We start from the raw sequence: 63,185 nt of genomic DNA, 5'->3' as shown, positions 1-63,185 counted from the left end.
TACCGTATTTTTGCAGGATAAAAGTTTGCCAATGGAAAAGCAAGCTGGTGCTGTGTCTGCAAACTGGAGTAATGAGTAGCATCTCTGTCACTGTGCTGTCGTCCCTGAAATTTTGGGAAAAGCATGTACTTTTCCAGAGGATTCTCTTAACATGACCAGATACCAAGCACACAGGCTGCCTGCTGCTCCTGGGTTGTGGCACGCACACAGGAACAATAAAAGATGTCTTGTGTTCTCCAGCTCTATGCTGGTATAAATGATGATCGTATAAGTGAAAAAAAATGTATACAGAAAGTCTTTTACGGTGATATTGAAAAAAAAGAACATGATGAAATGGGAATATAGCTTACTGTACACATATTAAATATTTGACTGGCAGTGCCTGATTAGCTAATGTCTATATTTTGAAAGGCTTTTCTCTCATATCAATATATTGTATAGCCAAGGCAATGGATTGAGGAAACAAGGACTGTAAATTAAGGTTAGCATCACCAACTACAAACGAATGCCTCCAAATGGGCAGATGGACAGGAATTTGTTAGGTTGCTGCTTTGTGAATTTCTGCCAGAGCTAGAGATGGCTCTGCTAGCATGTGCTGCCCACAGAGCAGCACAGGAGGTAATCATCTGCTTTGGCTGGAGGAACTTTTCAGAAACTGCAACAACTGCTTATAATTAAGAAAGCTGCTTCCCATGAAGGGAGGAATAGCAGTAATCCAGAAGGCAGGCAGTTTTTAACTTAGGATAGGTCATTTGGAAAGCCATGCCAGTGCATAAATAACATTGTTTGGGCCGACCTTGACTGACACAGATTGTACCCCTGCATAAAAGCCGAGTGGCACAAAGCCAATCGTCCTGCTTTCTCTCAGTGCAGACTTGATACAAAACCTGCAAGAACCAGCATTCTTTGAATCAGCCATGATTTCTGTGAAATAAAAGATCCCAGTAAAACGGGGACAACACAATGGGAGTTCGCCTGATGATCCTCAAAGATTTTCACTAACTTTCATTTGCAAAAAGTTAACCACCAGGATGGAGCCAGAATGCAGCTTAGAGTCACAATTCAGCTGCACATTGGTCACCAGCACTGCATACTTCAAAATGCATTTGCAGAGGTCCTCTCATGTAGTGTACAACGTTATTCCCCACCTTTGCCTTTCAATCCTCCAGAACTATAGGCAAGCTCTTAACATGAGCACTGCTTTTTTCATCCTGTCATTGCAAATTTCATCACGTTTCAGCAGGGACGCAGATACAAATATATACAGACATCCATGGGATTAAACTGACATTTTTAGTTCTGACAGTTATGCCAACAACAACATATTGCAAGCCATATGACTTGCAACAGACCACGTAACAGAAATTCATTAAAGGATATTAGACTTTAAATACTGTCTTGCAAATAAAATTTTGGTAACAGGAAACCTACAGAACACCACAATTGTATTTGAATGCTATTAGAAAACAATGGCATACTAAGATGCAGCCTGTGAAAGAGACATCCCATTCATTCCAGGAGCACATTAAAGAGATTATTTTGCAACCACTACAATGCTACATAAAGTGCTAGAGTTCATCTGACCTCAGCAGTGGTGAAATAAAGCAATTAAAAATCCACATGAACACATGAACAGACAGAATTCCTTTAATAACTTATTTAGATGATACAGATTACCTGCATAACACTTTTAACACAGCACATGATCTCTATTCAGTTATACAAATAAGGTTGGAAATACATTGTGAACAACATTTGAATAACTCAGAGGATAGTTTAAAAAAGAAAAAATACAATAACAGCTACAACATTCTTGTATGGTGATACTTCGATCAGAAGTTGTCATTGGGAAATACATACCACAGTTAATTTATTTTTAATATCACTGTAGTCTTCTGGTTTGGCTTTTCAGAGTCTTAAGAATTTCTGCACGCAATTCCCTTTTCTGATGGATCAGTATTGAAGGGAAAAAGGGCCCTTCAATCCTTGGCAAAATATATGAGCACTACCATTACTAGTTAAGGGAAAAGAGGCATTTTTTTCATACTGAAACAGGTTTTAAAAGTGTTTTAAATTAGGAAGCTTCAAGCTAATATTACACAGTCATGCTGCTAAACCACTACTGTGATTGAAAACGATCCTGCTCTCTTGTGCATTTCCCTACGTCAGCATGAGCATTTATGCAATCTGCAAAGCAAATCGAACAACAAATTAACCTGAATTAAAACTAATCTATCTGAGATAAATTTGTGTATTTAAGAATCAAAAAAAGCTATTTCTGATCTGATTAATTCCCTTAAACAGTTCACTGGATATAAATGTTGATGATTGTCTAGACAATGAGAGCAATTAGGTACAGCTAAACACATCTTCAGCCTCAGCTGAAACTACTCAAAAAGTATGAATAGAGCTAAATGGCATAGCCAAAATTCTGGTAAAGAATTAACATCACATAAACTCATGCTATTTTATTAGTCCAAATGAGATGTACTTTGAGATTCGCAGTTTGAAGGGCACTTGTTAATAAGGCTTCCTTATTTAACAGACAATTCTTCGCACACCAAATAAAAAAAAGGTGGAAAAGTTTTAAGCCCATCCAAAAGGAACCAAATGATTTTTTAAAAAAAAACTTAATAAACTGGTTTGAAATACTTTGCTTATTTCTTTAGCTTATGCTCCCAAAATCCCATCACATTTATCTGTCAGAATGCTGTGTGTCTTCAAAACTCTATAAGAGATGTCCATAGCAAAGGAGAACTACTGCATTTTAACAACTCTTGCTGGACATCATATATGCTTTTCAGAATGGCTGTGCTTTCTCTCACTATGAGCAGAACATATTTCATATCTGAGCCTTTCCTCTATCCTCTTAACTTTTCAGATTTTTACTCTGTTGTTTTTTTTTTTTTTTTTTTTTTCCAAACTCAATTCTGTTTTTGCCAATGAGAGAGATGAAGTCTTCAGAGCAGGTACGCTCCATGTTTCGATTACTTTCCAACACTCAATGCCCAGCTCTTGGTTTGTCTCAATATTCATTCAGTCTGCGCTACTGCCTTCCTGAAGAGCCAAACAGAATACACAAAAGAAAAAGGTTATGGCTTTATTCTGTAACTGAGGCTTGTTTTCAGGTTAAATATACTCAGTATGACACAGATGTTATTTAAATGGGCTGTACAATTCATACTATCACTTTGGTGATCTTAGTAAGATCTTAAAGTTGTGTCTATGAGGTAAACGCTTCTCCTCAATGCACAACTCTTTCTACCATGAAATAAAGGATCTTAGCCCTTTGTTCTTCTGCTTCACGTACTTTCTCCTTTGCTCACGCACTCTCACAACGGAAACTGTGGAGATTCAGGTTCCTGGCACTACTAATTTGAACACTAATGAACAATTTATTAATGGCTTATTTCCTCCCTGCATACTGCCAACCTCACATACCCTCGGGAGAAAAGGCGGAAAACACTATGCCCCCCCCCCCCCCCATCCCACTCCCAGCTCTGCGCATGCGCCACGCTCCCTGCGGCTGCCTCACTACGCAGGCGCGCCGCCCTCCCGCGCTCTCCCTACGACGGGAAGCCAGAGGGGCCCGCCGGCAGCCCGCATGCGCACCGCTCATCCGGGCTCCACATGGCGCATGCACACTGAGAGCGGCCGGGCCCGGTGCACTGTGGGAAGGAGGCGGCCCTTGCTCCCGGCGGAGGGTGGCGGTGAATCCTCCCGGCCGCTCACAGCAGTGTGGAGCCGCTTCCCCCCCCCTACCCCTCCTCCCTCCCTCCCCCCCGGCCGCCTCCTCCTCCTCCTCCTCCTCCCCACATCCCCCCCTCCCCCCCCCCGCGGCTCGGCGGATTTAAAGGGGCAGCCCCACCGATCCGGGGGGCCATGCCGAACTTCTGCGCGGCCCCCAACTGCACCCGCAAGAGCACGCAGTCTGACCTGGCCTTCTTCCGCTTTCCCCGGGACCCGGTCAGGTGAGAGCCCAGATCGGGAAAGACAACCGGGGAGCGGCGGGAAGGAGGGAGCGGGCACCGGGCCTCGCTTCTCCCCTCGCATCCTGGCCTGACACCCCGGCTGGGAGGCGGCTCGCTCCCTCCCTCCTCCTTTTTTCCGTGCTCCTCCTCACCTAGGCGGGAAGACTCCGCTGTCAGGAGCCGCCCGCTTCTCCTCCTGGCGGCGGCCGCCCGCTCTGTGGTGCCCGAGGGGCGGGGCTCTGCGGGACCCTCCGGCCCGCGGCGGGAGGCGGGAGCGCTGCTGCGCATGCGTCGAGGCGGCCGTTCGCTGCTCCCGCTGCACCCCTGCGTGTGGGGGTTGTGTTTGTGAGGAGTGGGGGGAGGTTGAATGTAAGAGGAATGTGAGGGAGGGCGTGCCTGCCTCTGAACGGCACTGTGAGAGGGTGCTAGGGTGTGAGGGAGTGAAGGGTTGCTTGACTCTGAGGATGCCTTGCTTTGACAGGTGTCCCGTGCTCATCAATAGCCCATTCCATGCCAAGTGGTGCTTAGAGAGGTTTTGAAGTGTCCTCCCTCAAAACCCGTCTGGATGCCACGCTGTAGGGGGCTCTGCTGGGGCAGGGTTGGGTTCGGAGGACCCTGGAGTGTCTCCAGTCTCAGCCATTTCATAAATGGCAGAATGGCTCAATGCCCAGACAATTGAATGGATAAAGAATTGGATGGATGGTCGCAATCAGCCCTGCAGAGAAGTACCTGGGGGTCCTGATGGATGAAAAACATAACATGAGCTAGCAGTGTGCTCTTGCTCGTTGGAAAGCAAATGGAATCCTGGGCTCCATCAGAAGAGGGGTGGCCAGCAGGGACAGGGAGGTGATTGTCCCCCTCTACTCTGCTTTTGTGGAGCCCCATTTGCTGTACTGTGTCCAACTCTGGAGCTCCCAGTACAAGAAAGACAGGGAGCTGTTGGAGAGGGTCCAGAGGAGAGCCACAAAGGCGATCAGGGGACTGGAGCATCTCCCCTATTAAGATAGGCTGAGGGAGCTGGGCTCGTTCAGGCCTGGAGAAAAGAAGGTTGAGTAGTGACCTCTTTGCAGCCTTTCAGTACCTAAAGAGAGACTACAAACAGGAGGGGAATCAATTCTTTGAAAGGGTAGATAACTGCAGGACAAGGGGAAATGTTTTGAAGATGAGGGAGGGAGGATTTAGGTTGGATGTCAGGGCAAAATTCTTTACAGAGAGAGTGGTGAGGTGCTGGAACAGCTGCCCAGAGAGGCTGTGATACCCCATCCATCCCTGGAGATGTTCAAGGCTGGATTGGATGGGGCCCTGGGCAGCTTGGTCTAGTATTAAATGAGGAGGTTGGTTGCAGGGGGGTTGCAGCTTCATGATCCTTGAGGTCCCTTCCAACCCTGGCCATTCTGTGATTCTGTGAAGTGAAAGGTTGTGAATGGCTCTGTGTCCCAATTGAAGTTGGTCATGGAGTGATGTCCTCCAAGGGTCTGGCTTGGGACCAGTGACATTCAACATCTTTGTCAGTGATATAGATGACGGGTTTGAGTGCACCCTCAGAATGTTTGCTGATGACACCAAGCTGAGTGGTGCAGTTGACACAACAGAAGGAAAGGACCTGGATGGACGTAAAAAGTAGGCCCACATGAACCAAGCAAGGTTCAGCAATGCGAACTGCAAGGTGTTGCATTTGAGTCTGGACAGTCCTGTATAGGCATACAGGCTAGGAGAAGAACTCATTGAGAGCAGCCCTGCAGAGAACATAGGAATCCTGGTGGATGACAGGTCGTCCATGAGCCAGCAGTGTACTCTTGTGGCCAAGAGGGCTAACAGTACCCTGGGTCACATTAAACTGAGTGTGATTTGCAGCCCTGGAGGCCAACCATACCCAGGGCTGAATCAAAAGAGGGCTGGCAACAGAGCAAGGGAGGTCATTGTCTCTCTTGACTCTGCACTCGTGAGGCCCCATCTGGAGTACTGCATCCAGAGACTTGCAACCTTTGTGACAAGCAGCTGTCAGTGAGTTGGTGATCAATGGTAGAGCATCCTAAGCAACAGCAGAAGTGGTGAGGTATTCAAGTTCCAAATTCCAAGCAGAATCTGTGCGCTGGTAAAGCAATAGTTGCATGAGTTGATTTAGGCCGTGGAAAGTGCAGTGAGAAGTAAGACGTATTTAGATGTAGAAATCAACCTGTCAGTTTCACTTCTGTCCCACTGTAGATCATGGTGCAGATTCTCCTGGAAGCTGTGCTAAGGCACGTGGAAGGCTGGGAGGTGATACAGAATAACTGGCTTGGCTCCTCTAAGGGCAGATCCTGCCTGACCAATTTTGTGGTCTTTTATGATGGTCTAGCTGTGACAATGGACAAGGGAAGAGCCACTGATGTCATCTATCTGGACTTCAGTAAGGCCTTTGACACAGTCCCCCATAACATCCTTCTCTCCAAGTTGGAAAGATATGGATCTGATACATGGACTGTTTGATGGACAGTTGCTGGTTGCAAGATCAGTGGTGGTCAGTGGCTTAAAATGGTGGTGAGAACCAGTGCTTTTTAACATTTCCATCGGTGACATCAACAGTGGGATCGAGTGCACCCTTAGCAGTTGGCGGGTGACACCAAGCTGTGTGGTACAGTCAACATGTCCAAGGGATGGGATGCTGTCCAGAGAGATCTGAGCAGTCTAAGCAGTGAGCCCAGGAGAACCTCACGAGGTTCAATAAGTCCAATTGCAAATCTGCACGTGGTTTGTGGCAACCCTTGCTATCTGTGCAAGCTGGGAAATGTAAGGATGGAGCACAGCCCTGCTGAAAAGACCTAGGAATACTGGCAGATGGCAGCTGGACATGAGCCAGTGTGTTCTCACAACCCAGAAAGCCTACTGTATCCTGGGTTGTATCTAATGCAGTGTCAGCAGGGCAAGGAGGTGATCCTGTGCCTTTGTTCTGTGCTGTAAGACCTCACCTGGAGTACTGTGACCTGATGTGGAGTCCTCAGTACAGGAGAGACATGGAGCTGGTAGAGCATACCCAGAGGAGGGCCACAAAAATGATCCAAGGGATGGAACACCTCTCCCGTGAGGACAGGCTGAGAGAGCTGGGGCTGTGCAGCCTGGAGGCTCCAGGGAGAGCAGCCTGTCAATATCTAAAGGGGGGCTGTAAGAAAGAAGGGAACAGGCTCTTTCACGGGAATAGGACAAAGGGAGATGATTTTGTATTAAAGAAGGGCAGATTAAGGTTGGATATAAGGAAGAATTTCTGCAAAATTGGGTTTTGGTGCTGTCTGAGCTTCAGGCATAATTTGTAAGGAATCCTTGCTGGAAAATCTGAATGTTGTCAAGTTACTCAAAACTGGTCAATACATGATAGTTTAATACATGATAGAGCTATGAGATATGGTTTAGTAGCTTGTGGTACTAATAGGAATGAAAGGGTTGGACTAGATGATCTTGCAGGTCGTTTCCAACCTTTTGATTCTGTGATTCTGTGTGATTCTGTTTATTGTGTAAAGAAAATACCTTCTTCAGTTCATAACTTCTGAATTGAAAGGAGCTTTGGTTTAATGTTTGCCATTGTAGCATGTCGGAAAGAAGTCCAGAAATGTGCAGTTAATGGAATTATAAACTAAAACTGAAATACTTAAAACTTCTTAATGTATTTACTATCAGCCATCGTTTGTGGAAGCTTAAAGGTCTTTTGGAAAAAATGTGTGTCAGCTAGTGAGTTGAACAGCATAAATTAATGTTTGCAAAAAGAGTTGCCCATGGAATTGAATCTCAGTTATGGTTGTAGGAATGGCTTACTTGTGAGTCAGTAACTGATGACAGTCAGTTATTACTCTTAACATTTACCATCTCCCTTTAGTTGTGTGGCACCTGACAAAATATCAACACTCCAGTCTTTGCCACTGAAGTTCCATAGATGCCTAGGGCTCCAGTTACAGATCTTATGCTCCGGTGGGTGAAGAGCTTGGTGCCACAAACTCAGGCTCTTTGTGCCAAGATCATTTACTCAGGAGTTGATTTCAGCACAGAAGGTGGCAGCCACAGCTGCCTTTATGTAACCAGGGGAGAAAACAAGAAAGGAGAGGAGGATTTGGTAATTTTATCTTTGTGCAACTCTTTTTCCCAGTATGGCTCTTCTGAGAAGCTTGTGGTGCCTTTTGATATTGCTGAAGAATCTGATATGGTGCCTACCTTCTACTAGTATGTACTTGTTTTCTGGATGGCAGCAACGTTGGAGATAGAGGGGTTTGGGCTGACTTTGCTTTGACAGCTGTATGCCATCTCTGACGTATGTGCTGTATATATGTGCTGTATATGTGCCATTGCTGCCACCAGTTTGTTCCTGTGTTTGCTAGGAGGTGATTCAGAGGAGCTATCATAAAGCAGGAGGTTTTGACTTTGCTCTGTGGTGGTCTTCCTCAGCCACCCTGAGTCAGTGGAGAAAAGCATGTAAGGTCAGGCTCTTGTTCTGACCACCCCTCTGGACTGAAGCATTCTCCATTCACTATCAGGAGTCTCATCAGCCTTTGTGACAGCCAGTATGATTGCCCTTAATTGTTTGGTAATTAGAGCACCTGCTTAGGAAGTATTAGAGCTGAACTGAATATGGTCTGCATGTTAAAGTTCTCCAATGTAAAAAAGCCTATTTATGCTGTGTGGTTAAAGGAAGAGCGTTCTGCTGTGTTGCCAAAAGACTGAGCAAGAGAAGTGTTTTTATTTTAATAAAAGATGTTATCTGTGAATCTATGAGAATTATCTATTAGAAATGATTCCTGTTTTACGGTTCTTGTTGCTGCTGTTATTTTTTTGTTCCAAGTGCCAATTAAAAAAACAAGGAGAGAGAGAAATCTAAGTTGAAAAGCTGAGAAGTATGTAACAAAGTGATGTGTTGTAAAAGAAGTCATTGAGAATGAAAGTTCCTTCTCATTTTTACTGTAAGATTACTGTGATAGCATTGTGATTCTTGGTAATGTAGCTGTTTTTGGCTTTCTTCAGTTAGTTTGGGGAGGGTTTTGGCCTAGGAGAGGTAGGAGCTTGTGTAACCTCATTACACAGATAGAATTATCAATAATAAACCTTCTGTCAGATTACAGTAACGTTTGTTACTGTTTGTGGTGAGTCTGTGGTGCCTCAAGGTGCACGTCCATTACAGCAGTGTTCCTTTGGAGAATTGTCTTTGTGGGACTTGTTCTTATTTTGAACTTCTAAATACTGAGATATTAATGACTGCTGGAATCTTCTTAACTTACATATATGATTTACTGAGCAAATGAAATAGTAGATGAGTTTTACTGGATGCTCTATGCTGTTCAAATGCAGTTGCATCGACCCCATCGGGGGAAGTACAAGCTGACTAAGTTACATCAGTTATTGGTAGTAGTGACTGCCTGGGTGATACTGAATGGTAAGCAAATGGATAAAAGCAGATTTTTGAAAGATCTTTTGATTCTTTACAGCCTTTCGTGAAGGGCAGGGCTCACTGCAAACTGGTTATGAGCCAAGCTTGAAACTGTAGGGCATTTAGTTTAAACTTAAAACTAGCTAACATTTTCTGCTTACATGCAGGTGTCAAAGATGGGTAGAGAACTGTCGAAGGGCAGATTTAGAAGATAAAACTCCAGATCAACTCAACAAGCACTACAGACTGTGCGCTAAGCATTTTGAGACCTCGATGATATGTAGAAGTGTGAGTAAAACCAAGCATTTGTTTATTGCACCTTGCAGAACGTGATTAAGATTCTTTTTAATCAGATTGCTGCATTTAATCTTTGATCTCCTGTTGTTGTGGCCCGGGGTACTGTACAGACTTGCAGATGTCTGTACTGGCAAAGGATGAGGTGGAAGCAAGCAGTTTGGGATAAGAAATGCAGAACTGCTTCTGCTGGCTTAATGATTGTGTAGCTCTGGTCTTCACTGCAGTTCTTTCCTCGTTCAAAACTGTTCATTTTGTTTACTGTCACTATGTATTACAACATTAATTACGTTTACTGGGTGCAAGAATATATGTTTGCATACCTCTAATTATTGAAGATCAATAGTGTGCTGTTAGTGAAGTGTGTACATCGTGCAGTTCAGTTCAGTTGCCCTCAGCTGTGGCCAAGAGGTTTAACCATTCTGTGTATCCATCAGGCTTTTGGTTCCTGCTATTTTTTATCCAGTGAAAATCATGGTACTGTTTCCTATTAGCATGAGGAATCGAAGGCTATTACTTCATTAAGATGATGCTGATTTTTTTTTTAACAGCTTACTTAGCAGTAGGAAATGATAGATTTGTGGCTTTGTACCAAATTTTGATTTCTAGACTGAAATAGGCAGAGTTGGTCTTCTCATTATATAGAATAATTAAAACATGTAGGTCAGACTGAGTTCCTAGTGGTAGTACACATGACAGGGTCTTTGTTTAGCCAGCATCCCAGAAACGAAACAGAAAATGCCCACTGGAAGTAATTCTGGATCTGCAATGAAGCTTCATGAAACTGTTAGAAATCTTCGGTCCAGTGGCATGTCCAAACATGGTCAGTTAAAGGTCTGTTCTTGATGGAAACAGTTCGATTTAGACAATGTATATTTGCATATACTGTGAACTTAAATTTCTATTTAAAACATTTTAACTGCTGGAAACATTTATATGATCATCTGGAAGCCTTCCTCTTCTTCATCTGACAAATGTGCTTTCCTTCAGGATGGCCAAACTGTTTTCTTTCTGATGCGTCAGTGTCTGTAACATCCAGAAAATTTATTAAAAAATAATCATAATATTCAAATAACTTAAAATTGCTGCACCAGGGATCTGTGATGTGAAGATAAAGGGGTGGAAAAAGTGGTTATACTTATTTTCTTAAACATCTCTTCTCATTTTCAGTCTTCTTGAAAATGGGTGTTGCATAGTAGAACTATATGTCTGTTCTGATGCATCAGAAAGTGAACATAATTAACTGGAAAAAAAATCTTTGTACAGAACCAACAGAAATTCATAGATGATGCTCATTGTACACACAACACAAAACCCACAACATTTCAGAGGCTGTGCTTTTTTTCCTCCCCAAAATTTCAGAGGCTATGCTTGCTTCCCAGAGACAACACTAATCTGGATGTCTTTACAGAGCCCTTACAGAACAGTTTTAAGAGATAATGCTGTGCCAACTATATTTGATCTTACAAGTCATCTGAACAATCCCCACAGCAGACATAGAAAACGGATAAAAGAGCTGGTAAGTTTGTAAAGTAAGTTTGATTTGGCTTTGCTTTAATGTTAGAATTATGAAAACAAGTAAGTTCATGTGAAATTTAATATGAAATGTCTAATGATTAGCACTTGGGTGTTTTCAGTTTCTGTACTGCTATTTGAGTATAATGTTACTGATTGTAAGTTAAAATCTAAATGTTACACTGAAGTTTTATCTACCAGAAGTTTAATGGGATAATCTGGAAAACAAGAGCTGATTGTGTCTTGCAAGGGAAGTGTGTTGCTTCCTCTTACTTGTCATTGCAGTGCTAACTGGAAAACACCTTACAGCTGCAGCCCTGCAAATCTTGCTCTGTGTTGACTGTTTCTGTTTATCTGAGTCACTTCTGCAGCTCAGACATCCTTCAGAGCTCTACAAATACAATCTAGGTGTAAAAGCAAGGTCAGGCAATTTCTTGTGGAACTGTAACTTGTCAATGGCTGTTTTGGGACACTTTGTGTCTTTAGGTCTCTGTGGATTTAGGTAACTGAAAATTAAGATGAATTTAACTCTTAAACTGTGTTTATACATCAGAACCACAGACAGATGCATTTGATAAGTGTTTATTAACTGAAACGTAGAAAATAATGGAAGGCTACTGCTATCAGTATGTGTTTGTAGTAAAATGGAATTCTTTGATGTAATTGATTTACTCATAATTGTAAAATGCAGATTGAACAATCTCCTGATGTATGTATGGGAACCTTAGCAGTAGTAGCAAACCATTCTTCTGCACTTAATAGATATGTGTTGTGACAGCAATAAACTACCTGAAGAACCTCCTTCTCTTAGACCTTCTAGCATGTTTTTGGTAGGTATTAACACTCTAAAAATGGTCTCATCTGCAATATTTGCATCTGACCTTGATATATTTCAGTATTTTAAAGGGATCATGTGGTAGACAATAACATCAGTATATCATTTTTTATTTTTTTTTTTAAGAGTGAAGATGAAATAAGAACACTGAAGCAGCAAAAGAGTAAGTGGACAAAATAATGAGTTCATAAAAACATTGTTTACTAAGGCTGATAAGAAACTGTAGGGCACATAAGTGTAGATTTATTTATTTGTTCAGGAGGGTAATTTAGTTGCTGCTTGATTCAGATAGTTCAGCTCATTGCAATGTAGTCAGTCACTTTAAAACTGGAAAGATTCTTCTCTGGATTCCAGTAGCTTAAAGGTAATATGGATAGTAGGGGAAAGCAAATGTTATATTTTAGTTGTCTTAACACTTACAATATTTTGTATTTTGTAGTTAATGAAGCTTTTGAACGAGAACAGGCAACTCAAGAACAGAATGAAAGCAGTGCACAAAATGCTGTCTCAGAGGAAGGTGGGGAGCAGCAAGAGGAGAAATCTGTTCCTTTAACTCTAGAAGAAAGGGAAAACAAGGATTACCTTAAGTCATTGTTTGAAATTCTGATCCTCATGGGTAAACAAAATATTCCCTTGGATAGCCATAATGCGGATGAGCTTCCAGAAGGTATTTTTACTTCAGATAACTTTCAGGCTCTGCTGGAATATAGAATCAATGCTGGAGATGAAGTTCTGAGGAAACGATTTGAGATGACTGCAGTCAATCTTGAGTATTGTTCGAAAACGCAGCAGAAACAAATGCTTGAGATCTGTGAGAGCTGCATTAGAGAAGAAACATTGAGAGAAGTAAGAGACTCGCACTTCTTCTCTATTGTCACTGATGAAGTAGTAGACATAGCAGGAGAGGAACATTTGCCAGTCTTGGTGAGATTTGTTGATGATTCTCATAATCTGAGAGAAGAATTCATAGGATTTTTACCTTATGAGGCTGACCCTGAAATATTAGCTGTTAAGTTCCATACGACTATTACTGAAAAATGGGGTCTGAACATGGAATACTGTCGGGGTCAAGCCTACATCGTCTCCAGTGGGTTTGCTTCTAAAATGAAAGTTGTGGCTACAAGACTCTTGGAGAAGTATCCACAAGCTGTGTATACTCTGTGTTCCTCTTGTGCCTTAAATGTATGGTTGGCAAAGTCAGTTCCTGTTGTTGGTGTTTCCACGGCCCTAGGAACGATCGAAGAAGTTCGCTGTCTTTTTAGTCGATCTCCACAGTTACTGGTGGAACTGGACAATACAATTTCTGCTCTTTTTCAGAACAACGAGGAGAAAGGTAATGAGCTGAAGGAGATCTGCCGTTCTCAGTGGACAGGCAGGCATGATACTTTTGAGGTTTTGGTGGATCTCATGCAAGCTTTGGTACTGTGTTTGGACGCAGTAAGCAACGATTCCACTGTCAGGTGGAACAACTTCATTGCTGGTCGAGCATTTGTACTTTCAAGTGCATTAACAGATTTTGACTTCATTGTCACTATTGTAATTCTGAAAAATGTTCTGTCTTTTACGAGAGCATTTGGAAAAAATCTCCAGGGACAAACATCAGATGTATTCTTTGCAGCTAGCAGCTTAACGGCGGTGTTGCATTCTCTGAATGAAGTGATGGAGAATATTGAAGTTTATCATGAATTTTGGTTTGAGGAAGCAACAAACTTGGCTGCAAAACTGGATGTACAAATTAAACTCCCTGGAAAATTCCGCAGGTCTCAACAGGGTAACTTGGACGCTGAGTTAACGTCGGAAAATTATTACAAGGAAATTCTTAGTGTCCCTACAGTGGAACATATAATTCAAGAATTAAAAGATATATTCTCAGAACAGCATTTAAAAGCTCTGAAGTGTTTATCTTTAGTGCCCTCAGTCATGGGTCAGCTCAAATTCAATACGTCTGAGGAGCATCATGCTGACATGTACAAAAATGACTTACCTAATCCGGACACGCTTTCTGCTGAGCTTCATTGTTGGAGAATCAAGTGGAAGCACAGAGGAAAGGATATTGAACTTCCAGCTACTATTTATGAAGCACTTCACTTGCCAGACATAAAGTATTTCCCTAATGTATATGCATTGCTTAAAGTCTTGTGCATTCTTCCAGTGATGAAAGTGGAGAATGAAAAATACGAAATAGGACGAAAGCGCTTAAAGGCGTACCTGAAAAACACCGTGACAGAGCAAAGGTCAAGCAATCTAGCTTTGCTGAACATAAACATTGATATAAAACATGACTTAGACTTAATGGTGGACACCTACATTAAACTCTATCCAGGTAAAGTGGAATTTCAAGCAGACTTTCTTCCCTCGAACAACTCTGAAGTAACAGAGAGCGCTTAATTTTTTTTTTTAAGACTGATTAAACAGCTTTTTGCTATTTAACTTGCAATGGGGGGGGGGAAAAAGACTTGGAAATCTGAAATAAATAATCACCACAATTGTATTTCCATTTTTAGGTCTCAGATTTAAGAAGCTGTGGTCAATAACCCACGTTATGTTTTGTTAGTCTGTATTAAATATACTATGTGAACAACAACAAGTCTGAAAATAAGCCCATGTTCTTTGCAGAGGTGCTTGCTGTATCTGATTGACTTAACTGGGTGCTTGCTTGCTGCATCTTGAAAAAAGTACGTTGTGATGATTGTAGATCTGATGGGGCTGTTACAATATTTGCTCATGAAATAGGTTAAGAAAAAACTGAAAGTGTTAAAAAGGGTATAATCCATTTCTGTTCTGTTACTTAAAATTTGACTTCATGCTTTTTGAATTTGTCTTTGGCTGATGCCCATTCAGTTGGCATTTTGGAGAATGAATTCAGCAGTTGCACAGGCCTCATGGTGTGGACTGTTCTTGGTGTGAAGTGAATGTTGGTGGTACAGAGATACGTTTAAGGTTTCACTGGAAGAGTCAACCTCTTTAATCTTCTGACTGTTTACATTCCTTTGTGTGAGACACACAACTTTAGGCTTTTAACAAGCATGGTAGGAGTACTGAAATTCCCTAAGGACTCTAAAAAAATTAACACTTATTCCAGTACAATATAAGTCTGTTTGACAAAAAAAAAAGAAAAAAAAAAAAGTGAGTCTTATTGTCTGTTTACTTGTGAACTCACCCAGGAAAAATTAAAATAAGAGTTCGTTGTTTGTCTAGAAGTAAGATTGAAAATATTGCTGTTATTTTTGGCAAGAATGAAACATTTTTGTACAGTTTATTGCAATTTAAAATAAAATGTGAATTGCTTTTTACACGGTATTGAATTTATTGGTAAAGCGGTGCCTCTTTGAGAATGTGTATACTTGTGTAAGGTACCTTTTAGTTTGGTCGTCTTTGTTTTGTTTTGTGATCCTAGTGAGTCACCTTGTCTTAAGACACAGAAAGAACTGTGTAGTAACGTGTGATCTGTATGTTCTGCTGGAGCTTTTCTAAAGCGTTTTGAAACAGTTTTAACACAGCGTTCTTAATTGTGGAAGTTCTGTCTAACTGAAGCAGTGGCAGGTGGAAATAGCTTTAACTTGAATGACTGAAAAGTTTTGTAGCTTTCCCATGCACGCCAGTTGTTTAACTTACAGTTGTGCTTCTATGTATTTTCTTTCCAGTGGAGGAAAACCCCCAGCAACAGAAAATTGAATGACTGTAGAGACAGTGATAAATACAACTCCCATTGTGACCACAGGCAAGCAACAAATTTGGAAAAAAACCCTACAACACTTTAGTTCTAGTAAACCTAGTTATTAAAATGGTTATGTATATCTTTAATGTTTTCAGGAGCTTTTATTTACATTGATGTAGCTAAGAATTGCTTTTAAAAGTGTTATCATTTCTTTTGCTGCTGTTTCTATCTGATATCTGGCATGCTTTCCTGTTCATGCAGTTGTCTCAGCTAGAAAATGTAATAACCTGTAATAGCTTGTTCTTTTTCTGAAAAGGATATATGAAAAAAAAAAAAAAAAAGTTAGAAATCAGACAGAAAATGGTTGTTTAACATCTGAATTACAATCTTAATGATGGGGGGGAAGAAAGGACAAGGGTTAGGGGGAAAATGCTTTTCTATCCTGGGAATGTTTGTCTCTTCTAGTAAACACGGTGATGTGAGGTGAGCCTTGTACCAGTCCTCTATCAGGAATGCTTTAAGAAGGAATAAAAAAAGGTGCAGCAAAGTGACTTACTCCAATTGTTGGAATCCTCACTGCACAGCAGACTGGTTGAGCTCCCTGAGTCTTTTGGCAGCAGGCAAGGTTTAATGCCTTGTGAAGCAAATTGGTTCCACCTAACTTCTGTTTCTGAGCTGTAATAACAATTGCAGGCTCATTTGCTATCTAAAGAAGCTGTCTAGGTACATCAGAGGGCTGCTACTTTTTGTCTTTTCATTTCTGATGAGACAGAGACCACAAAAATTGCACTTCAGCTGGTAAGATCTGTTGCTTGAGTATAGGCATACGTGCATAGTTAGCCATGGAAAACTGATCCCTAGTTCCATGTGATTGACCAAAAGTGCCGAAGATTCTTTCTGACTATGTAAATAGGATCTTTTTGACTGATGTACAGAGACAAATGGGAGAAGAGAAATGCAGTAAAACACCCATTAGCTACTGAAATGTCTTCTGGAGCCAAACTGTGATTAGCTTTGCTAATTAGTTGGCTCCAAGTGCTTTGATTGGTTGCTGTGCTTGATCATCGCATGGCCTTTCACAGCAATGCCTGGATTGTAATCAATCAAAAGCTCCCTACTAAGGCTATTTGAATTGTTCCTTTGCTGCAGAATACCTTGCTTCTTTTTGATGTCAGCGCATCACTTGAGAACCTGTAGCAGGAGGTCTGAACGGTGGCTTTGCAATATCTGTAGGAGCAGAGAAATAACAGGTGGCAATGGTAGGTAGCCCTCTGATGTAAGGACTGTGTGGAAGAAACCATTTCCTGAAAATACAGTGGCTTCCATCTGCTGGAAGTGCAGATTGGAGACAGCTGGAGGAGAATCCAATGATACAATATCAAAGAGAATATTACTGCTAGAGCAGGCCGGAGATTGATAGAGAAGTAACTGAAACTGAGAGTAATACTGAGGATAAGCTTTGGTTCCATTTTTTAACAGACTTTTGAGACAGGGGGAATTGTCAAATAACCTATCATTACAGATCAGTACAGGACAGTATGTGTTTCCAAGGTGCAACTGAGGTATTTGCCTGGCTTTGACCTGCCTTTTTGGAATACTGTATGTAACAAAGCAGTATGTTTTCCTCAATTGATGGTATTTTGTGTAAATAGTGCTTGTCTTAAGCATATACAAACTCTTGCCTTTTCCCATGCACAAAGTTTTTGTTAGAATGTTCTGTTGCTCCTTTCAAAAGTAGCATGTAGCTTCCTATCTCCTGTAGTGCTTTTTCTGTCTGGCTATAGAAATGTTTTAACAGCTTGTCTGGCTGCCAAAGTTCTGCTGTAAAGAAGTAAAGGACCAGAACCACTTAATGATTCTGGGTGCAACTATCATGTTCCCCATGCACTCCGTTTATGTGAAACACTGCAAATCTCAGAGTTGCCAGAAACATCCAAATTAATCTGAAAGGATGAAAATAAATCTCTTTACTGGATCTGTTCCAGGCAGCAGTTCCTAATATAGAATAACAATAGGTGTTATCCCAAAGTAGGCTTAATATTCAATAATTTCCAGACCTCTAATGTTCTCCTGTTTCCCTAAGGGAAAAAAAAAAGTCTTACGAAGAATCATTTCTACATATGTGTAAGCAGTGAGGCATCAGCAAAAAATAGAATTGGGAATTGCAGATAGTTCTACAGCAGTTTCAAAATACGTGTGTGCTTATTATATGCTGCCCTTACTTTGCAAAATTTTGTTGTGTTCCATAACACTGTAATTGTACACTTTGTTATTGCCATAGGTTTTCTTTTTTCCTATTTATTTTCATGTAGCAAAGCAGTCTTTTCATAAAACCTTAGTTCTGCGTCTTTTCTGTTTTAGCCTGCATTATAGTTACCCCTGGGAGTGTCTTTGAAGGCAAGGCAGGTACTTGTACAATTTATTCAGTGATACTGAGGATCAGGAGCAGTGCCCTGGTGACAGAACAGGACCTTTGCAGTTCCCTGCTCCTTTTTTGCAGTGTCCTAAAGTTAGACATCATCAAGCAAACAGTCTTTGTGACTACCCAGGTAATCTTACTATAAATCTTGATGCTTTTGTGTTGCAGTTTTGGCTGAAGTTTTGCTTAAGATTCCCAGCTGCTCTGTATAAGTGTTAACTGGCATCAAAATCTTAGGAAAAACAACTTAGTTTCCCAATTGTAGATCTTGAGGTACAGACAAAAGGTGGCTTTTACCAGGTCATCATGTCCTCCAGCTTCACCTGCACACTGTCTACTTCAAGCATTCATGACCACATCTTCCACCAGCAGGAACTCTGTAACAAAGCATCTGTAGGCACAATGAAGGTTCCTTATTTCATGTTGTGAGCCTGCAAGCATCCCTTACAGGCAATGGTTAGAAAGTAGAGGCATATGACAGCTCCAGCTCTACTGAAAGATAATGAGCAACAGTGATTTACATTTTAAAATTTGAGATCCCCATGAATGCCCAGAATCTGCTAATATTTGCAGGTGTTCTGTGGCATTTTTCACTGTGAGGTGGCTACTGAGTCTCCAGTCATCTGTGACAATTGACAGTTGAAGCTTGAACTGGAAAAGTGCCTTTATTTTCTTACTGTTGGAAGAGCATCTAGAAGGTCTACTCAGCAAGATGATAACTCTGACATGGCTCAAGAACTGCAGTGGGATTTTCTTGTAGGTGAATTCTGGCAACTAAAAGACTTCAGTTTTTTACTGTCAACAGGATGTGGTGTTTGAGGGGAAGAACTGAATGCCAGAGCCTTGCTGTTTTGTCTCCTTTTATCCCTTTCATTTCTAGCACTGAGGAATTTCAAGCTTTGTGGCTGGTTCCTAGTGAAGCAGCAAGATGCTTCTGTACAATGTATAGAAATACCTGGTATTTATTGTACCAATTCTGAAGAAGCAGGTGGAAATTTCTTGACCATTCCTTCATTCAGTCCTCAGATTCACTGAAGCAGAGGGCATCCTTAGCATCCACCACCACAGGAAATGCCTGCTCCTCCTGAATGCAGTGCTGCCAGGTGTGAAAAAAGCTGTGAATAACCTGCAGCAGTGATGCTGGTCATCCCAACAAAAGCTGATGAAGACTCCTAAGCTCTTTCCTGAAGTTTGTGAGATGGAGATTGGCTGCTTCTTGTTGTATAGTTGAACAAGAACAATTTACCAGTAATGTAGATGGAGAACTTGTTTTGCTCATGTCTTAAGGATCCTTGGAACAGTTGCTAACCACCTGCTTAATATCAGCCTTTGGATTTGAAGTATTTAGTGAAGTATCTTTCATGGCAGGTCCAGCAAGCACTGGATAAGTGAGAGTAGATAGTAATAATGAGTGTATCATACCTGTGTTCCTATGAAAGTGCAAAGTGAAAATAAGAAGATATCATACACAAGCTGCACTGCATGGTAGCTGGGACTCCACTCGCAATCTCAGGTCCTCAGTCCACCTCCAAGGGAATGTAATCATTGTCCTTAGAGCAGGCTACAGAGGGATGGTACATGCAAGTGCCTGGTGCTTCTCACAGAAGCAGGCCAGTTCCTTACTCTTGGCTTGTGCATACTGCACTTTTTGTGTGTGTGGTTTTTGTTTTTTTTTTATGGATAAGAATGGGTGGCACCAATACAAGGTCAGCTGTATTTCACTGTGAGTCTTAATCTCCACTTTTCCACAGCACGACTTCATTGCCTGGTGTAGACATGTTTGGTAGAATATGCTCCTTGTAATGCATGACTCAGTGTAAATTTTTATACTGCATCTCTCAATTCTAGCATCCAGATGCTTGTAGGTTAAGTTGTGTCCAGGAACTGTCAGCACCTCTTTAGATCAATTGTCTGAAGGTAGATTTCTTCTGCTTACCTTCTGTTGTGTTGGCTGTGTCTCTTTGGGAAGGGCTGGTTTCCACTTACGGGTCTCATCAATCGCTAAAACTCTTCTCCAAATGATCAGCATTGACCAATGGATTGGCCTACGTGGTAGGATGCTGAATTTAGCAATGGGGAGTGAGAAAAAAGCCAGGTTTGGGGAACAGGACAGTATGCAACTTGCCTTAAGGTTCCAGGCAGAACTGATTCGTTATCTTTTCTTTCACAGTCACGTCTGGTGGAAAAAGGCTGGCTTTGGCTGCTTGAAGCCTGTTTGCAGTGCTCTCCAAATCCTGGAGCAGATGATTGCCTAGCAAAGCTATATTGAGAAGAATTAAGGAAGAGCTCTTGGATGAAGTGGGCAGGCCTGTAGGACTTCCTTAGGGAGACCTGGGAATAGAAAAGATTGGAGTATGAGTTGGCTGAACCTCTTCTTTGGTTATTTGGTCAAACTTCCAATCTTGAGCCTCTCAGATAGCAACTTGAGGCAGTGATTAACATAGTGATGGATGGGAACACATCACAAGGGTGAAAAGAGAGAAGACACATTTGCAAGATCCTCTTGCATCCTGCCAGGCAAATGTACTTGGTACATCCTTAGTGCTTTCATTTTTCTTTACGCCATCTTTACATTTATCACATTTGGGAGATAGAGATGGCAAATAGTAACTGCTTGCTGAGAGCTCTGTTTTGTGTCTTCAAAGATTTGGTTGTTTGTTTTTTGTTTGTTTTATGGTTTTTACAGCTTTCTCTCTTCTCTCCCTATACCTGGAAGAACAGCAAGGCACAATTCCCCCTGATCCAGGATGCCTGAAGAGCAGTAGCATGAGCAACCACAGAAGACTGTGTTTGCAGGGAATAAAGAATGAGAAAGGGGCCACAGCTAAACAGGCAGCGCCTTCAGGAAAGAGAAGCTGCTTGGGAAACAGTCTGCAGTCCTTATAGAAAGAAAATTCCCTAGCATGAAGGGAGATGGACTGGTGATGCTGGTGGCGGTGATGCTGGTGATGGAGGAAGGATGTTGGTGAGCTACCGGGAAGGAGGAAGAATTGGTTTGGAGAGTGTGGAGAACACAAGAAGGTTTGTGAAGTTCTTGAGAGAGGGCATGGGTTGTTTGGTGTGTGTTGCTGTGAGCCTGTGTGCATCTTAGAAGTAAGCACAGATGGTTTCTTGACCTCACCATCCCCATCCGCCAGCCTGTAGATCAGAGCTGTGCTGGAGAGCTTTGTACTGCTGACACAAAGTGTGTTGGAGGCAGGATGATGCTGCTGGAGAAGTTAAGCCCATGTGTGTTCCTGTAGACCCACCATTGTGCAGCCAGCTGAAGTTACCTTTGACCTAAACTGAGAGACTTAACAAATAGAAGGTGAATCATCTGTTTCATTAAATCAGAGGCCGCTTCAAGCACTGCAGCCCAATTATGCCACATGTTGCACATAGCCTGAAAAGTGTTGGTGCAGAAATAGGATCCATGTGGGCAGATCCTTAATGGGGAACACATCTTGCTGAAGAACGGCCTCAGATATCTGCCTGCACAGATCAGGTTAACAGGATTCAAACCTCAACTCGTAATTTATAGTGTTGAGCAGCCCTCAAGAGGAGGGAACAATCTGTAGGAGGTACAGCATGAAGTGGACAGTACAGTGATGTGCATTTCCCCTCCAACAAGCAAGGCTTGCTGCCTTTGCTTTGGTGTAAGGCTGTGTGCACCAGGAATAAGCAAGAATATCAAGGTCTGGCCTGGATTCCTCTCTTGAGGAAAGAGACAGATGATATCATTGTTGGAGTTGTTTGGACATCACAAAGGTACTTACTGAAATGAGAAAAATATGGTTTCAATTCATTTTGTAATAATAATAACATAACAGAATGCTATGAGGGCCAGGAACCTCACTGAGAAAAGAACCTTTGCATCCTGAAGAACTTTGCCAAATGAATAAGCATTTGTAAGTCACTTTTTAATTCATTTTTTGTATGTATACATATGTATATAACATATGCAAAGCCAGATGTAAAGAAGTTCCTTGCTTGTCTTGCTGACATCAGCCTTCTTGTCCAGCTATGATGAAGAAGCAATCCCATGGTGAAGTGCACACAGCTCATTCCTGCAAGACTTTGCACTACTCACAGCTTCTCCTGAACCCTGCACCCTAAGATCCAAGCAGAAAATAACGAGCAAAATATTAGCAAAATCCATGAGTCTGAATCACCAGTTTAGTCTTCATTCTGACTGAAGAGATGAAGTGAACATTGGCTTTAAATTTTCAAGTACAGCCAGCTAAGCTACACCTTCCAAACATTGTGCATAAGGCAGGGGGTATCCTGTTCAATGTCAGAAGAGATGGCAGAAAGCTTGGAGGAATTACTGCTTGGCAGGTGAGCTAAGCTCTCTGCATTTTGCTGTTATAAACTTTAACCCCCTAAGTGTCTCATCATTGCAGAAGATGTGTTTATTGAGAAACCTGTGGCTTCAATGTGGTTTGTTAGCCTATGTAAAAGCACCCTTCTGCATTACTATAAAAGCTGGATTTGGAAAGTGCTAGTTATATATATACAGAGTTCAGGTATTCCTGTATTTTCTAGACTGTTTCTCACTGTAACAGAGGGACAAATGAACAGATTCACAACTCTAATCCTGTGTCTTTGCACATTTCAGGCAAGAGAAAAGAACGAGAGCCCAAATGCAACTGGCCAGCTGGGAGCACACTGCTGCTCCTGCAAAGTTCTTCAAGGAGAAATGCTGACACAGCCATTTCCAGCACTATTTGCTGCTGCAAGGAATACTTAAGGTACTGCATGCCTTGCTGCTTCGTGGTTCTTCACGTTTCACTGCTGTTCTTTTCTCCCAGCACTGATCTCTGAATAATTGTAAAGGGGACAGGTCTCTCTAGGGCCAGGTGCAAATTTCTACCCTGGTATGATGTATGGTTTTACACCTAAAGGCTTTCTTTTAAAAGTGAGTGTTGCTGCATGCCTCTACTTAAGATTTCTCAACTGGATATGCATTGAAAGGCTACTGTTTTTAGACAGCATTCAACACCGTCTGTGGAAAGGAGCTTGAAAACAGTGTCAGGGTGGGCATTCACAGTTCAAGGCATTGAAAAGCACAGGTTTCAGAAATCTTGGTCTAGGAAGAAAGTTCAGCATCTGGGTAGATTGCTGGGTCTGTGTTTGTTTTGCTACCTTGGTATTGTAATGCATTCCCCAGGTGGCTTTCAGGAGATAGTGTAACAAAATCTTTCCAACCAATTCTAAAGTCTGCGTTTTTTGATATGTCCTCCCACCTTTTTAATTACGGTTTTGAGAACCCCACTGGATTCCATTCCATGAGCTAGTACATATAAATATTACTTTTCTACTTTACTCCATTTATTTTCCCCTTCCCAAATGTAGCCCAACAGTCCTTCATACTTTTTGTCTGCAAAGTTGCATGCTTCTTCCAGTTTGCGCTGGTCATCGCTTCTATCTTTACTGAATTCTTTTATTCTAACTATGATATATTTGCAAGCGATATGTAAATTTTGGTGCAAAGATATTTTCCTTCATAGAAGATCTATTTATTATTTCTTTATGGTCAGTAGAAGCAATGTTAAGAACTGATGATACATAGGCACACTTCTTGGATGTACTGGGATGTGGCTTGTTAGTAGGAACAGAGATGAAAAAGCAGCTGAGTCTCCAACAAATGGTATCCTAAGGAAAAAAAAAAAAGGATTTGGGACATTGATAGGAAGTGAACCAAAAACTGCAACAAAACTCCCTTGTTCAGGTGCTGTTGTGTCTCTCTCCACAGCAACAACATTCAGCCCTGTCAGAGCAAGTCTGGCAGTTGACTGTAGTTGTTGTGTAGCTGGGAATTGTGCTGCTGTTGAAAACTGTGTATTCTAGTGCTGCCTTTCAGTGTGTGCTATTAACTCCTTTCACCTTGGCTCTGTGAGATGCTATAAGCTTCCTGAAAGAGGCAGACATTGAATTCTGCTCGTTTTCAGCACTTGGATGTACTCTCATCGCTTCCCAGTTCCTGCAAATTCCATTTAGATTTACCCTCTGCTGTGAATACAGAAATCAGCCCTTTGTATAAGATTATCAGTACAATCCTAAATAGCATAAACCCCCAAGGGATGCTTTACACACTGACTATAGCAACTTGTATATTCCAGATTCACTTGGAACAGTTAATTATCTTGCTCTGCTTTTTCTTGTGTTGACCACTTTGTTGTTTGTAACAGTAACTGCTGTTTAAATTGAAGACTTAGCAAGCCTTCACAAACAACCAAAACACTGCTACATTTCTCTGCTTCTTTGCTCAAAGATCAAGAACACCCGAAGATTTTGCAGAGTATTGCCCACTGTAGTCAAATGAAGAGCACGCTTAGAGGAGGGTGTTGCAGCAATGAGGGTTAGTAATTGGATCACATGGATCCACACACTTTGCTGCTTGCACTTCTTTATTTTCTCCACACTGACCCTCAACTTTGAAAGTATTGATTTGTGTCATGTTCCACTGTGCCTAAATCACAACTTGCACTACATGTGTCCTGCTGTGCTGTGCAGGTCTCTGGTTGCTGCGGGCACACTTTGCCCTGTTCTCTGCCCTGCTGCAAGCATGGGAAGCAGGAAGCTGCAAGTGATGCCAGCGCTGCTGATTAGCTGGGGACTTAGGTGAACTCATTTTGTATACAAAAAGCCATGTAGATATATCCATGGGTAGTCATATGACTTCAATGACTAGAATATTTTCTGTGTCATTCACCTAATTTAGAATCCCTGTTATATAAGGCCCAATCATCAGATATGTTGTTATGACCTGCATCTAGCTACACAAAATATTTTCAGTGAATTTCCCAAAGCTCTGACAAGTGCTATAAAACAAAGTCTCTTGTCCAGTAGACTTATAGTTATGGCACAATGAGAGACAGTGGAAATAAGACAAACGAAGCATCAACAGGACAAGAGGTAGTGGCCACAAGTTGTGCCAGGAGAGGGTGAGGTTGGATATTAGAAAAATTTCTTTTCTGAGAGAGAGGTAATGCATTGGCACAGGCTGCCCAGGGAGGTGGTGAAGTCACCTTCCATGGAAGTGTTCAAGAAAAGGGCTGATATCACACTGGATGACATGGTCTAGAGCAATCACAGGCATTGACTGATGGTTGGGACTTGATGTTCATATTGGTTTTTCCAACTGTAATGATTCTATGATTCTAAATAGAAAGCACAGCAGTGGTGAGTTAGTTTGGGATAAATGAACATGCAGTTGATGGTGTTTGTGAAAGCTAAATGACAACCTCTCCTAATAACAACATGATTTTGAATTCACTCTCAGCACTGGACGAGAAAGGATCACCGATAGAGGAACAATCGTAGAAGCTCACGCCCTGTGGTTTTAGTTATAGGCATCTTCATCTCCTTTTACAGCAGTGACAGCAGTTTGCAAATGGTCCTACTTCTCCTCTTCCTCATTCCATTGGCATTTGCACTGTAAGACAGAGTATCTCTGCAAAAAAGGTTAGAGATAGGAGCACAGAAAGAGCAAGGGTTGTTAACATCCACTTGAAATATCAAATATCCACAGCTGACTCAGAAACCTACCTCCTGTGTTTATCTAATTACAAAAAAAATTAGGATAGACATTTCTTCATTTTTAACAAATTGGCATTTCCTGAAGTATTGTGATACTTTCCCTGAGCTAAGTATGGCTCCACTAGGATTTTCATTTCCATTCTGGTAATATCTTATTACTTGTAACAATGGTGCTAGGTCAGATAAAAACATGTCTTGCATTCCTTGTCGTCCCAGAGCTGCTGCACAGTAGATGTTTCAGTGTGCTAAATGCACAAAGAGTTACAAGTATGCAAGTCTTTTCCCTTCCCCTCTTTCTCTTTCTTTTCATCTGAATATCTCATAGCCAATACAGAGTAAGAACTTCTGGACTGGGAGGGAGTTCAGGAACAGAGCCATAAAACAATTGGTGTTTTATATTCAACAATAATCTTGAATAATTTTAAAAATTGTTTTTTAAATAGATGAATCTGGTGGGAAGCATCATTTTATATATCACTAAATAGAAGTCATAGTAGAACAAGCTTGTGTGTGGTTGGACATATTCAAAATGATTCAGCTTAAAAAACATTGAGTTTAATTTATACACAAACCATTCAGGAAAACAGCACAGTTCACAGATAGTTTTCCAAGTTTACAGAAGGCTGAAAACTTTGGATGACTGCTGTTTAAACCACACAGCTGTGCTGACCAAATCCACCTCATTTCCATAATATGCACTGACAGAAACAGCCTTCTTTATGCGTTGTTTTGTTTTCCAGTTTATTGGATTGCTCATCTCATTACGGTGCTGAGCATCACAGCTGAGCAGCGAGCAAACCCTTTGTCTTAGGCTGGGTTTTTCTTTTTGTTTTGGGGCAATTTACCTATAAATAAGTTGCAAGTGTTGCCACAGAAAGGGAAGGGGAAGAATATTTTTGGTATTGGGACAGCTTGGCATTGCTTTTCCAATTGGAATAAAAGTATACGTTGTGCTACAGAGAGTCACCTTAGATCTTAACGTTCTTAAGGTTTTCTTCTGTATTAGAAAAGCAAAGAGCAAGAAGGAAAATGATATATTAAGGATTAAGATGGCAGTAAAAGCTTCTCAGTAGGAATGCATTGGGCACGTTAGTTTTGCTTCCCACACAGGTGAGATCCAAGGTAGACATGAAGTGATTGTGTGTGCAGATCTCCTGGAGACTTTGAAATGAGTGCATTTCAGAGTAGGCTTTCCAGATGCTGCAATTAAATCTTGAAAGGTTCTATAAAGCATTGATGAATCTTTACAAGGAAATGCAGATCAGCACAGCTAAGTGGGAAAGTGGAACTTTTTTAATGCTCTCAGCACTTTGCTGTGCTTGTTTCTAATACATGAGCAATGTTCATGTTGATCATGTGATATTATTTCACTGCCACTTCTTAATACATGATACATGATTCAGCTCAAACATTTGTCTGTTCCCAACCACACAAATTCATGTTGCAGTGGAGGGAGTTATTAAAATGAAGCCCTCACTGTGTTACATAGGACACTTTAACCATTGCTTCCACAAATTTCTCAGAAGGACACCTCTTTTGCTTAAAAGTACTCCCAAGTATTGAAGGCAAAGGAGGCGGTACTGTGTTCAGCAGGCACCTTTCTGGCTCTATATTGGATATGTTTGCAGACTTTATGGAATGAATTATGCCCATCTTTCATCATGGATGAAGAGCTACTGGTGCTTCCCCGTTTTCTTCACAGTGTGTCATTCCATTACTGTCATCACACCAGATCAGGACAAGAAATGGGAGCAGAGGCACAGGACTGCTGATGTGGCATCGTTAACTTCCTAGAGCTGCTGTAGCTTGCAGAGCTTGGCTCCTGCTCCCTGGTCGCTTTAGCAGAGCCCTTCCCTGTTTTTTTTGTGTTTTTTTTTTTGTTGTTGTTTGTTTGCTTTTTTAACCTCCAGGATCCCTTTTTATGGGATGTGTGACTTTTTCCATAACGCACTCCAACAGAGCTGCTTTGATCCTGCCTACCAGAAAGATGACCCACAGATCTTAAGAGCTGTTTGCTCAGGTGTGTCCCCTTTTGATTCCATAAAATGCTTCATTTCTCAGTCTTTCTTCTTTATTTAAGGAGAGAGGTTATTCAAGTGAATTTCCACAATGGGTTTTATTTGGCTCCGAGTCCTTTACTGACTTGATTGCAGTGCTGCTGATGCTTTTCCTTCAACGGGGCAGTTGTGACAGGTTGGAGCACCTAATTTGTGCTAACAGACTGCCCAGAAAACGAGGAAAATGAAACAGCTGGAGAAATCCAGCTCCTTCCAGGCTGAATGGTTTCCTTCTGCAGATTTCTCCAAGTCACAGCCCCTTCTTACGGGACACAGCTCGCTGAGAAAATGTGTGCCCTGTAAAATAAAAGGATTAGGAAACCACTTTATGGCTTGTGTGATTTATGGGTTCAGAACAAATGCCTGTCGTTCACTTGGCCTGCAGCTCTTTTGGAAGCCAAAACAAACCACTTTAAAGATTTGGTTCAAAAGGAAGACTCTGATCTCCCCTTAGGAGGATCTTTGTAAATAATGAAAACTCTGGAAAAAAAGTCTGGTGTGTCCTGCAGCAGCTCTAGGCTTCCACTTCATGTTGTCAGAATGCAGCAATATTGAAAGGTAAAGTTTGTTCCAAATGTCCTAACACAGTGGTAATGTCAACCCGGAAAGCCAGTGATTATGCAAATTTAAATGTAAATATACCAGGGGAGAGAACAAAGAGAAAATGTGTCACGTGAGCTTTATTTTCTCTCTTAGAAACATCAGCACAAGCCATGGCATTGCTTTGCTCAGCTGAAAAGATGAACTGAAGTTCTTCTGGGACTAGAAGAGCCAAAGAAGTTTCACCTTAGCTTGTGGAACCTAAGTGGATCCACAAGTGATCTGATCACAAGTGATCTCTGATGTCTGATAAAGGATGAGGTCCTATTCAGCTGTTTCCTATAACGAAGGGATCTTGAGGGCCCCTGTGCTATTTCGTGGCTTTGTAGGGCCTGTCTTTCACCTTTCTATGTGAAATTTGGCAATTTGCCAATAAGCAGCTCAATTTCTAAAGGATTTGCTCTTCCAACCCACTTGCATGAGGACAGGTATAGCAATGCAATGGGGCTGTAGGTGTCCCTGTTCACTGCAGGAGAGTTGGACCGGATGGCCTTTAAAGGTCTCTTCTAACTCAGGCAATGCTGTGATTCCGCATTGTGCTCTAGACTGTAGTTGTCCTGGTATAGGGTTGTTCTCCCTGCTTGCTTCAGCTTCATTCTTGGTCTGGGAGCCCAGAAGGACTCCTGAGCTGCTGACATCATTTATGCAGCCCAGCTGCCAAGGAAGGATGCTGATTGTAGGCAGCTCATAGCATGTCATGGGGAAAACATTTCTTTCTTTTCCACTTTCCGAGTCACTGAGGGCTTTTTGTGCAAACAGAGACAACTCTGAATTCCTCCTTGGCAGCCTTCAGCATGGCTCCATGGAGCTGTCTGCCTACCACAGAGAGCCACCTGCATTTAAATGTGCTCACCTTCTTTGCATTAATCAAAATGCATTTAGGAGCAGTAGGGATGCATTGGGAAAGCCAGGAAGGGTAGCATCTGTCATGGGCAAAAGCATCCAGGTTTTCTAATGAGGCTGGTGATCACAGGATTAAGCTGGTTATGTTGCAGTCCCTGCTGAAACTCTTTCAGTCAGATGTTCGTGGCCAGTGCATTTGAAATTAGATGTTATCAAAATAATTCCTTTTGTGTATTTTCAGATTTCTGAGTACTTCATCCATTCTGAGAAACTGTGGCTTTGGGAGACCACCAAAGGGACTTAGAGATTGTAATAATGGGATTTAGTGTATTAGAAACTAAAATAAAAATCATACCTGCTCACCTTTTGGTGAGTGTTTGTACGTTCTGGTACTCATATCTAAATAGAAAAATGACCTGATGTAAGAATGCTCACAGAGCCTGTCAGCTCTCCCTCTGCCTGTCTTTTTGGATCAAGTGTTAAAACTTGTTCCAGATTTATTGCTTCAGAACTACACTGAATTTCCCTAAATTTGTACTTGAATGGTAATTTTACTGCTCAGCCTGAGTTTAAGCAATTGGAAGTATTGTGACACCAGTTCCTTATTTATGTTTTGGGTAAATGCCTAACCCAAAGGTAGCATAGAAAAAAGAAAAGCAAAATAACAACCTTTGGCTTTGCTTTATGCTTATAAAAATACATCAAGCTGCGTTTAAGTTCTTTTTTTGCCTCAGTCTTCTCTGATAACTGCTCATCACACAGCCCTCAAACATTTGGTTTGGTAGGAGGGCAGCTGGGGAAGCACCATCCCTCTTACTGCAGGTGGATCAGGTTTGTGACCACGTGAGAAACCTGAACATCCACAAGTCTGTGGATTCCAATGAAATGCATACCAGAGTGCTGAGTGGGGAGGTGATATGAGAGAACCAGCATGGCTTCAGCAAGAACAAATCCTGCTTGACCAACCTAGTGGCCTCTTATGATTGTGTCACTGCATCAGTGGACAGGGAAGGAGCCGCTGTTGTCATCTCTCTCTACTTCAGAAGGGCCTTTAACATGGGACCCCACAAAATCCTTCTCTTCAAATTGCATAGATATGGATTTGATAGGTGGAGTGTTTGATGGATGAGGAATTGGCTTCTGGATCCAGTCCAGAGAGTGGTGGTCAATGGCTCCATGTCTGGATGGAGATTGGTGATGACTGGTGTCCTCCAGGGATCAGTGCTGGAGCTGATACTCTTCAATATCTTCATCAGTGACATCAGTAGTGGAATCGTGCAGTCTCATCAAGTTTAGATAACTATCCTTACAGTAAAAAACATCACTATTCATGTTGGAAGAAGGATATTTGCAGTGGATGAGTAATTACAATGCAGTGAATCATTACAAGGCAGACTTATTTCAGAGAATGTCCCCTTGTCTCTCACGGGGACACAATCCTCTTCTGCTGATACAGCAATTGTGGGTTTTTTTTTGTGTCTCCTCTTCCACAGCTGTGCTTGAAGGTGGAAGAGACTTTCTCTGCTGTGTGACTGACAAGTCAGAGGGATAGGATTAACAGGGAGGGACTGGAATGTTTGATAGAGTACCTATGAGCACAGCTGAAAGGCTTCAAATGGTTTAAAAATTGCCTTCATCACTTGCTTAGTGTATTAGATGTGGATTCTACTCGTAAAACTGGTGCTTTTCTTTGCAAGTTAATGTGTCCAGGAATCATTGCCAAGAAGAAAAACCAACCCTGCAAAAGTTGTCACCAAAGTTGAAATGGTAACTCAAAAAAAACCCCTCATTTTTGCTTTCATTTTCCACTGATTTTCCACTGAATTAGCTTCTTAAAATTTTAATGTGCCACAGCTGCTATGGAATCAAATCAAATATCTGATCACAACTGCTTTGGAGATCCCTCACTTTCTCTTTGGCCCAACCAACAAGTGATTAGGTGTTTCACTGTTTGACTTTGCAATGCCTAACGGACTTCAGAGCCCAAGTTTGGTTTTCAACATTCATTTGCTCGCTTAAGAGCCTGTGGTTTACTGGCATTCCTTGAGTTAAAATATGTGATTTTGTGTGTGGTAGAGGTAGGACCACACGTGTTGCTGTGTGCTGCAGCCCAGGTGATGGACACTGATTAAGCTCTTGATTGCTTATTATCAATCCTCACTCCCTGACGTTCCTAAGTCCTTTTGGCACTGCAGTATAGAAAGGATTTCCCATCATTACCCAAATGTTTTTCAGGAGATGTACATGAAATATGCAAATTCATGATAAAAGTTAAAATTTATACCTGAACTGCCAGGCTGGGTTCACAACTTTTATCTTTATTTGCAGCCTTATTTTAATCCGCTGTCCATGACCATGGAATAAATCCAGAATCACTAAGGTTGGAAAAGACCTCTTCGAGTCCAACCCCAACTCATCTCTACCACTAAACCATGTCTCTCAATGCCACATCCCCATAGTTCTTGAACACCTCCAGGGACAGTTATTCCACCACCTCCCTGGGCAGCCTGTGCCACTGCATTACCACTCTAATAGAGTAGAAATTTCTCCCAATATCCAACCTGAACCTCCTCTAGCATAACTTGAGCCGCTCACTCTCATCCTAACCCAGGAGAAGAGGCCAACCCCAACAATGGAGTTGGATAGAATAAGGATTAGAATACAGGCTTAGACCAGATTTTCCCTGCAGGTAAACTGGCTCTATTGCCTGCTCCACTAAGAAATTTAATTTTGCCATTGCTTTGTTATGTACTTAATGGATTTTTTTTAAAACAGTTGCCAGAGCTGGATAGTGGCTGGTTTGTGTCCAGTGAAGTCTGCGAGTAAATGGAACAGCTGCACAAAGATGTCCAACGTAATAGGTAATGCAGGTCTTCAAATAAAATCCAGTGCCATCAAAGCCAAAAATCTGTAAAGCTCTTAACAAAAAACATATTTGTAAAGAACAGATGGAAAAAAAATTGTTCTGAGCTGTATAACAAGAGCACATCAATCAGCCCAGCAGCGATGGCATACAGAAACCTTCACACAAGACCAAAGAACATAACCAGAACCAGACACAATTCCAACAGCTCCACACTCCTCAGAAAGCAGGAACGAGGGTGAACCATGTCCTAGGGGACTGAGGATAGACAGGAAGCACAGTAGTTTGGGGAGGTATTTTATCTCCATAAAGTTGGGGTTTGGGAGAATTAGGAAAGCATCATCCCAATACATTTTTCAACAGATCAGTTAAAAATACAGCCTTGAGCTCTCAATCAGTCTTTTTTATGTGTGCTAGAAAGCCAGTGATGGTCGAGCTGTCTGTAAGAAGCAAGCACTCCAGTGTATATATATTCCCCTGCGTATTTTTACCACTAGATGTCTCTGCTGACTTCACAGTGCATTGCATGAGCTGCTTTACCTGGTGAACAGGAGATACGAAGGTGGAAACCAAGCTGTGACAAAACCTGCTTCTCACTGTATTTACTAGTGTTTTGTTTCTCATTAATTAATATCATCTGTTGGAGATGGCCCTTGAGTTATGAGTCTGTGCGAATTTCTCAGCTTCCTCCCTTTCTTTCAACTGGGAAGGGAAAAAAACAGTTGCTTTCATCCATCATTACTCCTATTTTGGAACACTTGTTGCCTCCTCTGCCACTTTGATTCTCATCCTCTTCCTATCTCCCTGGTAATCTCTTTGCTTATGATGGGCATTGTGGGGATCTGTATGCTGTTATGAGTGAATCATAGAAAATCCTGAGTTGGAAGGAACCCACAAGGATCATCAAGTCCAACTCTTGGCTCTGCAGAGGACAACCTAAACCCTACTAAGAGCATCCTAAACCATGCTAAAACTAAGAGCATCAATTCCTTTAAATCATCCTGTGAACAGCACAAAGAGGTCTATGGGATGTCATGTAGAGCTCAAGGTGTTTGAGGAAGGCATGGTTTCGATAGGTGCTAACATGGGAACAAGAAATCATAGACCAGCCTGCATGTTCAGGTGCAGATGCTGACTCTAAGCTCCTATGCTCAAAATGTGAAGTGGCTTGAGGCTGGAATCTAGATGGTTCTGAGCTTTGCATTTGGCCAGGAATGGATGAAATTATGACAGCACTGGCTGTGTATCCTCTAAAAGAGATCAGGTTGCCTAGTGCTAGCTCACAGCAAGGTGTGCAGGCTTAATTCATAGAATCATGGAATGGCCAGGGTTGGAAGAGACCTTAAAGATCATCTATTTCCAACCTCCCTGCAGTGGGCTGATTGCCACCCACCAGCTCAGGCTGCCCAGGACTCCATCCAGCCTGGCCTTGGGTACCTCTAGAATTGGGGTATCCACAGCTTCTCTGGGCAGCTGTGCCAGGGCCTTACTTACTGTACCCTTACAAACAGGGACCCATCAGTTACGGTGAAAGTTGGGGAAAAGTCACAAAGTGCTTTTGAGGTGCTGCAGACAATAGAAGCTTTGGTAATGTAGGGTTGCAGTTGGTAAATGTCATTTGCCTGAGGTTTAAAACCTGACTCAGAATGGCTTTATTCCATTGATATCACTACTAGCCCCTACCCTAAGGGACCTTGAGGACAGGCGTGAGCTTGCCCCAGAAGGGCTTTGTAGGAGAACTTGAAGTCTCAGGGTTATAATTTCTTCACCAGTACCCTAAGCTCCGCAAAGAACTTCAGAATTTTTATTTTTATTTTATTTTATTTTATTTTATTTTATTTTTTTTGTGTGTGTGTGTGTTGCAGCTCAGTGCTCTATGCTTCCATTAGAACCAAACTGGGAAGATTTCAACACCAAATGACACCTACCCAACTCCACTGTCTTCCCACGACAGTCGAGGGCAGTGGCCAAGTGTAAGGAAATTCCAGGACTGCTCAGAGGCGTATCTCAGAGAGCTCATGTTTTAACAGCCTGCCCTTGAGATAATGGTGAGAATTAGCAAGTTTTATCCTCTCTCCTTTATTTTGCTCTGTATATCTGTAGCAATTATCAAAAAGGAAGCACTGCATGGGATAGGTGGGACTTTGAGAAACAACTGTGTGATACACGTTCTGGGACTGGCAAATGTGGTCAACGTATCTCTGAACTCACATGACAGCACTTTCAGTCTGTATTTAAAACCAGTAACTGCAGGAAGAGAAGGTGGAAACCAGAGCTTGGGCTGGTCCCTGGGTCTGACATCACATCTTCAAACAATGACCTGAATGCAGGAGGTTTTAAAGATTTCTCATCTCTTTACCTATTTTCATTAACAGAAATGTTGCATCTAAAACAAACGTGTGTTGGAGTGGAAATTCTCTTCTTTCCCCTTTTATTCCGTTTGCTTTCCTTGTTAGAATGACAGAATGGTTTGAGTTAGAAGGGGCCGTCAAAGGTCACCTGGTCCAATTCCCATGCAGTGAAACATCCACAGCTCCATCAGGAGCTCAGAGCCCCATCCAATCTGCTCTTGAATGTCTTTAAGGATGGGGTATCCACCACCACTGTGGGCAACCTGTGCCAGTGCCTTAGCACCCTTACTGTACTATTTAGCATAGTACTGAGTGTTCTGAAGTGCAAAGGGATTCACCCCCCTTCTGTCATGTGATGCAGAGATCCCATTTATAGCATCCCTGTTCCTCGGTCTGACCACGTGAAACAGGGAAAAGCAATATGGACTGAAAGGAATATAAATGCTTGAGAAGCCCTGGGGTCAGGATACTGAGACGTGTGAGCTCCTGTGATACAATGAAAAAGAAGAAAATGAATGAGTTGATGATTGGACTGGATGATCTTCGTGGTTGCTTCCAACCTTAATGATTATTTGATTCTGTGAATGAAGTTATAGGTGTAAACCATGCTCTGGCACGGAGACTATTGCCAGGAATTACATAGTCAATCCCAGATTCCTAAGGGGAAATTAAAAAAAAAAGCTAACTTAAGCTTGTGGTTACATTAACTGGGATTTATCAGAGAGAGCTGATAAAGACCATAGCAATTAAAAGGTGTTACATGGGGACTTATTTCCTTTGAAGACTGGATGAGCCTCACTTAATTATGTAATCTGATCTAATTAATCATGCAGATCGCTGACTTTTGTTCTGTGGCTTTTAGAACATGCTCCAAAACTGCAGTGCCTGGCTGCTTGGGTCATGGATGAATCCATAGTGTTACATCCACAGGTTTGAAGAAACCTAGTCGGCCAATTACTTCATTAGATTAGAGCAGAGAGAAGTTCAGAATGGTTGAATTTGGAAGGGAAAGGATTTTTGTGTCCATCTGGCTATGCTCTAGCAGAGACACCCAGAGACCCATGTCTAGGCCACAAAGGATCATGTCCAGATAACCTTCCTAGAGACCAGAATGGGTATGACCAGCCAGTTCTGGAAAACAATGGAAATCAATGATAAAGATACAGACTTTTCCCTCTCATCTAGCCACTGAGCCAGAACAGGCTTTGTCCTTTATAGGACAGTAGGTAATGGCTTTAAGTTGTGCCAGGGGAGAGTCAGGTTGGATATTAGGGAAAAAAATATTCTCCAAAAGAGTGGTAATGCATTGGAACAGGCTGCCCACAGAGGTGGTGAATTCACCATCCCTGGAGATGTTCAAGAAAAGGGTAGATGTCCCATTGAGTGACATAGTTTAGTGGGATGGTGGTAATGTGTTGGGGTTGGACTTGGTGATCTTAGTGTTCTTTCTTACCTTAATGATTCTATAAACCTTCGCTTTGCTGGCATAGAGACAACTGAGGTACTGAAGTATCTGCTTTAGAAGGTGTTCTGGTAAGTTGAGTCACATAGGTCGCAAAATTTCAGCTTTCTATGGATTTGTTCAGCTCTGACCATTGCCACATATAAAGTGCATTTGGGAGCTTAATGCTAGAGCCAGCAGGAGAAGAGATGGGGAGGGAACAGAGCAGGTTTTGTTGATCACTTTCACCTCTAGGCTGCTGTTTCCAGCTTTTTGAGGACACCTTGCAGCTCACAGCTCTGCTGAAGCACCAAGCTAAGCAGCTTGGCAGCAGCAATCACTTGCTCCTATGCTTTAAAACCTTCCCTAATGCTTTGTTTCAATAAGAACCACTGAACTCAAAGTGGGAGATCGTATCCAAGGTGGATGCTGAAGGTTCAGTGATGGGCAGCTACTCAAAAAATAAACAGCCATCTTTATTGTCTTGCTGCCAATGCGGATTGGTACAGGATCGGTTGGGCAAATGGATATCATTGATGGAAATGCAATCTGAAGGGCAGAAGGTGGGTAAGTGAGAGACAACAGGAGTGGTGGACAGGACTGACTGTACATCACCAATTCGATCCAAGGGGAAGAAACCACTGAGTTTTTCAGGCAGTCTCCCCTTGTAAAGTTAAAATAATGTTACACCCAATGACCTGCCCACCCAGGTTGGTTGCAGAAGCACCAGAAAAAATGAAGAGCAAGTTGCAAAAGGTGCAGGTACTCATCGCTGAGGACACCAGGGGGTAAACAGGTCACCTGAAGGCTTGGATTCAAGTCAAGTTTAGGAGTCTAAGATTTTCAGATAGGCATGGTGGCCTGGACCCTCACCATCGTGCTAGAACAGGCAATCTGGAGAAGTTGTGGTTGCCCAAGGGGTTCAAGGCCAGGATGCATAGAACTCTAGGCAGCCTGATCTGGAGCCTGATCTAGTGATTGGCAACCCTGCCTGTGACAGGGGGATTGGAATTTGTAATTCTTGAGGTCCATTCCAACCCAAGTCATTCTGTGATGCTGTAGTGCATGGAAAAGTGAACTGATGGGGTGAACTTGCTTTGCCTCACTAATTCCCTGCTCTCTCTTTTCATTGCTTGACAGCACTAGCTGACTATCTTGTGCTTGGCTTAACTCACTGAAAAAAACCCAACCCTCCATCAGAGGAAAAAAAACAGGAAAATCTAGGCATGAATGCCCAAGTGACATTTTGTGAGAGACACGGCCCACAATCAGCTGTGAGAAGGGTGAGAACAGGAGGCTGAAAGGAGGGCTTCCTTGGGTGCTGAGCAAGAGAGATTACTTGGAGTAGATCAAAGGAAAGGGAAGCAGGAGGTGATAATGTGGGACAGCCCTTCCCCAGGGTAGGATCTGCAGGGAAGCAGCAGGAGTCCCAGAGACCAGGGCTCTTACAGCAGGAACAGGGGAAGAAGCAATGCATAAACTCTAAGGAACAGTCCCAGAGCAAGCAGGGGTTTGAATGACACCTCTAGCTCTTATTTCTTGTCATTGCTTTAGAAAGAATAGTGGTTCATTTGGAGACTGTAGGGATTATAGTCAAAATATTTGACTCCAACACAAGAAGGATGTGGAGCTGTTGGGGAGGGTCCAGAGAAGGCCACAAAGATGCTCAGCACCTCTTGTATGGAATGGCCTTCCAGTGCCTAAAGAGTGTGCAGGAGAGCTGGAAAGGGGTTCTTTATCAGGGGGTGTAGAACAGGGAAAGGTGTAATGACTTTAAACTAAAAGAGACAATATGTAGATGGGATATAATGAGGAAATTCTTAACCATGAGGGGTTGAAATTGTATGGCTTTTAAGGTCCCTTCCAAGCCATTCTGATTGTAGTCTATGATTCTATGACTCTGGGGACCATGAGATGGCGCAGTTCCCCCGGACATCATGTCCACCCCAGGCATCCTCCCCAAAACCATCTCCCCAGCTGAGTGTTGCGTTAAGGAGCTGCTGCTTTATACACTATACAACTACATCACCTAACCCCCTTTTTCTTTTCCATTCCTAGGGAATAAGTGAGGTTCTGTGGGACAAGAAAGAGCAACCCAGCACAGTGTGCTCTGCTATTAGCAAGTGCAAGCCTTGCAGAGATCCCTTTCCTAAATGGGGCTTAAAAAAAGGGTAAACTGATGGCAAATGCATTTAATTTTTTTTTCCCCTGGAAAGCACTACAAGGACATTTTACTAGCTGATAACGAATGGATGCAGAACATATGGTAGAGGGTGTTGGACTTCTGTGTCACATACTCTTATCTGCAGGAGTGGGAAGAAAAGGTCTGAGGGCGTTAGGTCCTGGTTGCAGATAGTGTCCAGTGCTGTTTTAGGGTCTTTTTTGGGCTGGTGGAGGGGTAGCAGCCCCAGTGTCCTGGCTGATTTCCAGGTAGGGCTGTGTTGACCCTCCCTTATGTTCTCCATCCATTTGAACAGGATCCGGGTATTTTTTTTCTCCTGCTTCCCTTTCCAAGCAGCTGGGTTATCTTGCTGTGTGTTCAGGTTGCCCCCCAAATGTTTGAGTGGTTGTGTTTTGGTGAAAAATCTGTGTTGGCTCATGAATTGAAATACTTATCTCCATTGCAGAGAGGACCAGTGTCCTGTGGGCTCCATCCCATGGATAAACGTGATTTGGGATATGAAGAGGATTTCATCCCTTGGAGATTGTATTTCATAGGATCATAGAATCATTTGAGTTGGAAGGGACCTTTAAATGCCACTTGATCCAACTCCCCTGCAATGAACAGAGACACTCACAGCTCCATCAGGTGCTCAGAGCTCCATCCATCCTGATCAACTGGTCACACAGTGGTTGCAGCTAGCCTAGAGCTTGCCTTCCTTGAACATAATTTGCACGCAGAGTCACATGCATAGGCTCATTAGGGTGCTGCCTCTGGCAGTGTATGGGAACACTCCCTGTCAGGAGGGTTTGGTATTCATTCCCTTGAGCATCACTGATTCCCAGTGTGATACAGTCTGGGTTCACCCTCCTGTTGCACCAGCACATTTCTCTGTCCTGGAATATGTCTATAAATGTCCTCCGGTGCGTCAGGCCCTGATCCTTATCACCCATACACTTGAGAGATCAAAACAGCTACTGGAAGTCTTCTCCAGGCTGTGCTGCAAGTGCCCTCTCAGCCACATTCCTGTGCAGGATTGGAGGTTTGTGTTGCTTTGTGCCAACACCAGCTCCTGCCTTGGCCATGTGTGCAGGCATCTGGGGATGCTTGAAGAGCCTGATGGGTGAAGGTGCTGCCACTGTCCCCAAGGAGAGAGGGGATAAGTGTTCCTGCAAGGCACATCCACCCCTTCTGGAATGGTTTTGTCGTTGTTTTCCAAGTTCAGCACAGCTCCTGCCACATCCCATCAATATCCCTGGAGGTGTCCAAGAACAGTGAAGTTGTGGCACTGAAGGACATGGTCAGTGGGAATGGTAGGGGGAGGGTTGGAATTGGACGTGGGGATCTTTTCCAAACTTAATGATTGTATGATCCTACCTCCAACCAGACAAACATTTCATCAAGGAAAGCAGCTCAGGAAGCACACGAAAGCAGCACAGCTTCACATGCAAACACAGTGCTGAAGTCTAAGCCAGGAGCCTGGCTTTTCTCATTAGTTGCCTGCCTAAACCTCCATGAGATCCAGTTCTCCCCTCAGGGGTGCCCTTCTCCATCTACCAGGTGCCCAGGACACCTGACCAAACACTCTTTAGTGTGTAATTCCTTATATTTAATGTCTTCAGCACCCTATGTTGCCATCCAGCTTCCCCTACCAGTTTTCACAATGCTAATTCCCAGTCCATGTAACATAAATCTGCTGGGTGCTGAGACCAGGAAACAAATGGGATCCTCCATTGGGATACAGGATAGGACAAGTGCAGCAGAAAGGATGTGGCTACCCTTGGCATCTCCAGTTGGATTACTCATGAGTTTCTCCCTGCGCTTTTTCTCCACTGCCCAATGAAGCTTCCTGATTCCTGGTTGTGAGCCGAACTCTGCAAACCTCTAAATTCCTCCTTGCTTACACACTACAATCTTTATTTGTTTAATCAAAGGGGCCCCTGATAATTATTAACATATTTAATTATTTTTATTCTGAGTCACTCTGCTTGGGTGTGGAGTGATCACAAAGATCTCCACTACAAAGCCCAGAGCCTGGAGCATTTGCAACACCAAAGAATCAACCCGTCACACATGGAGCTCCCATTTTATTTCTCTGGGAAGTCCTGACTCTCAAGACAGCAAAATAAGGCACATTCAGACAAACAGTTTCAAACTAGAGCAAGAGATTTAGATTGGATATAAGATAAAGGGTTTTTACAGTAAAGGTAGTGAAGCACTGGCGCAAGTTGCCCAGAGAAGTGGTGGGTGCCCTGTCCTTGCAGACATCCAAAGTCAGCCTGGACAGGGCTCTGAGCACCTGGTGGAGCTGTGGCTCTCCCTGTTCACCTCCCTGCAGGGGAGGTGGACTAGATGGCCTTTCAAGATCCCTTCCAAAGCAAATGATTCTATGGTTCTATGATTCAACAGCCAAAGTAGGGAGGAGCTGACCTCGGAGCAGAGCTGGCAGTGATGCTCATCTGAGTAGTGCTCTGTTCATTCCAGCTCCTAGCTGTCTGTCCCCACTAATATCACACCCCTCCACCCCCAGCCCTAGCTTGGCAGAGGCAATCAGAGCACGCTGCAATTAGCACCGTTTGATGAGGATACTCCAAATTCTGCACTTCGACATGATTTATGAGCTTCCCAGGCTGCAGTCATTCCTATTTCTGTCAGTTCATGGTGAGGCTGCCCGGATTTTCCTTCCCTGCTATCCATCAGAACTTTGCAGGGAATCACTGCTCTTACTGAACACCCCTTTGAGACACCAGGGTCACTTTGTGCTCCCCACCCCATCACAGCAATGTCCTTGTGCACCCCCAAACCTGGGGAGAAAAAGCAGAGAGAAGCATCCTTGTTGGCCTTGGTCCATCCTGGCACCAACCTGGGTGGGCTTGGCTCCTCCTCTGGGCTCTCTTCTCTGTGCCCAGCAGGGTTCCCCAAAATTAGAGAGCAGGATCGTGATTCCTATAGGACTGTCTTGTCCTGAGCCTTCAACATCCAAAGAATCATCATCACTGGCAAACAGAAATTATTTTAACTCACTGTCCTGACAATGGAGCAAGGTTGCATTAGGCAGATCTATGGAGCTGAGGATGAGAATTGCAAGGATAAAAAAAAAAATAAGGGGAACTGAGCAAAAAATCACATTAAGAAAATTTAGGTGCTTGTTGAAATCTTTATTTGAGAATAAGGTTTTGGTTAAATGCATCTATAAATGTTTATGCAGAAAGAGAGTGAAAGAGGCAGAAAGAAAGAAGTTTCACACAAATAAATAAATAAATAAATAAATAAAGCAAATCTTTTAGTAAAAGCCAGAACACTGATGCTACTTAAAAAAGAACATAAGATAAAGGCTGGCCTCTCCTTTCCTGGAGGGAAAATGTTGGAAAATAGTGATCAGGCTCTTCCTTCCAAGATCGGGCTCTTGCTCAGAAAGCCTTCTTTTTTGTTTCATTTGCTCTGAAGCATTTTATCAGCATTTTCACTCATTCTAATAATATCAGCACTTCTTTTGTCTTGGCTGTTTTCACTGCAGACTCCAGGAAGCACAAATGGTGTTCTGGAAAGGCTTCTCTCCAGCAAAACCTGTTTGCAGTCCCACTGTGGACCCCAGAGGCCTTGCAGTGTTGGTGTTGCCTTATCCCTCTGAAGTCCAGAGAAGCTTTGGGTGCCCCATCCTTGGAGGTGTTCAAGGCAGACTGATCTAGTGATTGATTTAGTGGTTGGCATCCCTGTCAATGGCAGGAGATTGGAAATATGTTATCTTTGAGATCCTTACCAATCCAAGCCATTTGATTATCCTTTGAAGTCTTTGTGTGTGTCCATGCAACCCCAAGGACAGGGGAGAGTGTGGGCTTTGGGAACAAAATAATGACTCCTCTTGCTTAGAGATACTGAGATTAATGCTGAAAGAGAGAGTGGTGCCAAGCCCTGTATGCAGACTGTCCCAAAGCCAGACCCTATAACTTGCCATAGGATGCTACAGAAACCCTTGGGATTAGTGGCCAGGGGACAGAAGTGCAGGAGGTGGGATGGAGCATTGCTTCTGCTTGCTCCATCAGACAAACTCCCATTGGAATATAAATGCTTGGAAAGTCTCGGCAGCTGAGCATCTTCTCAGGGCATCTCAGGATCTTGAAACCTCTGTGTTATTTGAGCCTGGGCTATTTTTGATCCACTTGGGCTGTCTGAGTTAATTCCTAACTTGCACAAGCAGCTGTCCTGGGAAAACAGGGAGGTTGAGATGAAAGACTTGAGGCTGTGGCTGCCTCATTGCTGGGAACAGCTCTGTGCCATCGCAGCCTCCTCTGCTCCCACCACTCCCAGCCCCTCCGCAAGCCTCCAGACAAAGCTCCTTTATTGCAAGGCCAGAGCAGGGAAGGGAAACACAGGACCATGAAAGCTGCGGCTATATTAAGCCATGGAAAACCACAAGAATAAGTGCCTGCAATCCCAGCCACACTGAACCTGTCTGCTGACTTCCTCTCCAAAGCCAATCTCAAACCTGACCCAGGTGGGAAAATGCCTGTGGTTGTGACCATCCCCCTCCGAAAACACAAAGCCAGGCATTTATCTGAGCAGTTGATTGCAAAGCTCTGCACTGCAATTTGCTCCACTCTGCAAAATAACAAAGCCAAGACACTGCAGGTAACAGCCAGGCCAAGAAGTCTGCGAGTTTCATTCCCTACAAGTGAGTTTTGGCACAGTAGCTACTTCACACCCAATTAATTACTTCAGCACCAGATTATACTTGCAGGCTCCAATAGGAGTGATAATAGGAACCAATTAAATTAATTTATATTTACTTTGTAAGCATATTTTCCTTTGGTAAATCTTTGCTTTAATTTGACAGATTGGACTCCAGTATTTTGTTTTTGTTATGAGATATGGTCCTAAATCCAGAGGAACAAATCCAAACCTGTAAAGCCAAGAAGTCTTTCCCTTTCAGGTTTAAAAACATGTAGGACAGGGATTTAAAAAATAAAAATAAAAAATGTATACACGTGCCCAGACTAATAAAACATACTGTGAAATGTATGGGGAGGTACTGGCACAAGTGTCTTCCTAGAAGAACAAAATCATCATTAAATCAGTGCAGATGAGGGATGAGGAGCCCGGGTGATGCAAAGTACCCAGGATGCACCAGGTTGGTCCTTGTGCTGTCACCTTACTCAGAAGTGAACAATTTACAAAGCATTGCAATCTCTCATCCACGTCTCAGGCTACAACCCTAAAAAACCATGTTCTTTCCTTCCTTTTCCAGTGTGTGGTTCCTTTTCCTTCAGTGGTTCATAAAGTGAAGTTCCTCGGCTGCTGTCATGGTATCTCCTCTCCTCTCCTCTCCTCTCCTCTCCTCTCCTCTCCTCTCCTCTCCTCTCCTCTCCTCTCCTCTCCTCTCCTCTCCTCTCCTCTCCTCTCCTCTCCTCTCCTCTCCTCTCCTCTCCTCTCCTCTCCTCTCCTCTCCTCTCCTCTCCTCTCCTCTCCTCTCCCCTCCCCTCCCCTCCCCTCCCCTCCCCACCTCTCCCTTCCCCTCCCATCCCCATTTCTCCCCTCCCCTCCCCTCTCCTCTCTCAGCCCCCATGAAAATGCAGCAGAGCTAGAAACAGCCAAGCCAAGAGCATGATCCTGTGGCTAAGAAATGAGGAGATAAACCTCCGAATAAGGGGAAGATCGGGGCTGAAGCCTCTTCCCTCCTCTGTGCTTGCAGCAATAGGGACGTAGTGGGGAAAACCTGAAGGACAAAAGTCAGGTGGCTCACCAAAGTGTCCAAAGAGGCTTTGGGGACACTTTAATGCCTTTGGAAAGCAATTGAGTTCCTCTGGGGCTCTGGAAATTTGCTACCTACAATGTTGCTGCTTCCTCAGCCTAGCATAGCACATAGATTTTATAGCCATAGAGTTGCTACTCATTTTTCACCTTCTGGATGGTGATTTATGGCTTCTGGAACAAAGGTTAAACCCTCTTCCTCTCCTTGTTAGTGCTATTTCACACACTTCACACAGCTGAGGGCTGTTGTACTCAGAAGTGTTCCTTGGCTGAAATCCCATAAAATCCAATTTACTCTTCATTTTGGATCTCTCATGCTTTAATTCTGGGAGATGCGTGGGTATCTCATCTCAGCAGACCCTTCACCACTAAGTCTCATGTGCAGTGCAGTGGAGAAAGATCCAAAAAATAACAGCATCTACTGGACAACACAAGTACTCCTACCTCCTCCGGCATGTGCTAGTGAGGCAATATCACCAAGCTGCCACAGAGTGCTGAACAGATCCCTGCTTTCTCTGCATGTGCAAAGGTCCAGGTCCCATCCACTGAAACCGATGAGGATGGGCAGCTGCATGTGGTCAGTGTCCTGAGCCCACAGGAAGGTACAATTCTCCATCCACAGTGAGACACTTCACTGCATTACCACCACATCCCATGAACTGTTGTTGTACTTGGCTTGCTCTTTTGCCAGATGCAGGTTTTCTGTTTTACAGGAAAACTCAAAAATGAAAGCTATGTAAGCAGAGATCTGTGGGCTGAGTTACCATTGGGCTATGAGAACTGAAATAAGTCTGCACAAACATGCAGGTTCTGCATTTCATCCTCCCTGAACTCCGTTAGATTGACTGAGGACATCTTCCATGCTCATACAATCATAGAATCACCAAGATGGGAAAAGACTTCTAAGACCTTCCAATCCAACCGTCCACCTATCACCAATATTTCCCACTAAACTGTGTACCTCAGTACAACATCTAAACATCTCTTGAACACCTCCAGGGTTGGTGACCCCACCATCTCCCTTGGCAGCCTGTTCCAGTGCCTGACCACTCTCTTGGAGAAGGTTTTCCTAATAATGAACCTGAATCTCCCCTGGAGCAATTTGAGGTAATTCCCACTCATCCTATTGCTAGTTACATGTGAAAAGAGGCCAACCCCCACTTCATCACAGCCTCCCTTCAGGTAGACTCTCATCTGGTTACTGCAGTTGTACAAGAGATGAGAACTAGCTAGATTGTGGCAGAAGAACCTTTCAGTATCTAAAGAGGAACTGAAAGGGGGTTTGCCTCTTTTTTCAGGTAGTAGTTATAGGGTGAGACGTGATGGCCTTAAGCTGCACCAGGGGAGGCTCGGGTAGATATTAGGAAAAAATTTTCTCTGAAAGAGTGGTGATGCATTGGCACAGGCTGCCCAGGAAGGTGGTGAATTCACCATCCATGGAGGTGTTCAAGAAATGGTAAACATCACGCTGAGTGACATGGTCTATTACAGTCACAAACATAGCTTGATGGTTGGACTAGATGGTCTTAGTGGTCTTTCCAGCCTTCATGATTCTATGATTCTATGATCCCGTTGATGATCCTCCTCTCCCCAACCCCATCCATGACCTCATAAGAGAAATGTTCACACTACCAAGACCCGAAAGCTAGTCCAGCACTGAAGTCTTGTTGCCTGCTTGGTCTTTGCCGTGTCACTTATAAGGTGATAATAAGGTCACTTATAAGGAAATGCACAGCAAGCAGTGAGGATATCGGCTTTCTCCGCTCTACATCTTCACCAGCCTTTCCCCTCCTCTTTGGAAGTCTCTTATGAGCCCTGAATGTGTCCCTGTTTTTTTCTCTTAGTTCATTTGCAAAGCTGGTTTCTGCCTTAACAGTTCTGGGAGATGAGACACATCTCACACAGGGACACAAGGGTCCACATCAGCCTGAGAAACAAGGCCGTTGTTTCAAGGGTTGTTTGAATTCTTGCCTCTTCACCTTTCACCCCTCTCCCTGCTTAGATCCCCTTTACGTGCATTAACTGTACCAATAAAAATCTGTTTTGTCTGTTGCCCATGCTATTGCTATGTCACCATTATTTTGAAAAGCTCCCTCCCAAGAAAGGTGAAAAGTCACAAAGAAAGTGTAAAAGGCTCAGAAAAACATGTCTTGTTCTAGATCTCCACTTGCTTGCCCTACCAGGGGAAGGTCAAAGGGAAGCTCAAGAGGGGTAGAAGTTCATCCTCAGGAGAAAACACCCAGAGGCAACAGAGCCTTGTAGTCTACCAGAGGTCCAAGGCTGGAACCTAAAAGCAGACATATTTCATTTCAAAATGGGGCCCAGAGCTTTAACAATGGGAATGATTAACTGTTGAGACAAAATACCAATGAAAGTAGTAGATTCTTCCTCTTCAGATATTTTCAAATTGTGAGCAGATGCTTGCTGGAACTGAGGTTTTAGCCAAGCACAAGTTATTGGGTTCCTTATTGGAGTATGCAATTTTATGGTCCATATTATATGGAGCTCAGAATAGATGATCTTACAGCCCTCTGTGAATTTTAAAATCTATGAAACAGGTAGTTCTGGATCGAAAGGAGCCAGATTTCCTCTGGATTTGTGTCTTGAGGCTAACTGACTTGTGTGCCTAAGAAGACACACAAAGTATGTTTGAAGCTTTTCTCCTTTAACAGACGTGCCGTTAAAAATGCAGACTTCCAAGTTGAATTTGTCTGGCCTCAATGTGATTATTTATGGGTCTGCTTCTCTTTGCTTGACTGGCTAGCAGCAAGACTTGCTCTCAGAAGGATCCCAAGCAAAGGCTCTTTGGCTTCTGCTTTCTATCCAATGTGGTTGAACTGGGACAACGCAGTCAGGTGTTGTTATGGAGGGGACAGACAGATATAAGCATACAGACACACCTACAGTCCGGCAGAGAGGAGGCTGCAATAGCTTCATTTCTTCAGGCTGAAAATAGAGGATAATAGAAGTTAAAATTGGATGAAATGAAAATTTATTTCTTAAGACAGAAGTGGATAAGTTGGAGAACATCCTTAGTCAAAGCAGTTGACTTTGGTAGTGGGGGATGACTCTAAAGATCTTGTCATGTCTTTTGGTCTTACAGAACAAATATTTCTGTCAGTCTGACTTTATGTATTCTTGGGACTGTAAAATGTGAGAGCCATTCAGTGCAGAAATCTGGTCCCTACTCAGTTTTCATGAGGGACTGGCAGCTCACCTTCTAAAAATAAAAGCTTAGTAGGTATTCACTGTCCACACTGTCTGAGCCAGTTAGGATTCAATTAAGAGCATTTCTAAGCTGTATTTTAGGAGTCAGTTTGTCAAGATTTTACCTTGGGGTTCTTGGGTTAAACCTTCCTGTCTCGGTGTCGTGCTGGGTGGAATAGCTTTGCTCTCTGAAGGGATCCATCTCCCTGTCTTCTTGCCCCCACCCTCCCACAGGCACAAGGACTAGCTGATTTTTGGTATGCAGCAATAACAATTTGTCAGGATGCCAAGTTCAAAGCCTCTAACCTGCTGCCAGCAAGGAGCCCAAGGGTGAGGTCACAGCTCATCTCAGACTTCTGACCTCCCAGTCATACCCACCATTACTGGATCAGAGGAGAGAAGTGGAAGGGCTTATTTTGAAAGGTTTTAGGTTTCAGGTGAGGTCAAGAAAAGATTTGCCCAGATGGAAGAAATCAAGGTGACAATATGGAGCATATTAGGGAAGATGAAAGGCATTGTGTAAAGCAATCTCCTCCTTAGTCTAGAAAAGAAAGTCTAACTACCAGTTTAACCTTCCTGTAACGACAAAGAAGTCTGAGCCATCAGAAAATGTAGGAGAAACCAGGCATTGTCCTGCAGAAGGTACAGAATCATAGCATATCCCGAGTTGGAAGGGGCCCATAAGGATCACTGAGTCCAACTCAAGCATAGAGAACCAGAGCGATGTTGCTGAGATTTTCAAAGGCTCCTAGAGTACTCCCCACCCTCTTAAGCCAATGGGATTTAGACACTTTTGCATGAGGATCTTTACACTTTGAGGATGGTGAACTCATGCTGTGGGCTCAATGTCTACTACTCTGTACTCAAAATTTTTGTAAAATGTGAGCCACTTGGAAAAGAAACGTTTGCAGGAGGTGGGGAATCCTAACAGAGATAGAACTGTGTTCCTAGGATATGAGCAGAGTCCTCCTCTCCCCCAGGCTTTTCCTTCTGCTCTTTACCTCCATGTGCTTTTCTGCAGCTTGCTTACACCTGAATTTGCCTTAATCCTCATGTCCTAGCAGTGCTGGAGCGTTGGTGAATCCAGCACTGGGGACATGCCACCTGTATTAGAAGCAAATTATGTTGGTGGTCATATCTATGTATCGTATGTTAACAAGGTTACACTAATAGATGATTACTTCCTGGGCTAATAAGATAAATTGCATGGGGGGAAAAAAAAAAAAAAAGCAAGAACACATTAATGCTTGTGGAGGTCGTGGAGTCTCCTTCTATGGAGATGAAGATCTATTTGGAATCCTATCTGTGCAATTTGTTGTAGGGTATCTGCTTTAACAGGGGGTGTTGGGCTCTATGATCTCTTGAGGTCCCTTCCATTCCCTGCAATTCTGTGATTCTGCAATTATAAGACAGAAATGTTATTAATTCAAGATAGGTGAGATGTGAGTACTGGTCAACATACAGATCTCAGGGCCATTGGAAAGGGATCCCAGCCCTGAACTTCATTTGCTGCTATGTATCCAACATGCTCTGAAAGGACATGTACCAGAGGTCCACTTTCCCTGGCCTCTGTGCACCTGATCAAACTGTAGGTGTTCCTGTTCATTGCAAGAGAGTTGAACTAGAAGACCTTTCAGAGTCTCCCCCAACTCAATTCTATGATTCTATGACTACGACAATTTTGTTAGTGTTTTGGACATAGGCAAAAAAGGGGGGATGTGCTGTCATGTTCTCTGAACATGGTCTTTTCTGGGGTTTTCTAGGCCATTTTCAGTGTAGAGGCAGTAACTGCTCTTTATGGGACTCTCATATATGTGTTGCCTTTATCAGTATAAATGCAAACGTTGTTACAGGCATAAATCAAATTAAAGTTTTGACTTTTCCAAGCAAGTTCAAACGTGTATCACAGCCAGCCTCATAGCTAGTTCTGCTGTATCTTGGAGTTTTCACAGGTCTGGACAAGAAAATAAATCAAATCTTGTAACAGACAAAATGTGATACGCATAAAAACAATCCTTCATCAGCAAGGAGCATCACAAGTGGTTTGTGCTCAACTCCTACACTGAAAAATGCCTCCTCCAATTCCACCACATCTCAGGCAGACAACCACTGGACTTACACCAGCAAGATAAGCATGTTTGCTATTGCAATCCAAAGAACCTTCAAGCTGCTGTAGAAATAAGACTATAAATTATCACAGTGACAAGTTTCAGCAGGAAATGTGGGTTGCCCTATCCAACAATAACAGCAATAGCACAGTGAAAACAGAGCATAGGAGGGGAATATTATTCGAGATGTGGAATTTTTAATCCCTTTTTACTCATTTTATTGGATTTCAGGGGGAATATTAGCAGCATGAGGCACAGTTTTGCTTCAGGAGCTGTCTGAAGAGCCATCTGAATCTCAAAGATTTTCCCAGCCAGCGGCATGCTGCTGTCTTTCTTACATATCTTGCATTAGCAATGAGAAAGGCACATATTTTTATATTTGATTATATTTGATTATTTGATTTCAAGTGCTTTATCTGAGTGTCCAGTGCATTTCTCAGGAAGGAATCGTGTCCTGCTCTTCCCATGAATGCAACAAAAGGAAAGTCCCTTCCGTCAATAACTCATGGCATTCTGTTGCACTTGAATTCACTTCTTCCTTAAGACAACAAAAGCTGTTCTTCACTCTCTCCCCATTGCCAAACAGCTGTTTACTAAAACACTGACGACCACTGCAGTGGTGATTGTGATATAAGAGATGGTGGAATAAATCCAATCACAGACCATGATTCAGCTGAAATCCCAGAGCAGAGAAAGAAAAACAGTGGCAGCTGATATTCCCCTGAAATTATAGCCCTGGAGGTGTTCAAGAACCGTGGAGAAGTGGCACTGAAGGACATGGTCAGTGGGCATGGTGTGGTTGGGTTGGGTTGGGTTGGGTTGGGCTTGGGGATTTTAGAGGTCTTATCCAACCTTAATGATTCTATGATTGCATGACTCTAAATCTTCATCAATCCTTCTCCCTCCCCTACTGCACTGATCTATGAAACTATTCACAATATTGATATTTCTCATTTTCCTTCGTATCTCTTAAGATGAAGAGGTAAAAATGGGGTTTTCTCCATTCCAGCTGTGTATTCCTGTGTTGGTTTTGCTCAGGAAATAATTTTCACTTTTTATAGAATGGCAAGCAGGGAAAGATTTGTGTTTCCCCATTAAGAAGATACAAACAAGTTACTGAGTTTTTCTGAATCAGCCCAATTTGAGTTTTAAGAAAAACAAAGCAGAAATTAGGAACTCACAATTTTCTTCTCGATCAGGTTTGATGGAAGATGGAAATGACAAAATAAAAAAGAGATTCAATATGATATAATAGCAATACTGACAAAACTGGTTTATCATGCTGGTTACTTTGCAAACATTTTTTTTTATTGTTTTTTTATTTTTATTTTTTTCCTAACTCATTTTTCAAGTTCCACAATGTTAATTTAAAAAAAAAAAAAGTAAACCATAAATGCCATTCCTCAACCAGTTTATCTCCATGGGAAACATTGAGCGATTCAATTGATTTTGTTGGGCGCAGCTTTTGAGTCTTGTAAAATCACATTTCTCCTCCTCAGAGCGAAGAGTTGGGCTTAAAAAAAGCCTCACCCCTACCTCAGAAAAACACAGTTTGGGGGTAATTTTGAATCCAAGTATGTGTTTAAAATAAAAGTGTTTTTAGCAATATTACTGAACACAGATGGCTCTAAAGATACCGCAGTGGGAAGAACGGTGAGAAGTGTGCTCAGTTCTGCGTTACCATCTGTCTGCCCCCACTGACAGCTCAATTTATAAAGGTAAAATTACTTATCCAGTAGCAATATGTTTGGCATGAACAAGAGAAACTCACGCTTCTGTAACCAAACGCCCTGGCAGGCAGCAAAGGCATTGGGAAGGCTCGGCTGAGTGATTTTTGCTTGGCTTCACTTTGGCACCCATCTCCAGCTCACGCTGAGCCTGCATTAAATGGAGCAAAAAATCCAACTGTTTTGTACCCGGAGCGTGTTTCAAAGGAGGCAAGTGTTCACACTCCCGGGTCATTTCCAGCAAGCTGCGCTTACAGTTAGGTCCCTTCTGATTCTGGCACAATTGCCTGTCAGCTCCTCCACCAAAAACCAGTAGCCCATGACTGATGGTGTATAAAAAGAAAGGTTGCTCACCCTTTTTCTTCGTGTTCCTTGCTGAGCGCAAGCCCAGCTGTAGGTCCTTTTGTTCTGGGCAAGAATGGGGATTAATCATTTCCAAAAATGAAAGGCAGAGTTTGGAAGTCACCCTTGGAGATAGCGAAGGTGGTTGTGGGATGGGCTGCAGAAGCAGTGGGCAAGCAGTTAGATTTTTTTTCTTTTTGTCATAGCTCTTTGCTTTTACTGTACAAAGCAGACACTAGGGACTGTATGTGGCAAATCACAGTCAGGCTAAAATAAAAGTGGTTTCACGAACAGAATATCAAGTTGTGTCTCCTGAGGATGAGTGCTTAGCACTGCATTTCAAGGCACTGTGCATTTCAAGGCACAGCAATTAATCCAGAGATCTAATCAATACGTCCCTCTGTCCTGGCAGTGCTGCAGTACCACTCTGCCCATCTGAACCTGAACTTTCCAGAATGAAGTACACAATCCTTTAGCTCTTTGCATCATGCCAGGCTTTCCAGCAGGTGCTTGTGCTTCAACAAATGCAGCAATTCATGCTGGCTAGTAGGAAAAATTTATTCTCCAGGAGAGTGGTGATGCAGTGGCACAGATTGCCCAGGGAGGTGGTGGAGTCACCATGCCTGGAGGTGTTCAAGAACCATGGGGATGTGGCACTGAAGGATGTGGTCTTTGGGGATGGTGGGGATGGGTTGGGGTTGGATTTGGTGAACTTAGTGGTCTTTTCCCACCTTAGTTATTCTATCATTCTATGAATTTGATTTACTGCCAGTCTTCACACCTGCTGTTGCCTGCATGGCCATAACTGCAACCCTTGGATAGAGCATCCAGCAGTGTGTCCCTAAGTGGTGGAAGATATTAGCTGTCCCCTCTGTGCATCTGTATTACCTCGGCTTACTACCACAAGATCAAATCCTTCCTTTCTTTTCGCTTTATCCTAACAGGGAGCGGATGGACTGATGTGGGTCAACCACCTAGTGATATTACCATCACAATCTTGTTATTTTTTTCTTGGCCTGCAGTTTGTGGGAGGAAAAAGCTCCAATAAACAAAATTCGATTCTCCTCCTGCTCATCTTTGGGATTTTTCATGCATTGGGTTCCTTCCCTTGCTGGGATGGGACCAATTCGTGGGAAGATTTGGACTTCACCCCAAAAAGTGATTCAGCCTTTCCAGTCCCAGACCAAGCAGCTGCAACTTTCTGTGCCAGTAGTGTTAGCTCACCTAAACCAACCTCCCACCCCCAATAACCAGCAAATGCAAAACAGTGGAAGTTCCTGATTAAAAAAATAGCATTGAAACACATCTCAAAACTATGAAGCACTGCATTGTCATCCTTTAATTGCAGTAACAGGAGTTCCAAATGTTTTAAACACTTTCCCATCCACAAAGTCAAAATCTTTCACAGCCTACAGCTACTGCAAAATCCAAATATTGGAAAGGCAAGCTGTACGAATTGTGTCATTTAAATCATAGTTTAAGATGCTCCTAGACTTCAGTATTGTGGTGGTGATGTCAAGGCATCCATATTGGCCATGGCTGCATTTGTACCAACCATGGGCGTTCTTTTCATGGTGAGCTCAGAGGTTGATGACACAGAGACAAGGCACAGAGTTCTGTGGGAATACAGTGAAATTTGAAAGCTATTCCACATATTTGGGCTCTACATCTTGTTTGGCCACACACAGGCCTATTTAATGCCTTTGTGGGCCAGAATCTGCAGTGGGGACAGCCCCACTGAGACAGCCAGTGACTCAGGGTTTGCAGTTGCACAATCAAGATTCAAGGCTGAAGGCAGAGATCTAATCTTTCACATTTTGGGTGTAAAATCCTTGAGAAATGCAAAATAAAGGCTAATAGTGGCCACTGGAAATTTTTATGTTAAAATGTAGAGGGGAAAAAAAAAAGGTACGCAAAGAGTAAAGTTATTGCTCCAATATGGACTACCTCAGGTATTGGCTGATCATAAGCATCCATACTCTGCAGTGACAACTCCATCTCTTCATGCAGGTGCTTTTCCCTTTGGCCTTGTTCCCCAGTGTAAATCAGACCACAGTTTGGCTCAGCTGTGGTGTCAGGTATCTGCCCAGTACTTGGTTTCATCCCAGCTCCTGGAAGTTAACCATAAATAAAGATAGACTGTCATGAGAAGCAGCAGGTAGACTGTATTTTTCCCCCAGACCCTTGTGGCTTGTGTCATAAGTCTGTCAAATACAAATGTTTGAAAAAATCCCTTCTGACTACATTAATTTTAATTAAGTATCAAGCTGGGAGACTATCAGAAGAGAAAGAACTGAGATAGCAATGCAATTTAAAACCCAATTAAAATGCATTTAAGTTTCTGTGTTCTGACTGTTGTTTTGATCTGCACCAGTGTGAGGTGGGTTGGGAGGCTTCTTTCAGAGAGGGAATTTTTGACTCAGATCAGGGAGGGAAGACAGGGTAGGATGAGTTTCTCTTCTCTGACACCTCTTTTTCACTGTGTTTTTTCAGTAAGAGACATAGAATTCCTTGAGGAACCACAGAATCACAGAACTGTAGCGGCTGGAAAGGACCTCTGGAGATCATCTAGTCCAAATCCTATACTAAAGCATGTTCCTCACAATAGGTTGCAGGTTCCCTGGTGTAGGTTGCAGACCTATAATCACAGCTCTCTTCCTTTCCCAACAAACCATCACACTCTTTGTGCCCCATAGGTAATGAACTTGCTCTATCTTCCTCATAGGAAATATCATTTGATCAGCCCTTCCTTTCCTTACTAAACAGCTAGCACTTTTTTTTCCCCCTTTCAGATAATTAACACATCTAGTTCAACCCCAAACACTTGCTAGTGAAGTGTAACCATCACATGGTTATCTTGCTTCTAGAGCAGGGGCAGCCTGGTTGAAGATTCATGATCCTTGGGGTCCCTTCCAACCCAGGCCATTCTATGATTCTGTGATTCTATGTTTTCAGAAGACCTGCTTTCATGGAAACGTTTTCTACTGCCATCTGCTTTGATGATAGCCAATGTTTGGGTGCCATGCTTATGCTGTCACATCACACTGTGTGCCCTGTCTGATGGAAGATGTGTAACCTTGCCAGCTTTGCAGTTGCAATTCAGTAGCCCATAAGCACACTTGCAGAAGGATTTGTATAGAGCTGGAAGCCAATCTATAAGGGGTCTACTACACAAAGGGAGTTGAGGCTTGGGCAGTACCACCCAAAAAATACCTTAAATTGGGCTTTCTGGATCTGGGATCTTTGATCTTCACAGAGTGAAGAGGAAAACCTACTGCACTGAGAAGGTAGGATTCTGGAAAAGATGACCAAAACCAGTGCCAAACTCATCTGGGATCAAAGGTACTAATCCACATTTGAGATATCATCTTTAACAGTGGTCACCATTGACTACTCCCAAGGAATTTGTGAGAAACTCCATAGTTGTGGGAATCGCCCACTTGACAAAGATACAAGTCTGAGATGGTTTGTAGCTCCTAGGCAAGAAGAGCTCTATCTGATCCAAAACTTTGATGATCTCTTTGAGGAGACACTCACTCACCTCTAAACTTTGCTGAGATCTTGGAATTAAATGATTGGAATGGGAAAAAAATGTGGAATTTAAACGTTTGAAATATCTTTGCAAATTCCTGCCCCCAGGCTGGTGCTCAGAGACAGGTCTCTGTTTCTACTTGTCAATTAGATTCTTACTTGAATTATTTACTGTATCATTACTGAAGATCAATTCCGTAGGCTAAATCCTCTCAAGGCTATTAGTGACTAGAGAAGATAGGAGAAAGGAAAATGGTTTCAAACTAAAAGAGGGAAGATATAGATTGTATATAAGGAAAAGTGTTTTATGATAAGGGTAGTGAGGCATTGGCACAGTTGCCTGGAGAGATGGTGGTGTCCCATCCCTGTAGACACCCAAGGTCAGGTTGGATGGGGCTCTGAGCACCGATGGAGCTGTGGGTGTCCCTGTGCACTGCAGGGGTGTTGGACCAGATGACCTTTAAAGAGTCTCTTTCAACTCAAACAATTCTACAATTCCATGAAAATGGAGTCCCATTCAAACAGCTTAAGCTGGTAAGGAAGAGAATGAGGCTGCAAGCAAAGAGAAAGTGACAAGCAGGACTGATGTGAGGAAAGCAGAAAAGGAGAAGGAGTAGATGTCTTGAACTGGAACAAGTTGAGACACTGAGGTTTCATAAATAACCTGTCTGAGTTTGTTAAAAGAGTCCCAAGTCCCTTCAGGTACTGAGAAAGCCTAGGGCTGTGTTGTTTGCTGTGACTGGTGGACATTTAATAAGAGAAACCGAACACTGCAGGAGTTGGGGTCAGGAGCTGCTTCCTCATAGGGGTTTCCTGGGATCCAAGTCCTGTGTCACCTAAATCTGCACCCAGTGCAGAGGCCACAGCAGCAGAGCAGGAATGGTGGGAGAAGATGGCACAACACCTGCATGGTGCCGAGAGCAAGTGGTAGATGCAGGAAAGTTAAATACCAGGCAACACTCATTTCCTAGCAGTAGCCCAGGGATAGAACTGAATAGCCGTGAGATGATGGCTTTGCCAGCCACCACTTTGCACTGCTGTAATGTTTTTGCAGTTGAACCATCTGGTATTACGGGTAGTTGTCACAGATGTAAAAGTTATTGGTTGAAACCTCCTCGCAGCCTCTCTCTCTTTCAGTCTCATCCTTGTTGCCCTGGAATAAAATCACAGTATGGCCAGGGTTGGAAGGGACCTCAAGGATCATCAAGCTTCAACTCCCCTGCCACATGCAGGGCCACCAACCTCCACATTTAATATCAGACCAGTCTCAGGGTGTCATCCAGCCTGGCCTTGAACACCAAGGATGGACGGGGCATCCACAGCCTCTCTGGGCAGCTGCTCCAGCACCTCACCACTCTCATAGCAAAGAACTTCCTCCTGACATCCAACCTCAATCTGCCCTCCTTCAACTTCAAACCATTTCCCCTTGTCCTGCAGTTATCTACCCTTTCAAAGAGTTGACTCCCCTCCTGTTCATAGGCTCCCTTTATGTACTGAAAGACTCAGGAAGAATACTTACTGGCCTCATGAAGAAATAAAACACGTTGTAATCATGGCCATGGCTCTGGTGCATTCTTAGAATGGCAGTAAATATTTATGTAGATAATGAAAGCATCAAGAATTGAAATAATTGTTTTCACGTAACAAAGAAAATAAGAATTTCTTATAAGGGAGATAAATCTTCTTTCTCGGGTACAAATCTGATGTAAAACTCCAATTGTGCTTCTGCAGGGGATGTTGATTTCCTTTTAATAATTCATGGTGTTTTTGTCTTAGAGGGCAGTGATAGTATTTCTGAACACGTAGTCCAAAAAAAATTAAAATACTTGAGTTTTCTTTTCAGAAGAAGAAGAAAAAAAGCAGAACATTCAAAAAGAAAACCAAACAAAAACAGATATATATATATTTTTTTCCATTGAAAGGACACTTTTAATGTCCCCAGAAGGATTGATGAGACAATATTTGTCCACGTCTGCACGGAGCCTTTAAATCAATATTTGCTGGAGGTTAGAAAGAGATTCCTGCTATTCCTGCTATCCTGCTATTAATCCACATTTGCTTATTCTGGATTTTCTTGCAATTCTTCTGACACATTTATTCCTTGCCAGAACCTGAGATGGGACATGAGATTGCTCAGGGGTCTGTTCCCAACTGGCAGTCCCCCTTTCTTAAGCACATTTTGCACAGCCAGGAGGCCAAAACAGGGTTCTGCTAGGGTGAAGTGGATAGAAATTCGGAAAACTGTGGTTCAGCTGAGAGTAGAGCTCAGTTCATACTGCTTGTGGGGGAATTGCAAAGCATTATCCCATTTGCTTCATGACAGACCACCTGGCTGGTCCCAACGGCTGGACTGGGCACTGCCCCACTCCATCTGCATACTCTCAAGTCTACAAACCATAACACTGAGGCAATAATTTATAGATGGTTGCCAGGAAGGAGTTCCACATTTCTTAACATCCTTGTCCATGGACTATTGCTTTCACCTGCCGCATGTTTCAGCACCATCCTCTTCCATCGTGTTGGTGGTTAGAGCCTCCCGAGAAGAAACGTGTAATTGCAAGAGTTGGAAGAGAATTGGACTGGAAGCAAAAAGAGCTCACTGCAGAGGATGTACTTGAGACACCCATCCTGAAAATCTTCTAAGAAAAATATCTACTGCCTATGCCCCTTGCTTAATGTTCTTCATCTGGAGAAAGTTAAAGAAATCCCAGACCTCTCTTAATAATTTTGCAAAAGGTCAACATTGATTTATTTGTGAGAAAATAGCATGTCCCTCACATAGGAGTGATTTTCTTCCCATCATTTGAATGCTGGTTGGACTGTGCTTAGCTGTGAGCTGCAGCTTGTTCCCATGTTTACGCACAGCAAATATGGACAGACACATGCTAGACATATTCATGGAGCTGATCTGTTTCCCCTGACCAAGACATGAGAAAAGTCCCAGCTCCCCAAACCAAGAAGAAAGTTAATTTGTATAGAGCAGCTGTGGGAGGTGGAATGCAGCCTTGGTGTGGAGAGATGAACATACACGAAATTTTGAGTCCATATATATACAAGACAGCGTATCCCCTACACTGAAATATGGGGCTTAAGTTAGGGTCATACAGTTAGTCAAACAACTGTAACTTTTAGCATCCCTGTGCCCTGCAGTAACAAAATACCCAGTTTAACCTGGTGACCCAGAGAAAACTGGTTTTGAGGACCTTGATAAGAAATGAATGCTCCACCTGGCATGGGTAGGGGCTGGCAAGAGTAGTTCAGATGTCACAGAGCTCTTTGAGGTGGGGTCTCAGACTACACTGTGGTATCTCAAATAAAAGTGTCAGCACATGGTGAGTCCCTTCCCCTTCTTTGGCTGCATTCAGGATAGCTCCATGCCATTCAAATCTGACCAAATGCTCTCTTTGATACAATCACCATAAATTTTTGATTGATTTGGACTGTCAAGTTTGATCTGTGCCTCGAAAGACCCAGCTAATAATCTTCATCTCTGTGTCTCTCAACAATCCCTGTATAAAGCAAGCTGGAGCACCTTGTTTGTAGATGTACCTCTGGAATACTTCCATTAGACAAGCATGAGAGAACCTCCTTCGTTGCTGTCACTGTCTTGAAGTCTTGGTTCAGTGACTGCATCAGGAGGTAACACTTAGGGTTTGTTAGTGAAATTCCCACTGAAGGTGACTGGTATATGCATCATCAACATATTGCAAGAAGCAAATAGAACTCAGATTTTACTGAGGACTGTAAGTGTCTGGTGGAGATAGACATAGGCTGCCTTTGATCCCTGACTGTGCTCTGCTCACAAGTTGTGAGCTGCTTTAGGAAAGGAAACATAAGCTGAATGGGCCTGAAACAATTCTCTCTTATGAGGCACATCAAAATTAGCTCAGGCTCAGCTTCATATTTGTACAGAAGCTAATTAGATGAAGAGAGACACAAGTCTGCAGTGTCATTTTTGAATCAAGATGCTCCTTGATCCCAAGCTGAACTGGAGCTGAGGGCAGTGGAAGTCATCCAGGACACGATCCATAAAGGTCAAGGTACAGGTTTGTTGGCTTTTGGCTCCATACCTCATGTGGTATTTACTCTCCTCCTGGTTCACGTCTGTGAAACACAGGAGCAATGAGTTCGCACTAAACTCCACACAAATAAATGCAATAAGTTGTCTGCAAGGAGCTGCTCTTGCTCTTCTTCAGCTCCAGCTGGAGGCCCAAGTCTTCAGCCAAGGCAGATCAATGCGACTCCATGGCATGGAAGGCATTGAGAGCTATAAAGCATCTGTGGTCTAGGCTCAAGTTTCTCAGCAGTGAGGGCTGGAAAGGACTTATAAGAATTTCAATCCATTTATCTTGATGAGGCAGGATTGTTCCTTACAGTATATTTTTTCTTTCCCTGCCTTGTCTTCTTTTAAAAACAATGGGACATTCCCCAAGGTGCTGTTGGGGGATTTTTTTTCAGCTTCTGAAACCGATGAACGCAGCAGTGTCAGTGGCTGGGAAACCAATCAGGTGGTGTGGAAAGAAACACGAAGTTTCTGATCCCATCCAAACCCATCAGAAATACCAAGCCTTCCTCGTTGAGATAGGCTAGGATAGATATTGGGAACAGTCTCTCAGTGTGCAATGTGGTGGTGAGGCTGCCAGCTGATGTTTGTGCAAGATGCTTCCTAAAGTGGTGAAATGGCAGTGCTCTGCAGGAGACAGCATCCCACGAGTGACTGAGACCTTTTAGGGAGCAGTGCTTTACCACAGGAGAAAATTGCATTCTCTCCCTGCTGCTGGCTTGATTTTCCTCAGTGTTTTGGGCATAGTCCAGCTGTCCCACATCCCCTGCCTGTTTCCTCCTGTTATATGGCTTGGTGTTGAGTGCCTCAGGGTCAAAGCTGCTATAGGAAAGACAGATTTTATTATTTTTTTAGCATTAACAAGATCAGTATGGGCACTACTGCTGCTAACCCTGGATTAAGCGGTGACCATGAAAAGCCTTTGTAGTCAATGGAGAAAGAAGCCTTCTTTCTTCTCTGTATAAAAATCTATGGCACAGATCTATGGATTCTTGTAAAAATCTGTGCCAAGCTCTGTTAGCTTTGGGGTGATGGGTATTTAAGCCCTCACTCTTTCTTGTTTGTGCTGTTTGTACCCAGACAACTGGATACAGCTCTCATTTGGGAAGAGGAGGGTGAACGTGTGTTGTTCACATTGATAGAAAAAGCATTGAGCCAGAAAAGATTTGGGGAATATGGGGAAAAAAAGGGAAATGAATTTATCTTACAAGGTCTGTAAGCTAAAGTATGATGAGGGGGAACAATGGCTATCCAGAGGGCTATAATAAACCAAGAAAGGAAAACAAGAAGGATATGAAAAGACCATGGGTGCGCTCCATCATATTCATCAATAGCTGATTTTGCCATCCTGCAGCCTCCTTGACTCTGCAACATCCCACATTTCTTTCTCGTGCTCAAACGCCACTTTGTTCATCTGTCAAAGGCAACTGTCTTGTGACCCTGTTGTCTGCTGCCCAGCAAATCTGGAGGGCAGGAAGAAATATGAAACAAAGAAAACGTGACAGCAGGAAGTGGAGGAGGAAAAAATCTACTCGCCTTGAAATGGGCAGAAGGACAAATCTTAGAGTGACTTTTCAAAGGGCCACATGAGATGACAGCTTGCAATGGGGCTGCTTTTCAAACATTACAAGAGAAGGTTCCAAAACTGTCAGAGGGTAAGTACTGCATGGGAAATTAAGGCACGACTCTTGCTGAAATACCCTATTTTTTAATATTTTTTTTTTTCCCAGACCAACTAGGTTGAATCATTTGGAGAGGCAGATGCATTTTTGGATACTTGTCAGCTCTTGAAAGACTTCTTATAGTTCTCTGCAGTCCAGATTTCTTTCAAAGGCTTGCATGGAAAAGTTATAACGGAAGGCAAAATTTCAGACCAGTGAATTTCTGCTGCTCATGTGAATATATAACTTTGTGTATCCTCTAACAGTGTGGATATACAATGCTTTTTTATGTTACTTTGGAACCGGTTTGTGCTGAAATTGTCTGAAATGATTTTTGGGGACCAGAGTATCTTAGGTTAAAATCCCTCCCTGCAGGAACAACAAGTGGCTGTGCTGGTGATTGACTGCGTAGCACATGGGGATGCTTATTTCTAGCCTGGAGTCTTCGCTGCATCAGCTAAATGCTGTCCCATTGACGTGATTCAAAGTCTTGGCTCCCAACAGCCACAGCAGGGCCCTGGTGAAACACAAAACTGGGTAATGAGAATGCTGCTAGTCACAGAATATGATTCCTGCAGACCCAGCTGAGTCTGGGCCATTGCAGGAAGCACTGAGACCGCACTGTGCAGGAGCAACTGGTGCTTTCTGAGCACTGGTGTGCAGGTACACGTCACCACTGTGGGGCGCAATCCCCTGCACCATGCAGGTGTATATTAGGTTCCAGCTCAGCATCCCACTGGCAGGACAAAAAACTCTGGCTGTGATTACAATGGTACAGCACTGTACCATGAGAAAAGTGCAATTGTAATTAGGTCTCCTGCTCAGTTCCTGATTTGTGCAAGAATTCAGAAAGGGTATTTATCCCATCCCTTTCTATGCTCTCCAACTCAGCTCCTCTTCAATTCTCTGGTCCCTTGGGTTCTTTGCCCCACTCCCTCCACATAACTCTTTACTTATGTCTCCATGAGCCCAGGGAAGCATCACCACCCAGGTGAGCACATGATGTGTCCCTAGGGTATAACTGGCACCTTCTAATGGTAAAATTTTTCCTTCATTCCCTTTGTTTCCAGCTGAGAGATTAACTTGATTTCAGGACATGGTTTTAATGTGGTGCATGAAGTAGCCGGAGGTCAGTGTTTGTGGCTTGCATGTTTTAGCAATTTTATTCAGTGATCAAAGCACAAGGAGCCAGGAATGCTGGGATTTATATACAGTGTGTTTGTTGCTGGGTTCTCCAAACTATACCATATACACACTCAGCTATATCATGCCTCTAGTAGCCTTCCCCTTCCCCTTCCCTTTTCCTCTTCCCTTTCCCTTTCCCCTTCCCCTTCCCTTCCCTTCCCTTCCCTTCCCTTCCCTTCCCTTCCCTTCCCTTCCCTTCCCTTCCCTTCCCTTCCCTTCCCTTCCCTTCCCTTCCCTTCCCTTCCCTTCCCTTCCCTTCCCTTCCCTTCCCTTCCCTTCCCTTCCCTTCCCTTCCCTTCCCTTCCCTTCCCTTCCCTTCCCTTCCCTTCCCTTCCCTTCCCCTTCCCCTTCCCCTTCCCCTTCCCCTTCCCCTTCCCCTTCCCCTTCCCCTTCCCCTTCCCCTTCCCCTTCCCCTTCCCTTGCCTTTCTCCTGCCCTTGCCTTTCCTGCCCTTTCTCTGCCCTTTTCCTGCTCTTCTTTCCTTTCTTCCTTTTTCCCTTTTCCCTTTTCCTTTTCCTTTTTCCTCTCCTCCCCTCCCCTTCTTTCCTTTTCCCCCTTCCTTTCCCCCTTTCCCCATTTATAAGAAAAGGTAGTTAAACAAATAGCAAACCTAGACAACTGGACAGAAATGCTCTGCTTAAACTCAATCCTGAGTGCAAGTATTGTTTTGGATGGAGGCAGCCCAATTGGGCACTCCTCATTTTTACTAGCACAAGAAAACAGATCCTGGGCTGAGTATGCTCTAGCCACATTATGAGTGAAATTAAGCTAAATTAGTTCATGACAAAGCCTTGAGGTATGGATAGTATGGTGCTGGGAAGGAGAGGAGGTGTTTCAGGCTCCATCCATCCATGTTTTTTGTGTGTGTTCCTTAGAGCTCCTTCAGCTTTATAAAATCTGTTACTCTGTGTGGGTGTTGTGCTGGGAGGAGAGATTTCTGGCTTATGTGGCTCTTCAAGTGGAAGAGGATGACTTGTCAAATACTTCAAGACATGATGGCTGATTTTGTGCCTGAGGTGGAAGGAAAAGGGCAGGAAAATGTGGATCCTCAGCCTTCACAACCTCTCCATCCATTTCTTTGCTTTCTTATCAGAAAACATGGATCGGCTCTGAATTAAGAGAACCAAAGGGTGTTGGGGCCGGTTTTAAAATTAGAGCTTTAAGGAGTCCTTATCTCTAGCTAGGCCTTATCAGACGGGTAGGCAAGCCTTATCCCATCCCGTAATCCCCTCTTCTGGAGGCCCTTGAACCCCAGTGACAACAAAACTATGCTGTGTTGAAATCGCCGCCTGAAGAAACGTGAAATATCACATGAGGAGGGACGGGTGGAAAATGTGGCAGTGCGTTCACCCCCCGTCCTCAGCTGTGGTCATATTTCAACAGCAGAAAGTTGCTGTGAGATCGGAGTGACTTGCTTTGCTGTAGCTGTGTTGGAGGAAACCAAAGCATCTTCCCACTCTGGCTGCCTTGCTGTCTGCAATGCGTGTAGCGATTATCTTGCTGGTTGCCCCCTTCAAAAAGCTCATTAATATCACTAGGGACTTCGTTCTTTTTGTTTGTTTGTTTGTTTTGGCTATAACTGGTGTTGTTTCAAGCCCAGTAGTATCTGATTCTTAGTGTTTTACTTCAAATCAGGTGCTGGAAGTGTTTGATGTGGTGCTAGCCACAAACCAAAATGTTTTCTGCAGAGGGAAGCCTG

The 63,185-nt window shown here is 43.1% G+C and overlaps 1 protein-coding gene and 1 long non-coding RNA gene across 3 annotated transcripts; both read left to right on the top strand.

Moving 5' to 3' along the window:
• Positions 1–3,818: 3,818 nt before the first annotated feature.
• On the top strand, positions 3,819–15,294 carry THAP12 (THAP domain containing 12). Of its 2 annotated transcripts, XM_052671139.1 has the most exons (5): positions 3,819–3,971; positions 9,525–9,645; positions 11,063–11,170; positions 12,128–12,164; positions 12,441–15,294. In XM_052671139.1, the coding sequence occupies exons 1-5, from the start codon at positions 3,883–3,885 to the stop codon at positions 14,387–14,389; spliced, it is 2,304 nt and encodes a 767-aa protein (XP_052527099.1). In that variant the 5' UTR covers positions 3,819–3,882; the 3' UTR covers positions 14,390–15,294. The 2 variants fall into 2 exon arrangements, with proteins under 2 accessions (XP_052527099.1, XP_052527100.1); XM_052671140.1 differs by lacking the exons at positions 3,819–3,971; positions 9,525–9,645 and adding an exon at positions 11,929–11,996 and having other exon boundaries at positions 11,073–11,170.
• Positions 15,295–16,097: 803 nt separating this feature from the next.
• LOC128074886 (uncharacterized) lies at positions 16,098–56,423 on the top strand. The gene is made up of 4 exons (XR_008203498.1): positions 16,098–18,208; positions 20,795–22,395; positions 22,676–22,808; positions 51,992–56,423. It is a non-coding gene; the product is annotated as an uncharacterized LOC128074886 (long non-coding RNA).
• Positions 56,424–63,185: the final 6,762 nt, after the last annotated feature.

This window comes from Tympanuchus pallidicinctus, unplaced genomic scaffold (assembly GCF_026119805.1).
Source record: "Tympanuchus pallidicinctus isolate F22 unplaced genomic scaffold, pur_lepc_1.0 scaffold11, whole genome shotgun sequence".
NCBI classification, from domain to species: domain Eukaryota; kingdom Metazoa; phylum Chordata; class Aves; order Galliformes; family Phasianidae; genus Tympanuchus; species Tympanuchus pallidicinctus.
The sequence above is the reverse complement of the archived record's forward strand: the minus strand, read 5'-3'. Positions and strand labels throughout refer to the sequence as shown.

What these genes read in the sequence shown, in the direction of transcription:
- THAP12 (XM_052671139.1), top strand. Translation starts at nt 3,883, where the DNA reads ATGCCGAACTTCTGCGCGGCCCCCAACTGCACCCGCAAGAGCACGCAG. An exon ending in TTTCCCCGGGACCCGGTCAG is followed by an intron (nt 3,972 to 9,524) that starts GTGAGAGCCCAG and finishes GCTTACATGCAG; the next exon opens with GTGTCAAAGATGGGTAGAGA. An exon ending in GAAAACGGATAAAAGAGCTG is followed by an intron (nt 11,171 to 12,127) that starts GTAAGTTTGTAA and finishes TTTTTTTTTAAG; the next exon opens with AGTGAAGATGAAATAAGAAC.